This window comes from Dermacentor silvarum, chromosome 7 (genome assembly GCF_013339745.2).
Source record: "Dermacentor silvarum isolate Dsil-2018 chromosome 7, BIME_Dsil_1.4, whole genome shotgun sequence".
Taxonomy (NCBI): domain Eukaryota; kingdom Metazoa; phylum Arthropoda; class Arachnida; order Ixodida; family Ixodidae; genus Dermacentor; species Dermacentor silvarum.
In genome coordinates this window covers 115,061,175-115,132,930 of record NC_051160.1, presented here as the reverse complement: position 1 = coordinate 115,132,930, position 71,756 = coordinate 115,061,175, and the positions used below count along the sequence as shown (strand labels likewise).

The following is a 71,756-nucleotide window of genomic DNA, read 5'->3' as shown; positions in this document are numbered from 1 at the left end:
ACTTGTCTATGGCGTCTTGAAAGATCTCTGCGGCGGCATTGACTCCAAACAATTAATAGTCTTTTGTATTTTCTCAGACCACAGTGGATAGAGAATGTCGTTATCAGATCAAGCTGATTGTAGCCCTCTTTCAGATCCACCTTGAAAATTAGGTATTAATTAGATAACAACCTCTACTGTGGGCATTATACGTCTTTCTCTAGCAATGGCCACGTTGGCTTCTCGCATGTCGACACACACTCTGACTGTGTTGGGATCATGACGCTTGGGAACAAGACGATCGGTGACACCCAGGTGTTGGTCAGGTTACTTTCTCTATGATGTCTAGCTCCTGGAGGCGTGTGAGCTCGGTCTCCAGCGCTTTTTCATCTGGAAGGGAATGCGACGGTGTTGTGCACGACGGTTGGACGTCTGTGAGATGTTCTGCTTGACTTGAAAGTCTTGAGACGACCGACCTTGCCAAACAGCTTTGGAAAACTCTTCTTTGCGTCGACACTACTGTGTTCTGTGACCAGCTGAAGTATTGTGTTGAGCTTTAGGTCAGAAGCTGTCTTGTAACTCAGAAGCGATCGATGTGTCCCTTTTACGACGTATACTGTCGCTTTGATGACTTGGTCTAGAGCACGGAACGTCGCAGAGAACTTTCCCATGACGGATTTCTTGGGCGACTCCATATGGTACCATCTTTGTGGTTGTTGGGTTCTAGCTGCATCGTCTGTAGGTGCTTTTACCACGTTGTCTCTCCGATAACGTTGACACCTGCTCCAGAGTCTACACAAAACCCAAGTGGTGTGTCGTTGATCTTGACTGTTACACTGGTAATTCTTGGTTGTGACTCTGCACGTGAAAAACTTAATCATCTCTGCGCTTGTGGCCTGTTGTGTGCTTGCGGGGGTGCCCATGACGTCAACGAAGTGTACAGTAGGCCTTTGTTTGCAGAGTTTGCCGAAGTGGTTTTTCTTTTGACATTTGTGGCAAGTAGCTCCCCATGCTGGACAGTTCGATTTCCCTCCTTTGTGAGGCCAAGCTCCTCAACAGCTGCACTTCTGAGCGTGCTTGTTCTCTAGACCATTGCAAGACAGCTTGTGTTCTGACTGGTTGCTCGAAGGCGCATTGCGACGCCACTGCTTCTTCTTTGTGACTTCTGAACGGGTTCGACGTGCTCACGGCGTTCCATGCTGGTTTCTTGAAGTTCTGCTGTCTCGAGGCTGCGGCCTATTTCCATGAGTTTCTCCAGCGTGACATCGCGCTCTCGTACTGCACGGCGGCGCAGCTTAGCTGAGTAGGTGCCCTTCTATCATTTCCCATATAATTTCTTGTTCCTCGTTCGCAAACTCGCATGTCGCAGCCAACTTTCTGAGTCTTACTTCAAATTGGTCTACTGTTTCTTCGGAGCTTTGTTTTGCTTGACGAAAGATATGCCTCTCGTTGACCGCGTTCTTTCTTGGCGCGAAATGTGCGTTCAGCTTCGCGACTGCCGTTTCATAGTCCGTGCCTCGATCCGGAAGCGTCAGAAAAATGCCGTGCACCGCGTCTCCTGCGTAGGTAGCAGCATAGCGCGTTTTGCGGGCGCATTCTGTATGTTTGCTGCTAGTAGAAAAATTGTCAAAACGGGCTTGCCATTTCGTCCATCGCTGGGCGAGCGACGTCTGGTCCAAGTAGGGGTCGAACAGCGGGAAGGTGGGCAGCATGGTTCATCTTGCGTGGCTTTGTTCTGACTGGCGTCCGCTGATTTCAGTTCCTTGGCTTCTTCTGGTGCCTTGTGGGCTCTTCAAAATTGGATAATCTTCGTCGCCAGTTTGTAATGTCTGCTCCCCGCACAGGAGTTATCTTGTTCATGATAAAGTCTTGACTCGGATAAAACAGAAGAGAACATTTATTCCACTCTGTGCGAACGCCGCTCTTCCCGTGGCCCTCTCTGTACCAGCCCAGTTGTCGCACCGGGATTCCTTCGTAATGCGCGTAAGGGGGCGCTGCTTGTAGGTTGGCGTTTCTTGGCTATGCTACAATGAGGATGATGCTTATTGGCATTCGCTTTGAAACTGGGCGCAGACAAATAGTCACCTAGGGCGCTATAACGTAAAATGATTCCAAACCGTTTGATTCCAAACTCCTGCCGTCAAATTACGTAAACCACCGACGCAAGCATCGGGCGGTGACCCGCAGCGTGGGATGAACAACCCAATCAAACACTCTCCTCGTTTATAGGATGTCAGCTTTGTTCGCTTCAAAACCAATAACATTGTCTACACTCAGCGGTTTTTCTTATCTAATGGCTGACAAGAGGCGAGGAGCACGCTCTAGTGGATAGGGTTTCGATGGGCCGAGCCAGCCACAGAGTGAAAATAGGTAACCGCATGAAGAGGGTGGTGCCGACTTCTCCGATTGATCCGCTTCGCCTTAGCTAGCGGTGGCTGGTCGAAAATCGAGGCGGCGTAAAACGGAAAGATAAGAATGCCGCTAAAACGGATCCTCAACAAGGAAGAGTTGACGAGCGATGTCGTATGCATGCCGAAAGGCTCGATAACGTTGTACTGCCACGCAAAAAGGTTTATCATGCACAAATAATACATTCTCACCGTCAGGTGTGAGTAGGCGAGGGCCTGAGCGATCAGCGGGCAGCATCTTTGATTCCTTTCGGAACGGGGCAGTCTGTGGCTATTCAGAAAAATTTTCAGTTTGTTCGGCATGTTAATGCATTTTTTTCGCGTCACGTCACTTTGACGTGTGAGTGTTCGCGGTTTGTGACGTCGCGTGACAGACAGGCAAAGTGGCGTAGTCAGAAATATCGGACCAATAGCAGAGAGCTACTGGTGAAAAGACATCGAATCAGGAATGATTATTTTTCTTTTGTGCGGTTTAATCAGCATAATCAGTGGTACCCGTTATATCCATATGGGGAGCTATTGCGGTTTTCGTGACGTCGCGTGACAGACAGGCGAAGTGGGAGCGGGCCGGAAAATGTTTTGACCAATCGGGAGGCTGATTGCAGAAATTGGAATCAAAATGGTTTGGAATCATTCTACGTCATAGCGCTTCTAGCCCGCTTGAGTTACTCAGGTTTTACCACATTTATCGCAATCTGTACTTTTGCGTATCTGATCTCGATGTTGAACTTTTGTATTTAAAACGGCTGTCAGTATACTGCACCATTACTTACGCTTGCAATATCTCCGGTTCTATCAATCTCTTCATATATAATTGTTTCTTACTTATCTCGACTGCCGACCAGATAATGCTTCCATCTTCCTTGAATCCCAACGCTTTTGGAAGATGGACACTCCCTACAGGTCTCGCTTGGTGATTATCTTGACATTCTACTACGATGTGCCGAGTCGTTTGCGGGCTTTCTTTGCTGCACACACATGATTCATCTTGTTGCGAGTATATGCACCGGTATCTTTTGTCCTTAGGCAACCAGATCGAGCCTAAAATAGCAAGTCACTGCCCTTTGTGCCCTTTGTGTTATTGTACAGATTTTTCCTTCTAAATTCTTTCTTTCCATTCTTGTAAATCTCCATGGTCTTTTTTGTTTCCATTCTTTGTATCCAATTTACCGTCTGTTTCTCTTCATTTTTTATTACTCCTGGCTGTCTATTTACACTTTCAATTATCTTGTATTTGGTTGCCAACTCTTTTTTGACCTCTTCATAGATACCGTGTCCACGACATTGAGGTACAGATATTTGTGCACTTCAGCTGCCTATTGATTTTCATCCGTGTTCCTAAGGCTTTCTTCAAAAACTAATTTTGCTTTGCGCTTCTCTCACTTCGAAGAGGCCCTGCTTGAGAAATCCCATAACGCTTCCCAGTCTACGTTGTTGTACAGACCTTTTCATCGGGCGAGGAGGAAAGGGCGTGCGGTGAGCCTTTGTTCCTCTCTGACTTATGCGAGCGGGCGCAGCGCTGCTTGAACGTGCTGCCGTCGGGTGTTGCGCAACAATTTGGAGATGTTTTAGCTCGTTTTCGGTGAAATTTACGGGATGTCAGTTCATACGAAGTCGTCGAAGAAGCACTCTGCAGCCTTTCGGTGCAGCGGTCTCTGCAGTACGCGGAACTTTCTCTTGGCTGCGCAGACATGTGACGCGCGTCAAAAGCCGTGGCACGTGTGCGTGTTGTGACTATTTTCGCTGTATTGGTTTTTATTCAAAGAAGACCAGCGGCGTCTCTCAGTTGCCAGCGTGAATAAGAAAATCTGCTCAGTATCTGATCGCTTGGAGTACGAACCAAAACGTAAGAGTGCTCGTGTACGGCCTAACCTAATGCAACCCCGAAACATCTAAGCGCCAATCGTTATAAAATGTTTGCGTCAGCCACCGGTATCGTTCTCATGCATTTCAAGCATAGCACACCTGAGATCACTAAGCTATGTCTACGTTAGCCTCTTTTACGACGTCGATGGCGCTGCTCAACACACCCATCACGGCGGTCGTTAAACTCGCATGACTTACAGCATAACCTTGTGCTTTGGCATTGTGTTTTAGCACTGTAAAGCAGTAATATGTAAAACGGACCGCGGAAGAAGAACCTGACGGTTATTTGTGAGGACGCAATTTCCGAAAAGGGCGTGTGCGTCGTCGAGGACGGGACGAACAAGACCGAAGAAAAAAAAACAGTGTTCATCCCTATATACTTTCACACACTCACAAACACACACAAACTTACTAACCCCGCAAAAAGACCTATCACGACCATGTCGCATGACTGGACGATGCGCTATGTAGAACAGATTTATAACCCAGCCTGTACCACTGCTTCGTACACTCGCGAAGTCCGCAGCCGGTCGCTCGACCACTCGACAAGTGTGATTCACACTGTACGGTATGCTGTTATTACCTAACAAAAACTACTTCATCCGTGGACGGAAACATCGTCCAACAAAAGGAGTAGTCGTGCAATGTGTGTACAGATAACTATTTGAACGCTTGTCAAAGCAAACAGTACACGTTATACCGCAGCAGAACGGTACCCGCTCTCAGGATCGTCTTATGTTTCCTAACTGCTCGTTGCTGCTAAAGCACAGCATAGAAGTAGAATGAGAATGGAGCAGTAAAGTCATACTAATGAAACGAATTTTCCGAAACACACCACTGAACTCCGAGGCTGACTGTAGGTTGCGACCGGTATTTCAGTATGCGACCGGTATGGTCAGCAACACGGCAACAAAGAATGTCATACGCAAAGTGAGAGAGGCTGAGACAATATCAAGGGTGGCGGCAGTGGAAAAGAAACCTGCTATGACTAACTACCGCAAAGGAAAAAAACGAAATCATGAAAGAAACAATTTATGATAACTTAAAAGCTGCCTACTTTTCGAAGCGAGATCAGGATGCATTAGAACGCATAGTTATAAAGCGAGGTACGCTATGAATGAAGACGCATGTGCTTGCTGCGGTAAAGCTAGGGAAACGATGGGACATATTTTATTGGAATGTGAGGAAATCTATCTAGCTGCCAGTCTATGGTCCTCTGACCTCCTCGAAGCCCTTGGGTTCAGGGATAGCAGGAGGAAAGTAAACATGTCCGCCATAGAGATTAGTAGGAGGCGTTTGGAGGTTTGGTGGCAGAAAAGTAGGGAGACCACAAATAACGGAGACGTACAGAAACAGTTCCAAGTAATGGTTCAAAAAGTTTGATGCTTGGAATTCTTTGTATTTGTGTGCTTTCTCAAAAATAAATGTAGGACATTCGACAAAATAATTCCAAGAGCTTGGTGGCGCAACCCACCACCCCGTTTCAAAGGGCACGCTCATAGCATCCATCCATTCATTCATCCATCCATCCATCGATCCATCCAGACGGGAAGCATAAAAATGAGCAATAATTACCGGAAATAAATTTCATAGATGACAAAAACAAACATAGAAAGGAAAGCAAATGAACTATCCACAAAGGTCTGGGATTACAAGGAGGTCGTGGATACTCTGCAGCAGGAGATAACAAAGACACGGTTCAAAAAGCGTTGGAGTGGAAAGTAGAAACAACGAGTAGTGATGGAACACGGAAATCAGATAAGCTGTACAAGAGCGTAAACAGATCTAGGGATAACAAAGAAGCCACGAAGTAGGGATTACAAGAAGATGTACTGATTAGCTGGAACTAGAGCCGGGAGAAATAAAGAGCGGTGAGGATAGTTGTGCAGGAATGCGAGTGAACTTTTGTTGCATGAGATTCGCAAGAGATATGAGAGCGCGGAAAGAAGTTTGGAGCCAAGTGAGAGCATTAGGAGCGACAAATACATGATGAGTAGTATCATCTTTGCAGGGGACGACAGGCTGCATTACGTAAAGAGGGGGGGGGGGATTAATACTGACAAATTCGACAAACAATAAAGGGTAGTCCTAGCTCCGACAGATCCAGCAAGAAGGGAAGTGCGAAACTTCACATCAACGGCGAGAAAAGCAGAATAAAAGGCGTGATTAGCACAGTCAACGTGATAGAATATGAGGTCGACGTAGATGGTATATATATATATATATATATATATATATATATATATATAGGGGCATTATAGATTATTTAATAACGCACAATTGCATAATATTCCTGCATTCTTTTTTTTCATTACGTTGTAAGTCCTTGCATATTTTTCCAAACCTTCTGTTTCTTTTATTATTGCGATAGCAATTATATGGACACTCAAAAGCAGATTTCTGCCGTCGGCGTCGCCGTCGCCGTGAGGTTCCGTATGACGTCATTTGGAGATGAAATCGTCGCCGCGCGCCGAACGCTGTATGTGCGAGTGAAAGGGCGCGAGGGGCGCGTCTTTCACGGGGAGTGAACGCACGGCGGAGAACAAACGCGCGTTCTGCGCCGTGCTCGCTTAAGGGCTGCAGAAGTAGGCGTCTCTTTTCTCCTTTACAATCACCATATATGTAGAGCAAACGTGCCTTCTTCAGACGCGCGAGAGGCCGTGGGGGAGGGGGAGGGAAGGGAGGCGACGTTTAGCTGCGGCACCAAGTGCCTATTTATATCAGAGGCTCCAGCAACAGTCACCAACGCCGCACGCATTTTGAGCTAACGCGGGCAAAACGCCGATGGCGTCGACAACAGTTCTGCGTGTTGTTGCTACCAAAGCCGCTCACCTTACTTCGTATGGCATTGCTGTGTTGCTATCGCATTCATTGCTTCGCCCTTAGGGCGAAACTGACATTTTTTGGTCAAGCTATTCCATTTGCTTTCTTACGCCCATGTACGTCGACGTTGTCATCGTTCATATCGATTTCGGTTGAACCGCCTTTTTTTTAATCAAGAAGCCAGATGTTCCCATGACAGAGATGGTGCAGTCTATGGTGCAATGCGTTTAGTACATATACTATATTGGCGTTAGTTACGCCCGTACCGTTCATTTTACCTAATCTGCGTATATTTCTCGCTCCTTGCCTCACTGTGACCTTCATTTTGGCACCTTTGAAGACTCGTGAAGACACTCTGGAGACGCGAAATGACCCTTTTTTGATAATAGGTCAGATAGATACCCGGATCTTGTGTACACCAAACCCGTGTGAGCTCGGAAAGGAATAGCTTGTCTTCAAAACAACTGAATCCGAAGGGCAAGTTACTCTAAGAAAAATGCGTGGCAGAAGGTTTATAACCTATAAAACCAAAGAAGATAAGTATAAGTCGAGTTCATACAGATCAGTTGCAATAACTCCGGCAATATATGTAGAATGACAATGCAAGTCATAAAAATCCAAGTGTCCAACGAGGTGGAGAAAATGAAATATTAGGGGGAACTGCAAAATCAATTCAGGCCAAGCTGGCGCTCAGAGAATAATATCGTCGCACTAGTCCGTTGCATAGAGAAGTGAATGGCTCAGAGTAGACCATGATGGATAGCGTTCTCAGATGTTAAGAGAGCTTACGACAATATAGACATGGAAATGCTACGGGATATTCTCAATCATGAGGGCATAGGCCACAATTTAGTAGATCTGTTCAGAGAGATATATACCTAGCTTTTGATTTCTCTTACACCTGCAACGGGTTGCTGATGCGTGGAACAGAGGGTAAAATGTATGTGGGTAATGTAGTGATATAGCGCGAAATGCTGGGGATTCGCAGAGGCTTGCGAATACGTGTAGCAAGAAAGTGACATTCCTCGGCCTTGATTGCAGCACAGAGAAATGAGGAATTGTGGGCTTTAATGAGCAGACTTTAATGTGCATTGATATCAGTCCACAGCAACTCGTACCGATAATCATGCAATCTGATTACCTGGATTCGCATAAACAAAGGAAAGACCTAGTCAAACATACACCTTTACTAAGGAGAAGTGGAATGCAGTTATAATAAAACATAGATCAATTTGGGGTGCCATAAATATGTGGTTGTGCGAGGAATTCCCAAAGGAGTGATTGCGCCAACGATAATGTTTGCAAATGCCATTTCGTGTTTAAAATAGGAGATCCTTTCGGGGTTGGAATTTAACGAAGGTTTCATGGGCCGATTGACTTTGGCGGCCCACAGTAATGCCGCAACTGGGGCAGTGCAAGCGCGCTCACAGGTGGGGCGGCGTATTTTGTGTTCAGAGAAGAGGAAAGCGAAATTATTTTTGAACAAAAGCTCAGGAACATGGATGAACAGAAATATGCGGCTAAAGTGTAGAAATGTCTGTACCTAAAAAGTGTGAACACAGAATGGAGGAAGAGGTCAAGAAAATTTGCAGACAAGTGCGAGGTAATTGAATATATAAATAGGTAACCAGGAGTCGTCAAAAAGAAACTGAGAGAAGCAGAGACTTTAAATTGGACGCAAATGATGAAAAAAAGGTCATGAAGATTTACAACGGCGGCAAGCAAGAAATTAGGAAAGAACATTTGTATGATAGTAGAAAAGGGCATTGCTATTTGAGGTCACCGCTGGCTGCCTGAGGACAAAAACATGCCGGAACAAATATTCGCAATAGGCTGAGGCCAGGTGCCTAATGCAGAAAACATCCGGAGACGACTTAGCACATTGACACCATATTCACCGAGCGACAACCGCAGGGAATGTTCACATTGAACCCCACGTGATAAGGTGGGAAGGTGACGGTAGCGTTCACTGGTCTGCGGTCCAGATAAACAAAATACATTTAGAAGAGTGGTGAAACATAAACAGGGAAGTGTCGATAGAATTGCGGTCGTTACAGGCAAAAGTAATTTCACGAGATAAAGCAGATGAGTGCTACGTTACGAAAGGATACGGCGTAAATAGGTTGCATCGGCTAAGTTAATAGTTTCACCGCCCCGATCTAAATGGGATGCCATTCAAAATCATCGTCTCTAGAAAGCATTTCAACACTCGCCCACGTCTTGTATATTTCTTGCACATTCGTATCTTTCTGTTCCTTCGAATGTTTACGATCACGTGGTTATAAATCAATGCCGTTTTTTTTAATATGCGCGGCGTTATGCTTGAATACGATATATCTGTCTTCTTTGTGTGTGACCTTGAGAAATCACCAGCTGCACTGCTTAAAAAAAAATTGGCCGCAAGGGCCAAAGACGTCGTCATATCGTTGCGTTTCGGCTTGCATGTACCTCTAAACCCCGACCTCTTGATGTTGAAAAAACTCTGATTTGACTTGATTCCTACTTCGCAGATCTCGGCCCTGATGGACCTCCTCCACAATTTGCGAAAAGGCTCCCCCGCCGCATCGCATGCGATGCCGAGGAAATCGATCAGCGCAAAAGGACAGGTGCGTTTTTGGTGCTCATCGATGGGGGCCACCTGAAGATCACGTGTCGTTCATATGTGGCCCAAGCGAATGCATGCTTCATAATTGCTTAAAGGACGAGTCCAGCGAAATTTCGACTTTGGGAAGTTATAAATGCGCAGTATACAGGGTGCTCATTTTTAAGTTTTACGAAATTTTTAGAAATCGCCTGTTGCAGGTAACATAATTCTTATAATTGAGCTGGGTTATTCGTTGAAGTGGACATTAGTATCACGAGAAATCGAAACACAAATTGAACTAATTAACAAAAATTAACTAATTAACTTAGTTAATTGCTTCACGACACACATTCCAATTTACGAATTGTAGCCGGTGAGCTTGTCAGGCGTATCCACTTGGAATGAATTTCCAGAATTCATTCCAATGACTTCTGGAAATTAGCATATAGCATGTGCTAATGCTATATGCTAATGTGCATATGCTAATGTGTAATATGCTAATATGCATATAGCATATGCTAATGCTGCGTCCATAGGATCGGCGTAAGCTTGGTCACAGACCAAGCTTACGCCGATCCTCTTAAGGTCGGCTTCACTTTTAAACATAAATGCATTGCTGGGAAGACATCCTTCCAGGTGCATTTTAAGCCGTCTTATATCAAAATATAAATGCTCTAGGACCTTTTTATTATTTTAATAATTGTTTACTGTTGCCCCGAGGCGCGCGCGTGTCCAAAACGCATTAGGCAGGCTAAATCGAAATTTGACCTTAGCTCTGCTTGAAGGTCAGATTTACGCAACCAGGTGCTTTCTGGGTTTGTACCTGGAGTAGTAGAGCTATCGCTCTAAAAATAGCAATGCCGTCTGTACAGACTGAGAGCATTGCGCATGCGGTGTAAAATGTTTGAGAATATTGTTCGGCAAGCGGAAGTGTGGCGATTCGGTGAAAGTGCCTGGGGTTCTGGCATGGTGACTGGCCTGGGACCCCAGACAGTTTCGCTAACATCTACTTTGTTAACACGCCGGTGAAGTATCTAGTGCCTGCCTTGCAATACTACGAGGACGATGAACTGTACTGGCAAGAACAGGGGACCGAATTACTCGATAGGACAAGAAAATGGAATAGTTGTAAATGGTCGACATTTTCCGGAGCGACTGTCGGTAACTTGTTTCTAGTCGGTAAAATTTGGTACGTGCTCTTTACTGCTCGAGGGTTAACATTGAATTTCACCGTGTTCTTGCATTGTTCGTGTGGGGGATCAATGTGGTTAAAAGAACAAGTCGAACGAACCTTATCTTGCGAGTGCAAAAGCGGGGTTTGAGATAGATGCCCCTCTTGTTATGCCAGATGGTAATCCACTTTTTGTCTTTACGTGATGTAAAATACCATTTTCTACGCACAGTGTGTCTGCTTCGTGAGAGCAAACCGTTGGCGTAGATCCGCAAACAATTTGCCAGGAAGCATTCATAGTACCAGCCGGAATGAAAACATTATTTTTCCAACTACACATGCAGGTACGCTTCCTGTCAAACTTTGGCTGGCAGAAAAGGGCATGTTCGTGCCATGGGGAACGCACTGCATAATATACAGAAAAGAGGAAACGGTGGAGCATGTGTTGCTGGATTGCCGGGACGCCATGTTTGGGTTGTTTTTCAGTATACCATTAAAAACGATTGCCCTTGGATCCCCCGGGTATTCGGTATCTCCCTGTAGAAAGTGAGAATAATGTCGACCGTACGCCATAGCATATGGAGGTGCAGGATTGCCTTTTGCCACGCTGATGTGGATGCCCGTTCGGCGCCTCAATACTTTAGAGGGTGTTACCCGTTTTATCGGAGAAAAAAAAACTTTCTCCAAGTGTTCCAGACTGGTTAGCTCGTGTAGAGCTCCTTTTACCTCATGAAACGCTCTTAGAATGTACGCATTGGCCCCATATGGGCTGGTGGTTTTTCAACGCGGACAACGAGTGTTGTAAATAATGTCTGATTTTTTGTTTGTGACATGGCAGAAAGAGGTAATAAAGAAAAAAAAAGACAGAAAAAGCGATCGTGACATAGTGGTTAGAACGCCTGGCTGCTGTGCTCCACGGCAGAAGTTCGGTTCCACCATCGGTCGCACATTTTCTTTTTATTAAAGCAAGGGGAGACAGGAACCTACTCAGCGCAAAGTGCCAAGAATGAGGCAAATAAGGTTATTTGGAACAGCTTCGGAATGTTTCGAGCTCTGTGGTAATAAAGCTCTAGCTTCCTTAGCAGCCTATTTGAAAGTGTTCTCTATGGACAACGTGCAAAATATTCAAATTAGTGCTAATTAAATTTCTTTTTATTGCTTGCCGGGGCACTGAAATATATGCCGTTTAAGAACTTATCTCTGTATGGAGATAAAGCTTCGGTGAAATGAAGTGTTTGCAGAAAAATTCACCGACGATTGCCATACTATCTAATGCTAAATTTGAGAGCAGATTCACACGCGTTTTCATTTCGAGACATATTGATTGGCGCGGACAATATGTCTGGTGCGGCACGTTGCAAACGAAGCGAAGTGTGGTGCGACTGCCTCGCTAATCTGGAGATCGCGAGAACCTGCGAGTGGAAGACCCGTGGGCGCGATTCCGCCGTCGACAGACCTCCGAGACGACGCGCGCTACTCTGGCGCCATCTCATAGCCAATGTCGCCGCACTACGCTTTTCTTCTCACACTTTCGCGATACCCTCCTGTTGCTCCGCTTTCCTCCTCGCGTTTTTCTTGCCCCGCTGGGCACCGCGTCCGGTTTTATCTTTCGCTGCGCTCGTTCGCCCGGTTACGAGTGACGACGCCGACGCTCGCCGCAAAAAGAGGCGCCTAAGAGCTGGGTTCTAAAAAAAAACGGGGCTGGATTAGGACTTACAGCTTCGGGTGAATTGGGAGCGCGGTAATACACATGCTGACGTCGGAGCCAATAATTGGATTGTTGGAGATTTTGCTTTCAATGCAAGGGTTTGTATTTCTCGTTCAAGCTTTGGAGACGTATATGGGAGACCCTCCTGAGATCATATACACCTTTGGAAGTGTCCGTAAGTTGGCACGCGTTAACGCGAGAGCGTTTTACAGCGAAGCTTTATGTGTCTAGGCGAAATCTTATATGGCTAGGCGAAATCGCTCGTGTACAGAAAATTATCATCAGCATTGGCTCGAGCGTCGTCGTCGTCTTCCGCAGCGGGCTCGTTGGCTCGTGCTCGTGCTCGGCACGCGCTCGTGCCGCGGCTCCCGCGTTCGTCGTCGTCGTCTGCTCCCACAGATGGCCGCATTGCCGCTAATCATTCCAGCCTAGGATTTCACTTCTCTTCTGTCGTCGTGATGGGGAGGGCGCGTTTACGGAGGTATGGACCAATACTTATAGGGTATGAGTCATTATTGTCTTACGTAATGGGCATATTTGTTTTGAAGCAATTCATTCTTCCAAGAATCGCAAGCGGCCATGTCGGGCGAATGCCCCTAACCACGCTGCCTACAAAAACTCGACACATCGAATGGAAGCGACAACGGCGGACTGCGGGCATACCGTCAGTGACGTCGTTCTCTCCGTCGCAGCCGAACATGTGTGTTACTTCATAATTGAGAAATACTTTAATGAACCCTCGGGATTAACCCAGTGATAAATGTCAAAGTATGTCGAAATTTGGGGAAGGAGATACAGTGACTGAGATGCTCACTAAGCTAAACTTGCCCGAGCTTTCATTACGGCGAAAAGTGGCTAGACTAAAAATTTTTTATTTAATGATACCTAACCGCTCCAATTTCGACACTCAGAGGTATATACAAAACAGAATGTCACGGATTTCATGGTCCGTTAGGTCTAGCCAGGAGGACCAATATATGACCATACCTGCAAAGGTTAACTTATTTAAGTACTCCCTCTTTCCTAAAACGATTGAAGATGGGAATCCGCTAACGCATAGGATAACCAAAATTGATAACCAAAAAAATCGGTACTGGCCTGTTATTCTTCTATGTAGCCTTCCTCAAACATTATTAGCTTTTTTGTGCAATTATAGGCAGCATGTGTAAAATGACATGCTTGAAATGATTCTACGGGGTATTGATGAAGTTCCTGTGTGTGATGTTGAAAAGGTGATGTATGGTGCAGTTGTTGCTTGTTGTGTTCGGTGCATGCAATACAATGCTCATTTAATATATGAGCGGATATTCTAGTGTAAAATTGGTATAATTAAGCAGACGTGTTGTATTTTCTGGTTTGATTCGTGTAGCGCTCGTGTTTGTAGCGATCTTCGAAGCTATTTTATGATTTCTCCACCCTGTATTGGCCTTCGTTCTAACAGTATAAATAAATAAATAAATAAATAAATAAATAAATAAATAAATAAATAAATAAATAAATAAATAAATAAATAAATAAATAAATAAATAAATATAATAAATAAATAACGGGGCGGCACGTTTAAGCTTCGCTGGTTAACCATCTTCACGGAATGGAAGGGCCGGCAAATTTTTTTTGCAGGCTGTCTCACGTTCAACGGTGCATGCGCAAAAGCTGTTGGGGTTGGGCTCGCAGTTTGTGAGGAAGGTTTATGGAAGTTGAGAAGTTCCACAGGCCAAGGCCTTTTTATATTTTACTGAACGGCTTCACCGGAGCTCGACTGCGCAGGGTCGCACAAGGCTTTCCTCCTGCAATGCTGCACCAGTAGCCTTATTTTGCCCAACTTCCATCCTCTGTCCCTTCTTTTCGCTGAAGACAATGCGTAAGATAAAGGGAGTTCAAATGTAATGCTCATTGTTAGTTTCTCGCACCGGCTTAAGGATGTGACGTTGCTTGAGCAGTGGGTCCGACCAAGCGCTAACGCCACGCCAAAGAGACTCCTAATTCACTGTGGAGTTCCGCGTGTGATCTTCTAGCTTCCGCTTACCCACTTCTACAAGTAGGCCTAGATCCATCACTGACATATGTTCATCTCTCTCGCAGTACGTCGAAGCGAATGAGAAAGCTCAAGAACAGGCCATGCAGCGTGGCAAGGTGATCATGCTGATAGTCGTCCCAGCGCTGGCCGTCTTGCTAGCCGTGATGGCGGCGCTCATCTATGTGATCATCCTGGAAAGGCCCCAAAAACGTGTGGACACGTGTAGGAGCGACGACTGCTCTGCCTTTGGCCAAGAGCTGCGCGAGGCCGTCAATTGGTCGATCGACCCATGTCAAGACTTCCACGCGTTCGTGTGCGGCGGATGGAGCGACCCCAAGCGACGAGAGACGACCGAGTCAAAAATGGTGGCCGCCGCCTTGGATCTGGCGATCAAAGAAGCCGAAGTCGACCTGAAGGGTCGCAGCAAGGCCACGCAGTTCTTCGAGAGCTGTACCACGGCCGGCGAATGGAAGGAGGAGAACCTGAGAGAATTCGCGTATCTCCGGCGCTCCTTGGGTCTATACTGGCCCGAGCAGAAGCCCAGCGGCGCAACCCACCCGCTCGACATCATGGTGAACCTGGCGCTAAACTGGGAAATGAACTTCCTCTTCGACCTGGGCACCGTTGCCGTACGCCATTCCACCGCGCTGCTCGTCTCCCGCGGTCGCCTGGGTTCCGTGTGGGAGCATAAGTTGCATGGTGTCAGGACGATTGAAAGTTACGAGGATTACGTGAACGATTACTACCGAGTCCTCAGCGCGAACAGTTCGCAAGCTGGCGTGGGAGCAGCCGACCTCCTTGGCATCGAGACGGCTTTTGTCAATGCGAAGCTCGAGTTCTTGTACGACACTCCTCGGCAAGACTGGTTCGAAGTGAGCGCCCTGGACGTCAAGACGCCGTCTGTTCCGGCGGGCTTGTGGCTCGAGCTTCTGAGGAAGCACGACCGACAGTTCGACTGGACCGGCGAGAACACCGCGATCATCGAAGACGGCAGAATATTGGAGAGCGTCGAAAATCTGCTGAAGGGCCTGGACCACCACAAGCTGATAATCGGGCTCTCGTGGATGTTCATTCAGACGCACCTCTGGGCTGTCTATGAGCCGCCTTCGCTAAGATTCGGCGGCGCGGACAAGGACCTAATAAAGATGAGAAAGCGCGGCTGCATGGAATACGTCGAGTCCCGCCTGGGGCTGCTCGGCTGGGCGACGACGCTAACCGAGCGCTTCGGCACGAAGGAGAGCCGACTGCACATCTACAGTTTCCTGCATCGAATCAACCGGCAGACGAAGCGCCTCGTAAACAAGCTCAGCTGGATGGACTACGATAGCAAGCAGATGACCTTCTCGAAGCTAAACAAAATGACCCGCACCATACTGCCCGGGGACACCTTCTTCGACCCGAAGAAACGCGATCAGCTGTACGACGTCTTTCCCGAAATGCGTGGCAAGACCTTCATGGCGAATCTGGTGAAGGCGTCCGAGGTGTACCGTGGGCTGCGCAACCACGAACACTTCGCGGACGTGTACAGCGTTCGCATGTTTCCCCGGTTCGGTCGCGAGCTTTATCTGTACCTGCCGGACTCGATGATGCTCGCGTTAGTGAACCTGAGCCCGCCGATGTACTACAAGGACGCGACGCTGGCGATTAAATACGGTGGTCTAGGCTCCTTCGTGGCGCGACAGATGGCCAGGGCGTTCGACGATATCGGCGTGAAGGTTGACGACTCGGGCAAGCGCAGACTGTGGCTCGGACGCGAGGCGGCAGCAGCACACGAGATCAAGGTTAACTGCAACGTCCACGCAGGCTCGAACAGCACGGTGTGGCGTCCGATGCGCGCGTTGCCCGCCATGCCTGGGCTGGAGGCTGCTTACGAGGGCTTCTCGGCCGCCGTGAAGGTTGACTTCCGAGCTCTGGACGACTTCAAGGTCCCTCACCTGGAAGCGTTCACGGACTTCCAGATCTTCTTTCTGGCGTACTGTTACGCACTGTGCGCAAAGCGGCCACAGACCATGCGCGATGAGTGCAATGTTCCGGCCAAGAACTCGCCTGCTTTCGCCGAAGCGTTCCAATGTCCCTCGAACGCGCCCATGAATCCGCCAGACAAATGCTCGTTTTTTTACTAGTGAACAGTTGCGACACTGTTAACTTTTTTGATGTGGAATGCTGACCACGTCGGAGAACAAAGCTACAGCGATGCAAATTGAACATGAATGGCTTAGGAGCCTCGCGGAGAAGCTGCGCGCCTCAAATTCAAGTGATGATCTGTTGTTTTGCACCTCTTCTATCGTTTGGCGCCTAATGCACTCTCTTCGTACATGTCATGGCATTTAATGTTGTGTTACTTGTGTATAGTTGTTTGTTCTTTCTCTATTTTTCTTTTCGCGTACAATCTTTGCCTGGGTCATTTGCTTCATTGCTCTTATGAAAAGGTGAACGGCGCAGGAACAAACAATATGAGAGTGTAGGGGTATAACCCCAGAATACGTCACTTGGGTGCCATTGCTGGCGCCCTCTAGAGCCATTGTGTGGGCTGTATGTGTGTCGTGTAGAATTGTCCTCGGTTTTCTTTTTTCACGCCGCTAATTCATATTTCACCAGTTGCCGTCATTGCTCAGTGGACGATACGATAAAGATATCAACAGGATATTCTGGAACCCATAACATGATATAACTATTGCACAACTCTGTCGTCTTAACGTGAGCGTGTAGATGGCTTGGACCGATAGAGCAACTGCTCAAAGAAAAAGTGCGCGGAGAATCTATGGCCCACATGCGCATGCGTAGATTATACGAAATATACTAAACACTGTCAATAGGAAACAGCACATCGTCCCGTTAGGGCTTTGACGAAATCACTTCGTCACTTGGTCAACTAATAAATCAAGAAATCAAAAACGGTTTGTTTTCCGGATTAACCCAGCGCGTCGTCTGCTGTTGCGAAAAAATTCAGAGCCCTTCCACTAGTGTGAAGATGGAAGCCAGCGAAGCTGCGACTATGGTGGGTCTGCTGTTGTGAATATTGCTATGGTGAATTTATATATCAACATTATTGACTATATTGAGCGTGTTCGGCATGTTCGTCAAAGAGCAAGGACACCGGCGTCTTCTTTTCGCCCGGCGCGATGGCCAAGTAGTGCGTTTGCTGCGCCAAGTCCGCCCCATCGTCATAGACGCGTATGAGCCGCAGCATTCATAGCCGCGGCACATTTCACGGCCGCGTCAAGATCCTGACATCAGGATCCTAGAAGATTTGGTTAAACGAGCGTCCGTCCCATAGCGAGTCCAAAGGGCAACTGCTGAGAACAGCGCTAGCGCGATCTCTACGTCACGAGACAAAAGCGCACAACGATTGGTGGCCCGTGCCACCGCACGGGCCACCAATCGTTCGCGACACTTGTGAAAGAGGCATCGGCGGTGGCGAGAGGTATAACAATGTGCCATCCATCCATCCGTTTTGACGCCTGCGCTAAGGCACAACTGGTGGGAAACCGCCGCACACATGGAGCCACGGAGCCACATGAGCCAAACAACCACGCAGATGTTACACGCGTCGTTAAGGTGGCTAGGATAGCTTCGTTTTCTTTTCACGACATCAGGGCTCACTACCAGCTGGGACGCAGACAGTTCCCGGCTCCTCACCCGAAGCTCGGCAGACCGCAGGCCTCGGTGCTGAGAATGCTGCAGACGGGCTCATTTCCATCTCGATCCAGGATGAGCCACTACGCTTCGGGTGTGGATCCCGGCTGCCCCGATTGCGGCGAGGAAAGGTGCACCTTTAACCACATGATGTGGCAATGTTCTGCATTGCACCACTCGCCTTTAAACAGGCAAGAAGACTGGGAAGAAGCCGTCAAGAGCGACGACCTTCAAGTCCAGCTTCGGGCTGTCCAAAGGGCCTGCAAAAGGACTGAAGATCACGGTCTTCCACCGCCGGTGCAGCTGCGGCCCACGACTACGACAAAGTAGTCCCTTAGGACAAAATAAAGTTTCTTGTCTGTCTGTTTTGTTGTTATACGTGCCGTTAGATGCCGTGACGAGCACGTGCGCATTAGGGAGCCTACATGCAAGCGCTGTTTTAGGATGGTGACAACTACCAAAATTTTGAGCGCTATTTACCGCCAAATTTGGTTAGTAGCCATTTTGATTCCTAATTTCGCCAGAAGTCGGGGCGCATTCCTGCCTTCTTTTTGTCACGCTTTGATGTACCCATTTTTGCACGCGATCTGTTAAATTTCTTTAATTTAGTTTTGCACCAATGAGCACACGAAACCTGCATACATCTTTAATATACTGTTCCTTTTCCTTTCATTTTAACACATCAAATTTTTTTTCCATAGCATACAAAGCAACAAGTTATAATACACGGTGGCGCGCTCGTAGTAGTATTTTCTCACGCCATTTTGCACGCGATCTATTAAATTTCTTTAATTTAGTTTTGCACCAATGCGCACACGAAACCTACGTACATCTTTAATATAGTGTTCCTTTTCCTTTTATTTTAGCACATAATGTTTTTTACATAGCATACAAAGCAACAAGTTATAAGGCACGGTGGCGTGCTCGTGGTAGTATTTTCTCACGCCAAGAATGTGAACTGCATTAAACATTGTCGTTGCCTTCCACTTGCACTTACTATATAAACGGTGTTTTTCGAAGTGTGCTGTAATAAAAGCGGTGCTTACAAGCCTGTTTAACTAAAACGTAGACGTGCCATGCACTGCTCTCAGACACCCTTTGCGTCTCTGGCTGCTGAGCCCAAAGTTTATTTTAAAGATTGAATTAGTTTCACGGCACCAACGGTTGCTGGAAACGAGGTCTGTCAGTTGGTCTTTTCGCCATTTGGATTCCCACATGCTATATTTGGCGGAAAATTTTCCCGCCAATTTAGCTCGCGGCGGCAAGTACCCTTACAAAGGTTGGCACCACCCTAAAACAGCGCTTGCATGTAGGCTCCCTAGTGCGCAAACCGAGGGGAGCCAGCGAACCAGCTGCGGAAGAAGACGGTGCTCGAGCAAGTGCTGATGATGATAGTTTTTTTCTACAAGTGGACACGATCTGGGGGAACTTGCCCTTAACCACTTCGCTGTAGAACCTAGATTGCAAGGAATGGTGGTGCACACACCCGCTCAAACATGACTTACGGTGCCGCTGAAATGCATCTGTTTGTGAGGGCTTTCAGGTTCATTTTAGTTGTATCAAAAAATGATGCGGGCAGGCACGAGCCAAAATTCAACACGCTTTACTCGAATGCGCCCTTGTGCGCCTGGCTTTTGACTTGCAACCTGAGCAACTTACACTCAACTTTACCACTATGCACAGTAATGAGACAATGCCACGAAAGAAATATGGCAAGTACAAAACATTTTGGACAAGTACATTTGAGAAGCATTAGTATGGAGAATGGTCTCGAATACAGCGCATGTTGCATTCTCCAATAAAGATATTTCTAGACATTATGAGAGAGTAGCGTAACATCTGGTGGCCTTGCAGAGCACGGCAAAATTCAGTGCAAATTCTTGATTTCTTAAACACATTGCGACTAAGAAATGACGTGCCAAGAAAACAAGTTCGGAATCCTTAGAAGATATTTTATTCCTGGAGGCTAAGTAACACCCGTAAATATTGTGGATACAACTCATCTGTGTGCGCCTCATAGCCTGCGTTAGCTATATTGAGCCTTTTCGCGGCGATCCCGTGGGCGCTGCCATGTTTGATCACGTGGTGACGCGCCCATTGCTTGCCTCAACTGCCTCCGTTGCCTCCTTGTTTACAATGGAAGTGTATGACGCCGGCGCGGCTTAGAAAACCTCTGTTTTCAGAGATATCGTAGTCGGTGACTGGGTGGACGACACGAAGCTTTGATCACAGCTGCAGAGAACATGCAAAAGCGCTTTCGGAGCTGATTAAGCTACGTCCAAACGGCGCGAGCAGCGCATACGGTGCTTGCTCTAAAAGCGGGGCTAAATATGTGTTCCAAGCTATCCAAGCTTTCCGATTATGAATTCAGTCACGATTAGTGCGTTTTGCTCTTTGTTTATATTCCGCAAATATTTTGAAGCAGTGGGTTCTCAGGTTCTGACTCAGTGAAGTTCCTCGGTGCGGCCACTATCCGATTATTTTCTGCCTAATTGCTCGCGGGTGTGCTCAGTTCCGATAGATTTGTTCGTGCTGCGCACAAGGCTTGAAAGGTAGCTGTTTTGTGCATTGTAATACTTTGCAGCAAATATATATTAAAGCTAGTAACTCGCTTACTCTTGTGGACCGTCACGAAGCATTCAGCTTCGATCATTCGTGCACCATAGGTGCAGTCCGTCATTTATTGTGCGTGTACAGTGCGCATATGTTCAAGTGTGCGCCCATTCGCTTATTGTTGATACGTCGGCGATAGAGTGGGCGTCAGTTTTCCTGCCATTTGGGACAGATGTGTATAGATAACGTGCGCGAAACTTACTATGACAGGAAGCGGCCTTTGTCATTGTTTAACGAGTGGTACTCACTCTTGCCAACGTTCTGGGGATGAAGCACTTTCTTTGAAGGTTAGCAATACAAGGCTGGCGGATGAGCAAATTTCTTTATCCTCGAGGAAAGCCGTACATCACGAAGTGCCGGTAACACGTTCGGACAGTTGCAGCAGCGGTCTGAGAACTTGGCCACACAGATTCATTCTATTCCTTAACGTGCAAGTCACTATTTTTCCAACCAACTACTGCACACGTCTTCAATCCACATGATTCAACCTAGCATGATTGGAGCACAGTGTGTTAGCGAAAACTCAGTTGCATTTCCGACAGCTGATCGCACAGAAGCAAGGTAGAAGGGGTAATGGTTTCGTATTCGTGCGCGGTCGCTGAGGAGAGGTATGGCGCGCCGCTGTGAGCGCCATCTTGTTTCTCTAAAACAAACTGCTCCAAGAAAAGGGTCAATAGCGACCTGCCTTTTTTATTTTGAAGCATGCATATTTTGTTTGTCTATTGCTGAGTTACTGAGGTTTCTAAGACAAGAGTTAATAACATTGAAGATCTAAATCATAGCCTATACGCCGATGATATTACGCTATGGATAGCGGGAGGCAGTGATGGTCATATTCAGGACACACTGCAAAAGGCGATTGATGCGGTAGAAGCATACGTTGGGTCGAGAGGTCTTGGATGCTCCCCGCAGAAATCCGAGCTCCTGCTTTACCAGCCAGCGTCAAGAGGGAAAAAGAAAACGGAAGTCCCCAATATACAGCTCTTCGCAAACCAAGGACAACCCATACCGCTGGTTACAAGTATAAAGATCCTCGGTATCCGGCTTCAGAACAACGGCTACAATATTGAAACCATCAGACAGTTAGAAAGCACTACATATCAGACAACGCGTCTTATTTCGCGCATAGCAAATAAACACCACGGTATGAAATAAAATAGCTCGATCAGACTAATTCAAACCTTTGTTCTCAGCCGGATCGTCTACGTAGCGCCATTCTTAGACCTTAAAACTGAAGAAAAGAAAAGAATCAACGTCATGATCAGGAATACCTACAAGCAAGCTCTGGGGATCCCTGTCTTCACTTCGAATGAACGTTTCGAGGCACTGGGGCTCCATAACACCATAGAAGAATTGACAGATGCTCACAGAAGTGCCCAGTTGGAGAGGCTCTCCAAAAGTCAAACCGGAAGACATATTCTGGAATCACTGTGCATCAACTATGAACCCAGAACTGACATCAAAACAGATATACCAGCGGACATTAGGAGACACCTATATATCCCCCCGTTACCCAAACACATGCATCCTTCGCACAACGAAGAACGAAGAAAGAGCGAAAGCATTAGGAAGAAGGTTTGAAAATTCTACGGATGTGCTCTTGTAGACGCAGCCGACTATGAACATCAGGATGCCATGGCAGTGGCAGTAATCAATAATCAAGGACATTGCGTCAGGCACAGTCCTAACAACAACGCCAGAGGTAGGAGAAGAGGTCGCCATTGCACTAGCAATGGCATCTTCTCCCAAATATAAAATTATAATAAGTGATTCCAAGACCACCATATTAAATTACGCTAAAGGACGCATCTCGCCAAAGGCGCAAAAAATCCTCCAGGCTGGTTTCCACGGAGACCGAGTTAGTGGAATACAAATCATCTGGGCACCAGCCCACTCTGGCCTGCCAAGCAACGTGAATGCGCATGACGCGGCTTGAGGTTTCGCAGACCGAGACGACGTCATCAACACCAACACGGACGCATTCACAATCCGCCGGTCGGGCAGAGATAGGCTGGTTTCCTTTAGGGAAATCATTGATCCTTACAGACTAGGCAGGGCTACATATCCGGCAGCACATTGCTCATTAAACAAGTGGCAATCGGTGGCTTGGCGGCTAATACAAACCAACACATTCCCCAACCCCATTGCCTTCAGTCACTATCACCCAGACGTATACAATATGTAAGCATTGTAACAACCGAGCAGATCTTCAACACATAATCTGGGCATGCCCAAAGAAACAATATCATAACAATAACTGTTCAAAACCACAACAACCAAGTTTTATAATAAGAAATGAGATGAGGAGCAATGGGAGACCGTGCTGCTCAGCTCGGACCCGGATGTTCAAGCAAGAGTAGTCCAAATGGCTGAAGACGCCGCCGCGGCTCAGGGGCTGCCGGCCGCCGTCTAAAGGGGGGACGGGCGAGGCTTTTAGTCATTACCCCCTCCTCTAACCACATTTTGGGCAAAATAAATTTATTTCTCTCTCTCTAAGACAAGGCGACAAGAGCGGGAAAGCGGCAGGAGATTTATAGAAAGGACATAAGGAGGGTGTTACGGGAGCGTGAAGTTAGGGGGCCTTTAGAGGTGTCGTAGGCGGAGTGAGTTTGTGGTTTTAGAAGAGCGGGTCAGCGGGTCAGAGCGCGAGTAACAAAATTACATGAGTTGAGATAATGACGAGTTGCGCAGCAGGCAGTGCACCGGGTATTTTCGAAGGTGTTAAGATGGCGCCACGAAGCCTGGGGGCAATGAATATGGTAGCTGGAAGGCAGCAGCTTGGTCTTTCAAGGTACGTCAGCCTCAGTTGTTCGGCGTAGGCGCCGTCACGGCGGTATACCGAAGTGGCGGGAGTCTGTGTGGTCGAGGCGCCCGAAAAAGGTATCCTGGCGTCTGGGACATTGGAATGTGTCGGTGTGGGTCTTCGAAAAAAGGAAGAAAAGGAAGAAAGAAAAAGCAAACGAAACACATGTAGGAGGGTAACAGCAGAGAAAATGGAAGGGGGCCGGTGTAAATGGAAAAAGGGCTCGTACGGTTGGTATGGGCGGGGAAGCGTGGATGAGAATAATAAATTTGGTAGTGAGCGAGGAACTGGAAATGGAGGAATAGGTGATGTTGAGGATCGAGGTTAGCTGGTGGCATAACGTGTTTCGTGCCTCTGTTAATGATATGGGAATTTCAGGTTCAAGTTACAGCTTTCACCGATTATAAGTTGCCACGTGCCAAATTGATCCCCGTCGGGTGTAGATATTTAAACTTGTGTATGAGGTGTGATTCTGTACATTTCCTCTCGCGAGGTGAACAGAAAGTTGTTTGTAGTATACAGAGCCTTGCTCTGTCGAATGTATGGCCATATTGATTGAAGCTCCCCCAACACCCTCCTATGTGATTCTTCCTATTTTGTTTTTCCTTTCTTTTTCTGCTGCCTACCCGCTCTTGCCCCCTCGTCTTAGAAACCACGCCTAGAGACGTCAAGCGACAGCGCTCATTGTCTTTTCAGCAACTCCCTTTACAACCAGCCGCCACCGACAACGACCGCACATGACGTCACTCTACTAACCCGTTAAAATTAACCCGCCGAGGATGACGAGGCCGCCTTTGACGAATATAGGTCCTCCTATAGAAACGTTGACCAGCCTTTCTGAGGCACCTCATCCCTGTTTATAACCTTTATACCTACGTTTCAAATAAAACAGTTTCTTTCAGAATTGACGCGCACGCAAGTATGCTGTTTTATTTCCGTATCCCTTGCTTGGGCAGCTGGGACTGTCCTTTGAGCCTCGACACCACGCTCTGTAGCACACCATGCTCGGCCGCCCCCACTAAGAGTTAAGGATTACGGCTTTTTGATGGTGCCTTCCGCCTGGGGGACGCGCCTTGCACACCCATTGCCGAGGAGGCTGTCGCCAGGCAGTCCAAAACAAGTTTCACCCTGCGCCGCTTGCATCATCCCGTGTTGGTTGGGGCTGTCTAACCTAACCATATTCGAAAACACAAAATAAGCTTAGATGTTTTTTCTAATTTACCGGTCAAATGCATGTAGTAATACGGCAAAGCCAACAGCGCTTATGCTCATTGGAATTTATATTTTAGCGATATGTCCCTAGATTTAGCTACTTTCTTGCTTGCTTAGAGCCGAAGCTTTCTATTCGGCGACCTGCGACTTTTCTTGGCGACTCGAATGAACAGTACACGACATTTAGGCGACTTTGAAGTTGGAAAAGTTTCTTCAAAGATGGCCTTCTAAAACGCAGTTTATTATTGAAAAGCTACATGTAAGCGGCTGAAACGCGTTGTACGAAGCACAGGCTGCAGGAGCATGATGAAGCAACGGTTGTCTTCAGATTGGTACTTTGCACATTCTATTTTGCTTCACAGCACAGCGGTCATGACAGACATACGCACTGTGCTCACAAAATTGATGCTTATTTATTCTTAAAAATGATTTGGCTGAGTATAAACGTTGCGGGTTCTGCGGTATCGCTAAATGCATTGGATTGCTGAACGTTCGCAAGCGTAGCAGTAAATTAACAAATTTACCTAACACCAATAGACCCCTTTCATGAATGCGCGCCACGCGGCTGTGAGCTTTTTGTTAATTTTGATTTGCACTGAATCTGGGATTGAAACGAGCATGTTTCGAGCATGTGATTGTGTGTTCGCAGATGCATCCACCGATCCGTGGTAGCAGCTGCTTCAAGCCTTCTGTGTCCGGAGTGTAGCGACTCGCGAGTAAATTTGTGTCGTGCCTAGCTATTGCAATGCAGTGATATTAATTTTGGCATCACACTGAGCGACGTCGGCTAGACGTCGACGGGATCGAACGGGATGGACGAACGACCTGGCTTGGCTTGCGTGGCTGTTGGGCTCCAAGTTGTCCCGCCTTGGCAGCGGCGGCAGCAGCGACACAGCATGGCTTACGCTGCGTCTCCTATTCTATGCTTCGCAGATTGCCTATCGCCCGCCGGCCCCATCGATGTATCGGCCGCCCATTATCATCCCGTGAATAGCCACGAGCCCGCCTGTACGTCACGGCCTATGTCATCACCGTACCACAGCGCCAGCTCTAGATAAGCCTGACGCAAGCACTGGGACGCTTCACTTGGCAGTGGCGGCAGCAGCGGGACAGCACGGCTTACGCTGTGTCTCCTCTTCTATTATTCGCAGGTTAGGCACGATGTCCGACTGAATTATTCACGTTGCTTATTTACTGCTGTTGCTACTACCAAAATCTTTTTTTTTCTGTGTCCTATTTGTTTTTGCTACAATGTCCCCTGAAGAGCAAGAGATACTGAAAGATTTTAAACAAGAAATTCATGATATCAGCGAATCTCTGGAGAGAGAATTGAGGAACGAAAATAGAGAGATCAAGAATAGCCTGGATCATATATAAACAAATTTTTGAGCAAATGTGTACCGCCATGAAAGATATTCAGAAAGAAAACGCTGAAATCAAGGCTGAGAGCGCTTGCCTCACTTCTGAGTGCGCACTACTGAAGAAGCGTGCACTGGAAGCTGGGCTAAGAATTATTCAACTAGACCAATATTCCAGAAATAAGAATCTGGAAATCAAAGGTGTTCCAACTTCACAGGGCGAGAACCTTTCTACCATTCTGAAAAATGTCGGAGAAGTTGTAGGTGAGCCTATTAGTGAAAATGATGTTGAGATCTGTCACAGAGTTCCGACGAGGGATTCCGGGCAGTCCAACATTGTGGTACAGTTCCGCAGCCAGTCCAAACGCGACGTAGTCCTCAACAAAACTCGAAAGAAGCGACTGTCGGCCACTGGTCTTGGCTACACACAGTCTTGTGCTGTGTATGTCAATGAGCATCTGTGCTCTGAATTGAAAAAAAGAAAACATTTGGGCATGAAGATCGCACGGAAAAGGGAAAAGAATTGGCGTTTCGCTTGGACGCGGGACGGCAAGATTTTTGCTAGGAAAAGTGAATTCTCTTGGTCGTTGCAAATAACGCATGTCTCTGACCTAGAAAAAATGGACTAACCAAGGTTTCATGGCAACCACGTTGGCAGCCTGTATGGCAAAAATAAAAACTGCTTACCTTTTAGCCACCTTAATGCGCAGTCTGCCCGAAATAAATAAGATTCTTGCACTCATCGCTACGTTTGGCTTTGCTCCTGACATACTGATGGTGACAGAAACATGGTATCAATGCGAATCAGAAGTTCTTAAGTTGCCCGGCTACGCAAAATTTTTTATGAATCGGTCGTGTCGAAGAGGAGGTGGCGGTATGTTAATGGCAAAAAGCACACTGTGTTGCAACATTGTTGCATCTTTTTCCCTTGTTACGTTGAATTATGAAGTGCGTATTGTTCAGTGCAGTGATAATGTTTTCTGCGTCCTATGTTGATCACCAGGAGCGAGCACGCAGAACTTTCTGTCTTTTATAGAAAAGCGCTTGCGCTGGGTGAGTGATAGGGGTTACAAGTTAATTCTGGCAGGCGACCAAAACATTGATTTTTTAAAGGTTTCTAGTTCTCGAGAAGAACTTAGCAAGACAATCGAATCAAATGGTTTTGGAAATGTTACAAATAGTCCGACTCGTGTTTCAACAGATACATCGACATTAATTGACGTCTTCGTAACAAACGTCCACCATTCTAACATTTTATCTGGTGTTGTGAGTGCTCATATAAGTGATCACCTTCCAATATTTTTTTTTATTTCCCAGTGCACGTAAAGGCACGTGCACTGCACTGCACTGCACTGCACTGCACGGAGTGCAGTGCAGAGTCTTTTCAACACGCAAACACCGTTTCCCACAAATGGTGCGTGATATCAATATGCAAAGCCTCAACAATTTTCGTGAGGCACTATCGCTAATAGATTGGTCAGAACTGATGCGTACCAGTGATCCAGAAACTGCTTGTGAATACTTTTGCGCTAGGTTTAAGGATACCTATGATTAATGCTTCAAATACAAAGTAGTCAAACCGGCACGTAAAGGCAAAAAACTATGGATAAATAAAAGCTGTACCCGTGAAATTCGCGCCAGAAACCACCTTTAGAAAACTTTTATTGACAGCAGGGCTGAACAAGCTTTGTATGAATTTTAGGTACAAAGGAACAAAGCAAATAGTCTTTTGTGCAGAGAGACGAGGCAGTATTTGCATAATTTGTTCAATAATGACGTAATAAAGAAATCCGATGTTGCCTGCTGTTGCCTGTGGCTTCATCACATTAGGCGATGAAGTTTTATCAAATGAGACGCTTGCAAATACATTTATTAACTATTTTGCAACCTTAGAAAAACAGTACTCATGATCCTAATTCTTTGAATTACCTTGGCTGCAGAACTAAACAATCTGCATTTTTGGCACCTACTACGGAGAATGAGGTATATAGTACTTTATGTCTATCAAGAACAGCAGATGTTTTGACGTCGATGGATTCGAGATCATGCCAATTAAACACGTCCTGGACTTGATTCTACCTGCACTAGTACACATAATCAATTTAATATTTTCCAGGGTCTGGTTCCCGAATAGACTTCAGGTTGCGAAGGTAATAGTTTTGTACAAAGGTGGTGATAAAAACGAATTAACAAACTACCGACCAATATCGGTGTTGCCCATTTTCCCTAAAAGTATAGAAAAACTAGTACATGCCCGCATGGTGTCGTTTCTAATCAAACACGACCTGATAACTAGTACTCAGTATGGCTTTGTGAAAGGGCAGTCGACAGAAACTGCCTTACTTAAAAGGAAATTATATTGCAGTCGTTTGAACAGCAATTATGTACTCTGGGTATCTTTGTTGATTATTCGAAGGCGTTCGATCCTATAAATCATGCTGCGCTACTCCGCAGACTCGAACATTATGGTTTTCGTGGCGTATTTCTTGAATTAATCCAATCGTCTTTTCAACATCGTACGCAACAAGTGATCATAGAGATATATGTGTCGAATTTAGAGGCAGTTCACGCGGGAGTGCCCCCAAGGAAGTATCCTGGGGCCCCTTCTTTCTTGTGTTTATATTATTGGCTTAGTTACTATTGATAATAATGTAAAATTTATTATGTACGCGGACGACACAACTATTCTGGTTACCGCACTGAGTTCCACAGAGGCTATCGGTATCGCAAATAAGGCACTAACAAAACTGTCCTCGTGGTCTACCGCAAGTTCACTTGGTATAAATACTAAGCAGACAACAGCTGTTCTGTTCAGACCGAGAAATCGTAATGTCGCTACAGACTTACCATTACAACTTAGTAATTCTATTATTCCGATTGTGCCTACTGTTAAATGTCTTGGGGTTGTATTCGAGCAACACATGTCGTGGAACATGCATGCGGATTTAGTCGCTGCTAAAATGTTCCGTGTGAGTGGAATTTTGTGCAGGTTAAGATATTTTCTCCCTAAAAGCATCAAGCCGCTCCTGCACAAGTCCTTGCTTCTCAGTCAAATTACCTATTGCCATCATGTTTGGGGTACTACGACACTTTCTAAGATCACCACATCACACCTAATCCAAGAAATGGGCGTCCGTAGTATTTTGGTTGTTCCTCACGACAGACATTCGCGCCCACTTAAAAAAATGAAATTTACTTCCTATGCCTGATATTCATGAACAAACGCTAATTCACCGCTGTAAGACAGACATTAAAAATAATAACGCCTTAAATACTATCTCGAACTTAAAACTCAGAGATAGGAAGCTAAATACGCCCAGTTGCGAGCTATGGCAGATGCCACGGGCAAGGACTAATTACGCCTACCAAATGTTGCGCTTTAGATTACCGTCTTGTCTAAACAAAATCTACATTGTTTAACGTTCATTCATGTGCTTTTGTTCTGGTCTTTTCTTTCTTCCCGCAAAAAGGAAGAAATTGCGTTTTTTTTTTTTGTTGTTGTTGTTGCAGTGTATTTGCCGAATTGTGCACTGCAGTACGTATCGTTTGGCACATTTGTCGATTTCATATATGTATAATGTGCATTAGTAATTTGTGTTAATTCTTTTTTTCCCTCGGTTTAAATTGTACGTGAGTTTTATATGTGCTATATATACATTCTGTTTCACTTGCATTCATTTTACATATGTATATGCATTATGTCTGTCACTCATCTTATTGGGACTTAGGTGATTCTATATCTGAACATGTAACGCCTCACCTTATGCTCTGTCACTGCCTGTTAAAAGGGGCTGCGGACCACGTCAAGCCATAAAAAGGCTTTTTTCTTCGCGGTCCTCAACATTTTGGTGTTGAAATAAAGTGAATTGAATTGAATTGAATATACTGGCGTACACCTCGAAGACGAAGAAAAAGCGAAAAACCCTCGTCGAGACTACATGGTGCTGACGGAAAGTTACGTTGTAGCGTGAACTGCCTATTACGACCAAGAAATCTGACTATAGAAACGGTCGGTTCTCCCGACTTTTCAATGCGCGCGTGAAAGTTGCGTCGTTGCAGTCGTATCGTTTACAATATGTTGGTGGTGTTCGCTGACAAAGAGGTAAGTGCCTTAAATTTCACTGTGCGTTTAATCGCCTGCGTAGACGTGACTACTAGTAGTAACGCAGCTGTGAGTATGACACTAAATATCTGAACAGCCGAACAATCTTTCAACGCCAATTACTAAAGTATGGTATGTTCGATCTGTGCGAGCTGTACCGGATAATCTTCATGTAAACACCTTTTTGCTCTTTCGCGATGTAATTATTGAGTATAGACAAGTGCCAAGTTAGGTGAGGATCTAGTATGGTTAAATACAAGTTGATCATAGCGCATTGTAAACAAGGGTCGACAGAAGAAACGAGACACACAGGGCGCTGTGGGCAGGGGCCGGAAACTCCCACTACCTCCCATGGGACGCTCGGTCCCATGCCGATACGGGCTTTAGCCGATACGCGGCGGCAGCGCCGCTTCCACCACTGACGGCTGCCGGATATCCTACTGCAAATAATTCACAAACAAAACAATGACTCAATGATGTCACTGATGAGGTCAGAAGGTAGAGGGAGAGGGCGCACAGCCGGTATGAGGATGGTTGCCGCTGAGTCCCTCCTTTCCCACGTCGCATGCAAGCGGACTGTGTTGTGCTCTCTTGCAGGTCCGCTGGCCGTGCGGCGACATTGGCCAAATCACGGAGCAGAACCCGTTGAAATGTGTCGTGTATTACGAAGCGCTTTCTTCCTACCAGGTTTACCTTGGAAGCTGCTATTCATTTTCTAAACCACTGGAACATTGCTCGTACGCACCAGTGTGTGTGTGTGTGTGTGTGTGTGTGTGTGTGTGAAAACTTTTTATTTACAAAAGTCCTGAGGCTCGACTATTTCAAGCCAAGGCGGGCCGCACCCAAGATTGCACCGTTAGGCCCAGCCCTTCAACGACATCGTGGGCCCTCTAGACAGCCCGTAGCTGATGACAAGCAATTATAATGAAGAATATTTATATAGCGAAGCGTTGTTAATTATCAATATTCGCGGTTAATATATTACAGTTCGTCATTTTGTGAAAGTAGCCGCTTTGAAAGTCTTAACTTGCGGTTACGTTTAGGGCTACACTTCAACTAGTCCACAGATATAGTGGGGGGTAGCATAAATAACTTCCTGGCACCATCAATCGTTAATTTTGTTCGTGTGTTGTGTGACTAGCCGATTTCTCAGCCAGCCAAAACTCAACACAAGTAAAAGTTGAACCCTTTTGTTTTTATTCACATTCGGTACTGGAAAAAGATGGACCTCCACGCTGTGCGAAAGTGACAATCTACAGAAGCAATTTTCATTCGCAACGGAAATTTGTACATAATGAGTGAAAATAGATTCCAGAAGATCCAAACCAATGCGAAAATTATTAGCCACCACGGCTGCGTCTTTCTTTTCTTTTTTTTTAAAGCTTGGCTGTGCATGTCGACAAAGAGTGAATAAAATGTATAGCCCAAAAACACGCACTCAAGCCCTTCATTACAAGTATTTCACCGGCAACAGATGGGCTGCCGTCATGACGAATGAGTCGAGCGACACTGCTCTCATGTCAGTCCACTCAGGCTTGCACAGAACTGGTTTGGTCATGCAAAATGAACACCTGCTAGGAAAATAGAGTGAAATACTTGTGCTTACGTGTGGTCATTAGGAAACCTGAAAAACTTCGCAGAACTGGAATTACCGGGGTTCGAACGCCACAGAGCCGCGCAACACATGCGATGCCCCGATTTGGCCATCTTCGTCTAATGCTTGGTCGACCTGGTTTCCTTCATCTTCCGTTCGTTGAACGCCTGATCAAGCTTCTCCGTCTTATCTTTGCCATCTTCACACTTGGGACGACAACCGAAGCAGGCGAGCAAGCGCGATCTGACTTGGGATATCGCTGAGCGAGTGGCAAGGGTGAGCGGAGGCAAGCTCGATGGACGCACGAAGCCGACCACTTCTCGCGCTTCGCCCGATTTAAAATTCACAAAAAGAGAAATAGGAAAAATAACTTAGGATGTCCGGCAACCGCTGGGAGCGCGCATGTTCCTTGAAACCGAAACTAGCTTCACTTTCCGAGGCCTGGTCAAACAGCGAAGCTGTGAACGGCGCTACTTGAGGAGGATGGCGTTCACGCGCGACGGCGTTCCTAGCGCATTCTTCACGCTTTTAACGCGATAGAGTTAAGGGTCCCATGTCGAAGAAAATCGGCGTTGGTGTCGGCGTCGGCGTGGATGCCGGCATCCGTGGCGGAGAAAATCATCCCCAATCACCTCGACCACGCAGGCCCTCCACGTGGCGCAATGTGCTAGCAAAGGAGAAAATCATCTGGAAGCACCCCGACCGTGCAGAATCTCCAAGTGGTGCAAGGTTTTGGTGAACAAAAATTGAATTTCTCACAGTAAAATCCGTCAGAAACACGGTAATGTACGACTTAACCACAACTTACAGACATGGTGGCGTTGGATTGTAATTTGAATGTACGAGAAAACATAATTATGTTACCAGGAAACTCAAAGACAAACCCCTTTTCCAGCATTTCTATCACACCAACATCGGTGCGCTCAGGTAGGGTACTTGCGAAAATCATATTCAGATGGCGCTCGCATCCTCGGCAGGTCAAATTGGGACTTTGCCTGCCTAATGCGTTTTGGACACGCGCGCGCGTCGGGGCAATAGCAAACAATTGTTAAAATAACAAAAAAAGGTGCTATGGCCTTCACATTTTAACGTAAGACGACTTCCATTGCCCTTGGAACAACGTCTTCTCAGCAATGCATTTCTGTTTAAAAGTGAAATTGACTTTAAGGGGATCGGTGTAAGCTTGTGCTTTCTAAGCTGGCTTTCGCACGTTTTGTGTTGCAGTGAAGCCCACTGAAAGAAAAATCTGTCAGCCCTTCCACTGGGGTGGAGATGGAAGACCAGCGAAGCTGTACGATGGAGGGAATTATGTATTTCCAATTATCACTATTAAGATGTGATGGTCTAATTGCTTATTTGAACTATTAAAGAATGAGAAAAAAAGTTGGCAGATCCCACGACCTGTGGGAATCGATGTTATGCGAAGCAGTGTGCGGAGAGCCTACCAAGTTAACGAAACGACCATGAGAGCACCAAGACGTAGGCAGCTCTTTCAACACCTACATGACACGCATGCCATGACATTCATGTCATGAGTCCTCAGGAAGTCCTAGTCATGCGCATGTCTATGACTTCGAACATCAACCTTTTTCCTTCACTTAGTACCACATCCGAACCCATTCCATTGGTTTTGAGTGTTAATCTTTTTTCACTGAGTCATTGTCATTTTTGCTGAGTCATGGTCATGGCTTCGGCTTCGGCTTCTACCATCATCCTTTAGCGTTTCCTTCAGTTAGTACCCACGTCATAACCCATTTCAGTGGTTTTTGAGTGTTACATTTTTTGCTGAGTCATTGTTATTTTTGCTGATTCATGCTCATGACTTACTTCTGCCATCATCCCTTAGCGTTTCCTGCACTTAGTACTCACGCTGGAACCCACTTCAGTGGTTCTCGAGTGTTACATTTTTTGCTAAGGCATTGTCATTTTTGCTGAATCATGCTCGTGAGTCTGCTTTCTACCATCATCCTTTAGTGTTTCCTTCCCTTTGTACCCATGTCCGAACCCATTTCAGTGGTTTTTGAGTGTTAATGTTCTTTCGCTGGGTCACTGTCATTCTTGCTGAGTCATGCTCGTGACTATGACTTCTACCAGCATCCTTTAGCGTTTACTTCACTTAGTACCCACGCCCGAACCCATTTCAGCGGTTTTTGAGTGTTTATCTTTTTCGCTGGCTCATTGTCATGACCTACATGACACGCATGTCATGACATTTATGTGGTGACCCGTCACTTTGCTGTCACTTTGTCTCCTTGATCCCAATTTTGGTGCCTACGAAGTTAACGAAACGACCATGAGTGCACCAAGACGTAGGCGGCTGTTTCATGACCTACATGACACGCATGTCATGACAGTCATGTCATGACATATCATTTATGTTCGTCATATACCCTTGTCATAGTATGCCAATTTTGGTACGTACCAAGTTAACGAAACGACCATCAGAGCAGAAAGACGTAGGTGGCTAGATAGATAGATAGATAGATAGATAGATAGATAGATAGATAGATAGATAGATAGATAGATAGATAGATAGATATAGTCAAAGTAGCAAATGTGCGCCAAGATATGCTTCGTATTTAACATATATGATCCGGTGGTTTTCATTTATGTAGTGACCACAAGGATCATGGCCTTATGGTCGCTACCAACGTTTATAGATACATTTTATAAACGTTGGTCGCTACGGTATACCGCCATAGGGTGTACGGCAAAGGCTGGCCAACGCCTCCTCTAGAAGAGGCGTTGGGCTGGACACGTTCTTCATAAACACGTCACCAACGCCGCACGCGTTCGGTGCAAACGCAGGCAAAACGCCGCCGCCGTCGACAGCAGTTGTGCGCGTTGTTTGCGTGACCGCTCTACAGTGCCTAGAATATACTTGTAAGTATATTCTAGGCACTGTAACCGCACACAACCGCTGTCAAAATGCTGGCTACGTGATGGAACGGCTAAACGCCGTAGTCGCAAGCATGCATAACTGTCCCCGTTATGCATGCTTTGACATGATCGACGACAATTCACGACGCATTCCCGTGAACAGTGGCAGTCGACAGGTATTCGGCACGGTGGCCTTTAAACGTGTTTTTTTGCGCACATTATATATATGGCAAGAAGGATGCTCAACGTCCTTTCTGCCGCATCGCTATGTCAAATACCAGCTCCAAACCGGCGCGAATGCTGTGCCAAGTCTTTAGTGGAATGGGAGTGACACGACGATCAACGACTGGGTTGTTATCATCATCATCATCAGCTTATATCATCATCATCATCATATCAGCTTTTCAGTGCATACATCTTGCCTTGTCCTATGCGAAGTTTTCTTCTTACTGATTTCATGCTGCGTCCATATTTTACTGCTTCCCCAATCTTTCCCACGTTATAATTTCGAATATCCCTTACTTTCTTCTTGTTTATCAGTTTTGACAGTTCAGCGAATTCTATCTGATCTCTTGAGTTGGACACTTTCATGTTTTGTCGTTTCTTTATTAGGTCCTTTGTTTCTTGGGAGAGCTTCCCTACAGTTTGCTTTGGTGCTTTACCTCCCACTTCAACTGCTGCTTCTGAGATCAGCGTAGTTACGGTTTCATTTATTAGCTCTATGTTATCTTCATCTTCCTGTTCTAAAGCTGCATATTTGTTTGCGAGCACCAGCCTGAATTGGTCTGCTTTCACCCTTACTGTGTCTAGGTTGGTCTGTTTCCTCTTGAGTAATTTCACTCTTTGTCTCTTCAAATTTAGAGAAATCCTAGACCTCACTAACCTATGGTCACTGCACTTTACCTTACCTAACACTTCTACATCCTGCACTATGCTTGGATCGGCATTGAGTATGAAATCTATTTCATTCCTTCTTTCTCCATTAGGGCTTTTCCAGGTCCACTTCCTGTTGGTGCGCTTCCTGAAGAATGTATTCATTATTCGGAGCCTATTCCTTTCCGCGAATTCTACCAACATCTCTCCTCTTGCATTCCTAGAATCGATGCCGTAGTTGCCAATTGCTTGCTCGCCAACCTTCTTTTTGCCCACTTTTGCATTGAAGTCGCCCATGACTACAGTATACGGAGTTTGCACCTTTCTCATTACTAATTCCAAATCTTCATAAAACTGTTCTATTTTTTCATCATCGTGACTGGAAGTTGGGGCGTATACTTGTACTACCTGCATTTTGTACCTCCTATTCAGCTTTATTACGACGACTGCTACTCTCTCATTAATGCTGTAGAATTCATCAATGTTGCCCGCTATGTTGCTATGGACTAGAAATCCTACCCCGGATTCTCTCTTATCTGGAAGACCTCTGTAGCAGAGGTCTGCCTCAGTGTTTAAATATTTGGCCTACTCACATTTCCAGGCCACTACGCATGCGCCCATTCCTGGCCAATCCCTCACAATGCGCCACTGTGGCACAAGGTATATAGAAACCTTAAGCGTGCTCGCGTATCTCTACTGTGCCACAAGGAGCATGTTACATGTGTGTATTTCTCCTCTGCTCAACATTCTTCCACCGAGAAATATCATACATCGCCTTGGTCCCCGTAACATCGACGCGTCCACGTCTCACCGTGCGCAGCCCCCTGAACTTGCGTTTAGAATTGGTGATGGTAGGTGAGGAGGGCATCGAGGCACCCTAGACTGTGCGTGTGACAGGCTGGCCCACACCCCTGACCGAGAACCCCTGCTCACCCGCCTGGCGGGCCGACGCTCTTCCAGATGGGGAGCCTGGTCGAGACCTACCAGGTACTTCCAGCGGTGCAACTCCCACCACCACACGAGAGGCCCTTGGTCATCTGCACCTCGCTGGAGGGACACTCCAAGCGCCGTCCTTCCAGCTGCACGCTCCTGCAGGTGGCCACCTCTAAGCTAGAGGAAGAGCTGGCAGGGAGACTACTCGTCTTCACGGACGGCTCCGTCCACCACGATACCAGCTCAGCCACTGCAGCCTGTGTGGCCCTCGCGCTTGGCAGGGCATCCACTTGCCGACTCTCCTTCTCGGCCAGCTCCACCGCTGCTGAGATGGCGGGCCTTCACCTGGCCGCAGACCTGCTGGCAGCAGACCCTCCTGGAGTACCTGTGGCGGTGGCCTGCGACTCAAGAGCAGCTCTCCAGGCCGTGTGTCTCCTGGAGAGGGCTGGCCTTAGTCCAGCCCTCTTGGTAACCAAGCTTCACGCCCTCCGCGCCAGTGGTACCGATGTCTCGTTGCACTGGATCCCTGCACACGTGGGAATCCCGGGCAATGAAGAGCCGAACACTATATGTGATAGTGTGCCTCCTTTGCCAAGGCAAAGGAGGCACACGGCCTGGACACGGCGATCAGCCCGGCAGTCATTGCCTCAGACTACTCCCGGAGCACCTTGCAGCGACTGCTGCTGAGCTGTCACCCCGACGCACGCGTGGCGAGGCGGAGTCCCCCGACACGGCTGCCGGACCGGGGACAGAAAAGGAGGGAGAGATCCCTCCTGCTACGCCTACGGATTAGCTGCTGCTGGACAGCCGCCCGGAGCTTCCGCCTGGGTAGAACTGACTCACCAGCCTGCACACATTGCTTGGCAGACGAAACACTGGAGCACCTCCTATGTTTCTGCCCCGCACTCTACCAACACCGAGCCACCATGGTGGCTCAACTACGCCGCATGGGCCTGCCTTCAGCCTCCAGCACAGACCTGCTCTTCCCAGCCCGCAGTTCCAGCAGGGTATTCAAGGTCGTACTCTGCTACCTTGACGATTCGATGCTGGCTGACCGACTGTAGGAGCATCCTGCCCGAGACGATGACGACTACCCTCTCCCTCCCCTTCTTCCACTTTTCCTACTTTCTATCCCCCTTTCCCCGCACCTTAGACGTTGAGCCTTGCTCCCTATAAGGGCTGCAGAAACATGAATCTTTTCTCTTTTCCACATCCTCTACTACTACTACTACTACTACTACTACTACTACTACTACTACTACTACTACTACTACTACTACTACTACTACTACTACTACTACTACTACTACTACTACTACTACTACTACTGCCCGCTCTCCCACTGCGCGCATGCGCGCAGCCCTCCCAGGCTCTGCCGTCTGTGCAGCCGACTCTCTCTGGGGTCTCTCCCGCCTCAGAGTGTCGACAACGGCGTCCCCTAACAGTGTCGACAACGGCGTCTAGCCGTTCCGTCACGTAGCCAGCGTTTTGAGAGCGGTTGTGTGCGGTCACACAAACAACGCGCACAACTGTTGTCGACGGCGGTGGCGTTTTGCACGCGTTCGCAGCGAACGCGCGCGGCGTAGGTGACGTGATTATGAAGGAGTGCCAACTTTTGCCGTATACCCTATGGCGGTGTACCGTAGCGACCATAAGGACATGGTCCCAGTGGTGACTAAATAAATGAAAAGCACCGGGTCATACATATTTCTCATTCTTTCATAGTTCAAATAACCAATTACACCGTCACATTTTAATAGGCATAATTGGAAATACATAATTCCCACCATAGTACAGCTTCGCTGGTCTGCCATCTCCACCCCAGTAGAAGGGCTGACTGTTCTTTTGTGTAATTTCACATGGAATCATTGCGGATTTATGAGCTTATATCACATATAGTTTTGTTCGGCCCGCGTAGAAACTTCACCTTTCCTTAGAGGACAGAGCAAGGGATCTTTGTTGCGCGAGCGTTGCCGATAGATCAAGTTGAAAACGAAGAAGGAGACGAAGAATCCGGTCGCGCTCCATGTGCACACGTCCTTCTTTCGCTGCCCAGGATCCGCTGCCGACGACTCGAGTCTTCTAGTTTGCACAGTGAACTTCAACGGCCAGAGACACCTAATGGCTGAGAGTTCAAGGAAAAGAAAGTCCTCGAAGTCCTCAAGGTCCTCCGCGTCAGCGAAGTCGATATCGTCTAAATCCAAGGACAGTGACGAGGATGTCACGCATAAGCACCGCACGGCATCACTCACTGAGGTACTCGCCAGCAGGACTAGTGCGGTGAGTAGTAATACTGTTCAAATACGTCGTTCTTTCAGCGGCAGAGAGCAGCAGTTCGTACGCCATGTCTAAAGGCCTCAAGCCAGGCATTTTAAAACTGAGACTGTTATATAGGCTTTTCACTGGCTATTATATGTCGCGCAGTCGCCATCGTCGGCCCGTAGCACACCGCAAACCGAAGCGACTCCAGAAGAAAATTGTGCCAAAAAATGAATTCCTACCAGCCATCATCATCACCGGTAGACTATGGTTAACTTATTTTAATTCGGTTATCCTTCCTTGGATAGATGGGGTGCTTTTCGGTCTACCGAAATTGCTTTTTAATTGCTGTTATCACACTCTGCAGGCGCATGTTCCACTGATAAACGTGTGAACGAGAGCTATCCTACAGCTGACAATGAGTAAAAGCTTTACGCCTGAAATAGACGACTGTGCGATCGCACCATAGATTACTCGAAGTCAGATACCCTGCACATTGACTCTAGAGTGCCTACGGGACAAATATGGCGGCGGTTGGGAGGTCGCGTTTAGTGCACATTTCGTTCTAGCGTCCAAAGGTCCACATGCTATGGTCTGCGATGGCGCTTTGGTGCTGCGTGTAATAATGCGATTAACATTCTTAGCTTGCATCTGCCACTACAGATTGTAAATAAAAGTGTCTTCGTAAATATAGCTTGTCACTACGTTGCTAAAGACAAATTGTCATTGGTGTACAGCGCTATTCGCCCTATTTTGGTTGTATGCAAAGAAAAAAAAAGGGAATGCATTACTAGCATTGCGAAACGCAAGGTTATGATGTCTATATTACATTTGTCCACTAATTATCCCTTATGTTGGCCGCTAGGGGCCACAGCTGCAGATTTTGATCCAGCCAGCAATGCAATGATATATGTTTAGCATCTTAAGCTAGCTCAACTGTCAATATAATTTTGCCCAGATTATAATGTTGTACAGAATGCTTTGTACATTTCAATTAAATATCGGTCCAGCTATATGAGGAGGGTATCTCTGCGTTCATTTATTCTGGCATACGCGTACAGTTACTTAGGAGTAACGTTAAGAGACAGGAAGAGAGTGGTGTGGATCAGAGAACAAACGGGGATAGACGATATTATAGTTGACATTAGGCGGAAGAAATGGAGCTGGGCAGGCCATGTTGTGCGTAGGATGGATAACCGGTGGATCATTAGGGTTACAGAATGGATACCAAGAGAAGGGAAGCGCAGTCGAGGACGGTAGAAAACCAGGTGGGATGATGAAGTTAGGAAATTCAGAGGCGCAAGTTGGAATACGCTAGCGCAAGACAGGTGTAATTGGAGATCGCAGGGAGAGGCCTTCGTCCTGCAGTGGACATAAAGATAGGCTGGTGATGATGATGACGCGTACAGTGGGTTAAAGCGTCCTCTCAATTATCGCACTTCGCAGACCTCAATGATGACAGACAGGTCTGAGGTGCCCACGGTATCCAGGCTCTCAAAACGGCCACCGTCGAGGAAAACGTTCAGCATATATAAGGTAAGACTCATTCACATACAGGGTGTCCCATGGAGCAAAATTTATCCAGGGTTTACAAGTATGCCGAGGCACACTAGCAGGATGCAGCCAAATGGAAATTCTGGACTGTTGTACGGAGAAAGCCACACTTTTTGTATTCTGCCTAAGTGCATAATTAGTCAACATTATTCAGCCAGCTTCGCAAGTATTAACTGCAGCGCAAAACTTCGAATGAGAAAGTTGCAGAGCATTCCAGGAAACATTTATTTCAGCAGCTTCCAATGTCCTGCCTGTTCCGTAATAATTTTTTCTGCGTCCTAAAGAAGGCCGTGATATATATATATATATATATATATATATATATATATATATATATATATAAGTCACAGGCCTGCGCGGCGCACAGTCACAGCGTCAGCTGGTGGAGCGGCTCAAGAGTAGCTCCAATTTGGGCACCATGCACAATAGGGTATTCGCGGCAGTCTGTTGGCCTCGTTCTGACAATACCGATCTGAACTGTACGCCCGGCGTCGATGGCGAGCTGCGGTTTGTAATGCGCTCTGCAGTGCTGTCTTCTGAGCCCGATACAGCCTTTAACTGCAACTTGCATGTCGGGCACGCTGCGTTTGCAGGCATCTTAACTAGATGGCGCCACCATACTGGCGGAGGCTGGGAATCGCGTTTTTTTTTTTATTGCGCGCCTCGTCTGAATGGCATCTCGTCGTCTGCGCCTGCGCACGATGCGTTTGCAGGCGCCTTAACTATATGGCGCTACCATACTGGCGGAGGCTCGGGTCGTTTGCGCCTGTGCGCGTGCCTGGAGAGCATTTATAGCACATATTTCCACTGCCCGATAACAAGCGCTTGCGTGGCTCAGTGGTAGAGCATCTGGCTACCACGGAGCGGGCGCGGGCTCGATCCCGGCGGGAACCGGGTATTTTATTCGCATTTCCAGCGATAGCGGTTACGTTCGCCGGACGCCGTCGGCGGAGGCGGCGGCGGCGGCGGACACCATCGCGAACCGAAACAGCTATTGGAATGAGCCTATAACAGCTTACGCTGTAAAAAGCACATGACACGCCCGCTCGCGCTCCGCGGTTGCAGTGCTCTGAAACGAGCCGAGTATGAAGGACCAGCGCCCTTAGCCCGGTCTGCTGCCTGGTCTGCTTATCGCCACGTGCATAAGCACATCACTGGCATAAATCGCAATACCAAATCGCTGCCCTGTCGCGTTTTAAGGACAGCACACCAGGATAGCGTGCGCTGTTCATGCGTACTCGGCACGTTTGAGAGCACTGTAATCACTGCGCCCAAGCGAGCATGTCATGCAATTTTTGTTCAAATTTCGCGGCCCCTCTTTAGGGCGAAGAAAAATTATTACATAATAACTAAGCTTGAAACTGCTTAAAAACATGTTTTCTAGATCGATCTAGAACTTACTCAGTGGAAGTGTGGCCCTGACATTATTTGTTTTTAGTTACAATACTGCCAGTCTCGTATAGAGACCATAGCAGGTGGGCATATGATTACACGTACAATGAATGTTTATATAACGAATGGTAAACACATCCAAACATGTGCGCCAGTTTTTCGATATGGAAGTAGAACAAACAGGTTCAATGCGCAATTTTACAACAATAATACTACTAATAAAATTAATGATTACTTGCGAAGTTGATGAATTATTCTTTACTAAACATGTAGTTAGGCAGAATACAAGAAATAATGTAACTTGCTCCGTTCAGGGGCCAACGACATCCATTAGGCCGTGTCCTCCTAGAGTGCTTAGGCATATGTTTAACCCTTGGCTAAAGTTAGCTGGGACGCCCTATATATTGACGGTTATTGAAACATGACACGACTGCGAAATATCCAGGATTAAATCCCTGCTCAGGGGCTGTTTTTCCCTCTGAGTTGAATTCGACAACCTGCCAGCAGTGTCAGTGCGTAGTGATTGTCGGGAGGGCTAGCACTGACCTGAAGTGGACTACAGGTGGCAACCCATGGACCCAAGATAAATTGATATGATTTCAGCGAATAGCATCTCTGGCCCTCTCTCGTAAATAGCGAAATTATTTTGTTCAGCGTAGTGCTGTGTACACCTTCTGCACAGGTCAAGGACAAATACATGACCTTGCAAACAAATAAATAAAACTTAGTACGCCAATAGCATTATAGCCCGATAATGGTATAAAGCATGTCAGTAGCGCACCCAGGATCTCTGCCAGGGGGGGGGGGGGTGACAGTTTGCCAATACTATCTAAACAGCACTAATTTCAATTTCTTCACGGGAAATTGTCAATAAATGCGCTTTTTGCGAGTGTGCAGACGATTGCGCGTCTTACATCTTAGTTGCAGTACTCAAATGCGCAAGGAAAGAAAAGGGGTTAAACAAAAGGGGGGTTAAGTCGACCTCACGGGGGGGGGGGGGGTTACAAGCCCCCCCCCCCCCCCTCGTCGGTGCGCCACTGTAGCATGCATAGAAATGTGAAATAGATATACAAGTGCCGATACACAAAGCATTGCAACAGCCTGGTAACTACTGACCCTTTTCGCGGCGATCCCGTGGGCACTGTCATGTTTGATCACGTGGTGACGCGTCCATTGCTTGCCTCAGCTGCCTCCATGTTTACAATAGATGTGGATAACGCCAGGTGCGGCTCAGGAAACTAATCTTTCGGGAGGTATCGTAGACGCTGACTGGGTGGACGACACGCAGCTTTGACCACAGCTTCAGCGGACATGTAAACGCGCTTTCGGAGCTCAAATTTTGTCCAAATGGTGCGAGCAGCGTAAATGGCGTTTGTTCTGAAAGCGAGGCTAAAATTGTATTCCAAGCTATCCGAACTTTCCGCTTATGAATTCAAACAGAATCAGTGTGTTTTGCACTTCGTTCTTTATTTGGCAAATACTTTGGAGCTGCGCTTGTCACGTTTCTGACTCGGTGAACTTCGTAGATGTGGTCACTGTCTGATTATTTTCTGCCAAATTGCTCGCGAGTGTGCTCAGTTGCAAAATATTTGTTCTTGCTGCACACAAAGATTTGAATATAGCTGTTTTGTGCTGTGTATAATAGCTTGTAGCAAAGATGTATTATTGCTAGTAACTCGCTTACTCCTGTGGACCGTCACGAAACATTCAGCTTCGACATTTCGTCTGCTGTCGGTGTAGTCGCTGTCACCCATGCTTTAGTGAATTGATTCAAGTGTGCGCCTATTCCCATATTCTTAATACGTTGGCGATAAAGTGTACGTACGCACGAATTGAGATGTGTGTAGATAACGTACATGAAACCTACTATGCCAGGAAGCGGTGTTACTCCCTTTGTCATTGGTTAACGAGCGGTCCTCACTCTTGCCGACGTTCCGGGGTTGAAGGCTTTTTTTGGAGGTTAGCAATACAACGATGGCGGATGAGTGATTTTTCTTTATTCATGAGGAAAGTCGTGCATCGAGAAGGGCTGGCCACAGGCTGTCAGCATGCCGCAATGATCCGTGAATTTGGTCACGCACATTCATTATATTCCTTTATATGCCAGTCACTATTTTTGCAGCCAACTACTGCATACGCCTTCAATTCACCGCTACACATTTTGCAGCAAGAATGGTGCACAGTGCGTGAGCGAAAACCAAGTTGTATTTCCGATAGTTTATCGAATAGAAAGATAGCAGAAGCGGTAATTATTTCGTATGCGTGCGCTTCCGCTGAGGCAACTTGCGGCGTGCCACCGAAAGCGCCATCTCGTTTCTCGAGAACAAAATGCTCCGCCCAAAGAGTCAATAAGCACGTAGTCAATTGCTACATTTCTACAAAGGAAAGCGTCTGACCCGCGGTGGTGGCAGATTAGCTGCGGCATCCTCTTGTTGAGCACAAGGTCGCGGGTGGAATTCCCGTCCGCTGCGGCCACTTTCTGCCATAGGCGGAGTGAAGAAACTGTCACGTACCGTGCTTTGTGTATGATATAGCACCGAAAGTCGTCAAAAGTAATATAGAGTCCTTCACTCTACGGCGCCTGTGAAAGCTTATTAAGAACCACCTTTGCCCCGGGAGCAGCTATACAAATAAAGGCGCGTACAGAAACTGTGTTCTTCAACAACATCTGCGAATAATTCAACTACCTTTGTTGCATTTGAAAGGAAAACTCAATCTGCTGACAGCAGATTTTTTTAAAAGTTAAAACCATCCATTGGTTAAATAGTTACCGAAAATGTCAAAATAACAAAATAAGTAGAAGTACTGCTTTTTGAAATCTGTGACTCGGCAACGAAACATTATCACAGTTCTGAAGCTTGCACACAATACTATGTAAAGCGGGAAAGAATTATGACAGCTAAGCTGTATATGGCTAGCGCAACTCTATCGTCCGCGAACAACCCGCGAGCTGGCTCGTTGGCGCCCCTCGGCGCAACCGCGCGAACGCGCTCGTGCCACTGCTGACGCGTTCGTCGTCTCCTTTCATAGCTGGCTCAGTTGGCGCTCACAATTCCGGCGTAGAATTTCAATTCTCTTCGGTCGTTGTAATGTGGAGGCTGCGTTTGCGTATGAGCCATTGCTTAAGGAGGGTACAGATTCAATGAAGGATAGATTCGATAACAGAGGTTATATGCGAATGTGTGTGCGTATCTATCGTCACGATGACCACCAATAAGGACAATAAATATGTTGGTACCCTTGTTCCAAATTGTCGCCTCTGTGTCGTGTGCTAAACAGCTTCGCTGGTCATCCACCTTCACAGAGTGGAATGGTTTGTGATTTTTGTACTATACGCCACTCTGAAATATACGCCTAATTTCAGGGTAGAACTTACGCGATACCCTCGTAAGCATTCTAACAATTCACGTAGACGGTTATACATTGCATTTTTTTCACTTCAGATGGTGTGCGAGATGGAGTTTACAGATCCGGCACATCAGCTTTTTGACGTCGAGCTACAGATTCGTTAACTTTCGGCTTCAGTTTTTATAAAAAACTGATGCTTGGCAATTTCCGTAAAAGCCTACGGGGTCATAAATCAAGAGATTCCTTAGTTGCAGTCAGCATAATTCAGCTTTCCCTGTTAAATGCATCCGATTTCATTTGAACCAGTACAGTGGTTGAGCATGTCTGTGTTTCACATGTATTGAAATAGAAAAATTGGAGTTGGTTGACAGCTAAAAAGCTGCCATCCAAAGAAAATCTATTGGAACGGCTGTTCTTTATTTTCAATATTAGTGACACAGGGCACCCATCTTTTGATTTGCTGCTGGAAAAACTACTTTTCGATGGCCGTTGCCACAGACGACGCCTCTACGTGATTGATTCAGGAAGAAGCAGACAAATACCGGATGTAATCATGCTACCAAACGGACAGCTTGAGTGCAAACCAGCTATCGTTCTAGGGAAAAATATTTTTTATGCCAGGCTTAATAGGGCAATGAATATTCGATGGAGGTCGAATTGGGTTTGATGCGCAGGGACCATCTGCAGCGTTTTATCACAAATATAACCGCCAAAGGCAGTATAGTGCTCTGCTGACGACGAACTTAGATCACTAATGCATTATGCGCCCGCAAGCTTCGAGCTTACCTTTGCTACTTAGAATACTGTCACACGTTTCGAGCACTGGCTCGTTCCCGCAGTAAATGACACGGGATTATTTGTTCGTCTGGTCAACAAATATGCTCGTTATTATTTTTTTAACAGCGGAGCCGTTCAAGGTGGAGGTAGTGCAGTGGTGTACTCCCGAAATCTGGGCCGATCCTGGAGGTAGTGCAGAAAGGGTCCAATCGCAATGCCACATACCCCTCCTGTGAACTAGCGAAGCTGTTTATGCTCGAGGATGATCCGTCAAGTGTACGCCGCAGAACCTCCGCCTGGTGATGACGCCACCATGCGTCACCTAGCAACGCTTCGCCCCAGCTGCACCGACCGCTCCAAACCTCGCGACAGCTGCGTGAGATGTGTCATCATCGCGTTCACCGCATCGCGTCGCCTTAGCTTTGCCGAGCCATGACGTCACCGCGCCATGCGGAGTGGTTGCCACGGCAGACACGGAGCTAAGCCATGACGTTAGTGCGCCAACCCACGGGATATATAGCTGCGCGTCACCGCCGCGGCGACACCAAAGCCCCGCCGTCTCCGCGCCAAGCACATCGCCGCGAAGATAGGGCGGCCGCACAGCGTCACTCCCGAAGCAGAGGAAGTGCGGCGCGAAAGCCGCCACGCCGCTACTCGAGAGCCAGTGAGACGACTTCGGTCCGATCCCGAGTATGGCTCTGCCGAAGCGGCGTCGAAACGTCTGTGATTCGCAGGAGGTCCGGAGTTTCGAGCCCGCGAAACCGAGCAAAATTGTTTGAGCGTTCAGAAGCGTTGAGATATTTTAACCACCGAGCGTTCGTTGCTCCTTGGGCTGTCGATGATTTCGGGGTTATCTTGCGCAAAACGTGGCCGAGTAACCTCGCAAAATTTTGGCCGAACCGAGATAAATCTAGGTGGGGTAGCCAGATTCGCTGTTTGCCCTGTCTTCGCACCACTAGTGTGAAGCTGCCCCTAATTTTTTATCACGTGCACTAAAGTAACTGGGCAAGTTATCGAATATCGTGTCTTCTAGCCGGATAAGTGCAGCTGCACTGATGTTCTTTGAATAGCTGCTATAGCTTTCTTGAATTGTATCCCTACTACAAAATTTACCAAATACGTTTGAATAGAGACATCCATGTAGGGATCTTACATTGCCCAGCCGCCGTTACAGATGCCCACGTGACCATTATATCATCACTTTCTTGGAGCGGGGGGGGGGGGGGGTGGTATTCCGTAAGTGCTCACTTAACAGACATGTACATTTCGTCTGCTGCTACAGTTATGATCGTCTGGACCGGGGTACGCGTGAGAAGGAGAAAGGTGGCCCCAGCGAATCAGAACTTCAGCACCAGATGAAATGGACATATTCACTAGGTGGACACTTACAGAATACCGCCCACCCCCTCTGTTCCATGCACTGTTGAGACTCAACGCATCCCTTTGCAGTCTGAACCTACAAGGTCCTTTTCCCGCAGATTGTCGAACCGACCACCACGGAGGCATCCAGAACCGCGCGAAAAATCAAGGTCATCGTGCTGCTCGCCGCCCTCGCGCTGCTGCTGCTGCTTGTCGGCGTGTTTCTGGCAGCCTATCTCTATACCAGTGAGACGACGAGAAGAAAGGTGGCGATTTGTACCACCGAAGACTGCACTGCCTTTGGCCTAGAACTGAAAGCAGCCATCAACAAGGCGGTGGACCCATGCCACGACTTCCATGCCTACGTTTGCGGCAGCTGGAACGACCCCGGTCGTTGGCAGTCGACTGAAGCTCGGATGAGGGCCGCAGCCTTAGATTCGGCGCTCAAGGAGGTCACAGACGACCAGTCGCAAGCCAGCAAAGCGGCGCAGTTCTTCCACAGCTGCAACAGGGCCGAGGCAGATGTAAAGGAGAACCTTGGACAGTTCACGGAGTTCCGCAGCTCCCTCGGCCTGACCTGGCCCGATCTAAGTACACAAGAGGGGAAGCATCCACTCGACATCATGGTCAACTTGGCGCTGAACTGGCAGATGAACTTCCTCTTCGACATGAATGTCATCATCGTTCGAGAATCCCCTACGTTGCTCGTCACGCGCGGTCACCTGGACGTCGCTTGGGAGCAGGACATGCGTGATCCCAGGACGCTTCAGAATTATGAGATTTACTTGAACGATTACTACGAAATACTCGGCGTCAATGGCTCACGGGTTGGAATTGAAACGGCCGATTTAATGCAAATTGAAAAGGACATTGTCGACGCCAAGGTTCACTTCCTCTACGACGCCCCTCGACAAGACTGGTTCAAAATAAGCGCCCTCGATGGCAAGACACCTGCGGTACCGGCAGGCCTCTGGCTAAATGTACTGACAAAGCAGGACAAGCAGTTCAACTGGACCAATGACAACACAGTGATCGTCGAGGACGCAAGGATACTAGAGAGCACAGACAATTTGCTGAAGAATTTCACCCGCGAAAGGTTGATCATCGGGCTATCGTGGATATTTATTCAGACCCACCTGTGGGCTGTTAATGGTGTGCCATCTATCAGATTCCGTGGCACGTACTCCGAGCTGACGACAATGAAGGAGCACAGCTGCATGACGTACGTCGATTCATTACTGGGTTTGTCCAGCGCGTCGAAGATGATGACCAACCGCTACGGCAACGCCGCAAGCCGGCTCCATGCCTACAGCTTACTGCACAGAGTGAATGAGAACACCAAGCGGCTCGTGAAAAACCTGACATGGATGGATGAAGAGAGTAGGCGAGTGGCCTTTCTAAAGCTCGACAGAATGGCCCGCGTCTTAATGCCGGCCGACAGCTTCTTCAACAAAAAGGAACGCGACGCATTGTACAGCGTATTTCCGGACATGAACGGCAAGACATTCATGACGAATTTATTGGCTGCTTCCGAAGTCTATCGGCAACTCCGCAATCACGAACGTTTCTCGGATGTGTACAGCGTTCGCATGTTTCCCCGGTTCGGCCGAGAGTTCTACTTGTACATGCCGAACGTGATGACACTCGCGATCGGCGACCTAGGTCCGCCGCTGTTCTACCGTAACGCAACGCTGGCCATCCAATACGGAGGACTGGGCTCCTTTGTGGGTCGTGAGATGGTCAAGTCGCTAGATGACATCGGCATCACGGTGGATGCCGCTGGGGTGCGCGGGCAGTGGCTAAAGCCCGCCGCGGCAGCAGTGCACGCCAGTAAGGCCAACTGCGACGTCCGCCCGACCGTGGACCGCACCCAGTGGCGGCCGCTGCGAGTGTTTCCCGCCGTGGCCGGCCTGGAAGTTGCGTACGCAAGCTACAAGGCGGCTGTAAAGGTCGACTACCGCTCACTAGAGGACCTCCGGGTCATTCAACTTCAAGAATTCGAGGACAAGCAGGTCTTTTTCCTCGCGTTCTGCTATTCGCTGTGCTCCAAGCATCCGCAGACCATGGGTGACGCGTGCAACGTTCCGGTAAAGAACTCGCCCCAATTTGCGGAAGCTTTCCACTGTCCCGCGAATTCACCAATGAATCCGCCTAAAAAGTGTACATTTTTTGAAAATTAACTTTACCACTTCATTTCACTTATGTCGTTGCGTACTCTGATGGTTTCTTGCTATTTTTGCGAGACAGTGGCTCGTAAATAACTACCGCAAGCGCAGTTGGGAATCATCGCACGCATTACTAAACGTGTGCCTTTTGTTCAAAACTCAGTCTACTTCTTTTCTTCGAGGCAGCATCATCTGTCAGTTTATTCGCTTTTGTTCTAAAAGCTAAAGAATGCTTTGCTTTAAAATAACGTTCTCTTCTACCGTATGGGGATCGTTGGGGCGCTATAACATAAAACTATTCCAATCTGTTTTTATTCCAATCACCTGACGTCATATTTACACAACCGGAGAAGCAAGCATCGGGCGGTGTCGCTCTGTTTAAACCCACCAATCAAACGCTCTCTTTGTTTAGAAAAGGTCATTTTTGTGTGCTTTTTAATTAATAGCATTGCCTATCCGGGTGAAACTTTCTTATCTAATTGGCTGACAAGAGGCGAGGAACACGCAGCAGTGGAGAGGGTTTCGGAGGGTTAGAGCTACCGTTGTTTAAGTAGATAACCGGATGAAGAGGGTGGTGGCCAGCGTTTGCGATTGGCCCGCTTCCCCTTGCTTAGCTGGCTGTCACTGTTCGAAAATCGCGGCAGTTTGCAACGGAAGGTTAAAAATGCCGCTAAAACGGATTCTCAGCGAAGAGATCACGAAGCGATGTCGTAAACGTGCCAAAAGAGCTCGATAACGTTATGCTGCCACACAAAAATATTTACTATACACAAATAAATTCATGTTCCCCGGCAGCTTCGAGTAACCTGCGTACGAGTGATCGGTATGCAGCATAGAGTTAATATAACCTACTCTAGAGGAAAAGCTCTCCATAGCGCCCATGTATTGAAATCGGGCAGTCCATGTAATGCGTAGGATGGATAACCGGTGGAGCATTAGGGTTACAGAATTGATACCAAGAGACAAGAGAAGGGAAGCGCAGTCGAGGTCGGCAGAAAACCAGGTGGAGTGATGAAGTTAGGAAATTTGCAGGCGCCACTTGGAATACGCTAGCGCAAGACAGGCGTAATTGGAGATCGCAGGCAGAGGCCTTCGTCCTGCAGTGAACATAAAATGTAGGCTAATGATGATGATGATGATGATGATGATTGAAATCGGGAACCGCAAGGGCGCCGCCATGTTGCTACTCTGTGCAGGCGCGCAGGCGCAGACGACGAGATACGATTCAGACGAGGCGCGCAATCAACGCGATCCCGAGCCTCCATCACTATGGTTGCGCCATCTGGTTAAGACACCTGCAAACGGAGTCTTTTAGACACCGTAAATATTACATAAAAATTTTCTAAATAGTCATCCAATCTTTCTGAAAAATATACGGAATTAACTTCAAACGTTGTCCGTGCCTACAGGCTACGTGTAAGTGCTTGCTTTTTGCATAATACTTTGAATATTTTTTGTGCTACAAAAATGAGTCGTGGCAACATGGCGGCGCCTATGGGGTTCCTGTGGTGACCCTGTCCAGCTCGGACCCAGAACAGCAACAACCCCTGGTCAACCGAGCCCGGACGGCGGCAAAAGCCAATGGTCTTCCGGTCTAGGAAGTCCAACCACAAAAGGACTATTTATTTTTCACCAATAAATGTTTTACTCTCTCTCACAGTTTTTTTCGCCCAGCTTTTCTTCTAGAGTCAATATATTAACGCTATGGTAGGCAGATCTCATAAGTTCCTTTAGGTACGGGGAAGTCTCCAGCTAATCCGAAAAAAGTTTTTTGTTCGGCATGTTAATGCATCTTTATTCAGTAGACGTCGCTTTGACGTGGTGAGTTCTCGCACTTTTCTGACGTCGCGTGGTATGCAGGCGAAGTGGGCGGCGCCAGAAAATTTGTGACCAATAGCGGGGGGATATTGACAAAAAAAGTGTAGAATCGAAAATAATTACGTTTATTTTGTTCGGTCAAATCGTGCATAATCAGTGTGTATACGTCCTATCAGATGGGCAGTTCTTGCTGTTTTTGTGGCGTCACGTGGCAGACAGGCGAAGTGGTGGTAGCCCGAAAAATTATTGCCCAATTGTGGTGGGCTGATTGCAGAAATGGAATATAAACATTTTGTAATAGCTCTACGTTATAGCACCCCTGATACGAAACAGTTGTTCGAGACAACACAATATACAATACAGGAGTCGACAGCGCAATGCCCTCTACGTTGAATTAGTAAGTACAAGTAATTTCCCTATGTTGTCCTTGGTGTCATTCTTTGTGGGCCTCTTATGATATGATTAATAATAATCGGGCCCCTCGGTTCCCTTTCTTCTCGTTCATTACATAACGAGAGCTCGAATACTGCAACATCGATGCCTTCAGGTAGCATATGTGGGTTTATTGACCAGTTCGCCATCACCCAAAAGGATTACGTGATCGTGACGCCTGCGGCAGAAAGGATGTTCCACATGCGCCGCCATGGTTTGTGAGTGGTGGCGCTGGCTAACTCTCTCAGGGTTAGTTCTAGTTGTAAAAACATAAATACCCCCAGAAAGTGGATGGGAAAACGGCTCCGCGGTAGCCCAATGGTAAGGGCATCGCACGCGTAATGCGAAGATGTGGGATCGTTCTCCACCTGCGGACAGTTTTTTCGTCCATTTTCATTTCCAGTAATTTAGCATTTCCTTATTTAAATTAGTAAGTACAACTAATTTCCCCTATGTGGCCCTTGGTCTCATTGTTTGTTGGCTTCTTATGATATGATTAATAAAATCGGAAGACACTTTGTCGAGACTAAAGTGCGAAACGACGGAAGCGTGACACCATTGCCTGTTAAAGTGTCTGATAAAGTAGTTTGTGGCCGCCTGGAACTGTTGCAGCGCTGTTTGTGGGTCAGGAGGAGACGCGTCTTCCATGGCGGTGCTATGACAGCTATGCGCGCTTCAGGCGTCAGGGCATGAGTGGAGCGGACGACAAAACGTATAGGCAAGCAGGCGCCGTTGCTATAGCAACTGTAGCAACGACGAATAAATGACAGACCCGCGCGGCGCCGAACCACCCCGACACCCGCACTTGACGACAGTAACGTCACGCAAGCGAGCCAATCAGGAAGCGCACACCTGCGCCTAGCGACAGTGACGTTACGACACAGAGAAGACCAATCAGATGGGCCGGAAAGCTGTGACAGTTTCTGCTAACGGCAGATGACCTTGAGAATGAGCTGTTAAAGGCTTCCGCCTTAATAATCGGGCTCCTCGGTTCCATTTATTCTCGTTCATTACATAACGAGGGCTCGAATCCGGCAACATTGATGCCTTCAGGTAGCATATGTGGGTTTATTGACCAGTTACCATCACCCAAAAAGATGACGTGCTCGTGACGCCAGCGGCAGAAAAGATGTTCCACATCGGCCGCCATGGTTTGTGAGTAGTGGCGCTGGCTAACACTCCCAGGATTAGTTCTAGTTGTAAAAACATAAATACTCCCAGAAAGTGGATGGGAAAACGGCTCCGCGGTAGCTCAATGGTAAGAGCATCGCACGCGTAATGCGATGACGTGGGATCGTCCCCCACATGCGGACAGTTGTTTTAGGGGCGAAGCACCTTAGGGTCGAGGCTTGTCCGTCCGTCCACGTTGTCCGGGCTCAAGGCCAACGTTGGCCGCGCCGTAGCCATAGCAACCAGGAGGGCGGAGGAGGGCGGCGCGGCGCATGCGCACGCGGTCTCCTCCTGGCCAGCTCCTAGCTCACTTCCCGACCCCCGCTTCTCTTCTATGCCAACGCAAAGACGTCGAACGAGATCCCATGCTAACGAAAGCAGACGTCCTTTGCTTTACCGAAACATGGAACGCGAGACCGCACATCAATGGATTCTTCCCCGTCGTCTGCAAAGAAGAAACAGAGCGTTCTGCCGGTGGTGTTGGGATGTACGTGAAATTGCCAGAGACCGCGGTGGATCTCGGCCTACCAATAACGAGCCAATCTCACAACGGCGAACACGCTGCAATAAAGCTATCCGACGAAACCGTCGTCATGACAGTGTACTTGGCCCCGAATCTCTCCTGAGGCAACGTAGAAAAGTAAATCGATCTAGCCATGCGCAAATACGAAACCAAGTACAAGAACAACCCCTTCGTACTTGTCGGAGACTTCAACGTAGACATCACGGACAGCGACTGGCTTGTTCAGTATATGACGTCTCGATACGCTCTACGATGCATTTCGTATGACTGGAAACATCCAACAACCACCAGGGGAACGTGCATAGACCTTGTCTTTGCCAACTTCAGGCTAGATCCGACCGAAGAACCATTGGCTCTACATTTCACGGACCACAAAGCAGTGATAATGAAGGGGAAACGGAATGCAGAACTCAACACGACATACGACTTATGACAAATAAAACGTTGTATATACTGTACACACGCGTTGTCACTCATTTACATGCGCGAGTGGGCAATGTCACAGCTGATTCACAGGTAAGAACGATCCCCAGTGCTTCGCCCACTCGTCATGATTAACTTCGAGGAGATGCGTGGATTTTTTTTCATCCATTTGCATTTCCATTAATGTATCATTTCCTTAATTCAATTAGTAAGTACAAGCAATTTCGCTTATGTTGACCTTGGTACCTTGGTGTCATTGTTTGTTGGCTTCTTATGATATGATATATATATATATATATATATATATATATACATAAATATTCATATAGCAGTGAAGCTTTCAATAACAGGATCCTGCAGTGCAAGAGGTCAAAGAAATACTCTTGCGATGGAGTTTTCACGTATGCCTAAGCACACCACCAAACATCAGCTTAGCCCACCCTCAGATTTTAAGTAGGCCCACCCCCAAATTTCTAGTTGGCCCAACCCTAAATTTCAGTTGGCTCAGCCCTACCATAGGCCTCCCCATGCAGTTTCACGGAGCCCTATGTATCTCTATGGCTATGGATAAATCTGATCATATGGGTAATCTCTCTGAACAATTTTTACAGCGAAGCTGTTAAGCGCTCACCTTTCGATCGTCGCGTCCAGCAATAGACAAAAACTCTCAGTGGCCGTATGCAGTATGTGCGAGTGAAAAAAAAGGCGAGGGACGCGCGCTTTCACGGGGACCGAACGCACGGCGGAGAGCAAACGCGACTTCCCAGTGAAAGGAGAGTGGTGGGCGAGGAGGGTATCGAGGCACACTAAACTGTGCATGTGCGTGCCCGCTCTCCCACTGCGGCGCATGCGCGCAGCCCTGCCGGCCTCTGCCGTTGACTCTCTCTGGGCTCTCACCCGAACAGTGTCGACAACAGCACTTAGCCGTTCCGTCAAGTAGCCAGCGTTTTGACAGCGGTTGTGTAGTAGTAGTAGTAGTGCTTTTATTGAAGAAGAAAATGACGCTTATTTCCGCTGCCCAATAGGGAGCACGGCGCAGCGTCAGGGGAAGGGGAACAAGGAGATAAAGATGTTGAATGGAAGGGAAGGGAAGAGAAGGAGAAGCAGCAAGTCTCATCCGATCATGGAGGAGGCTAGTGATGGAGGCGGTGGCCTGCTGGGGGCGAGCGCTTAGCGATGGGCGGTGATCCCGTTCAATTCCACAAACTCCAAAAGGCTAAGGAGAGCTCGGAGGTGGGGAGGCGACGGGAAATGGATGTCGCAGCAGGTAGACCCTGTTGCCTGTAGGCAGTGATGACCCTTGAGCGGTCCTGTGCCAGCGCTGGGCAAGCACAGAGAAGGTGCTCGAGGGTCTCGGGGTCGCCGCAACGTTCGCAGGCCGGTGAGGTGGAGCGTCCCTTGGCGTGCAGCCGCGCCGCCGTCCAGACACAGCCCGTGCACAGTCGAAGCAACGTTGCGCGTTCCCTCCTGGTAAGGCCACACTCTGGAAGTGGGCCTGGGACCGTTGCCATTTGCCACTCTGGCATCCGGGTGGACGACTGTGAGCAGTTTTTTCAGGCGCTGCCTTGAAAAATCTGAGGAAGCGACTGCTCGTGTGAGCGGCACTTCAGGATGGTGGGCGGTTTTGGCGAGGGCGTCCGCTTCCTCATTACCGGCTATTCCCACATGGGAAGGCAGCCAGTGAAACGAGATGGTGACCGCCGCAGCAGTCAATGCCGAGAACTTCGAGCTTAGCAGGGCCTCCGTAAGCTCTGATCGGCGGTGGTTGATTAGGCTCTGGAGCGCTGGCTTCGAGTGTGTGCGGTCACACAAACAACGTTCACAACTGTTGTCGACGGCAGCGGCGTTTTGCCCGCGTTCGCACCGAACGCGCGCGGTGTTGGTGACGTGTTTATGAAGAACGTGCCAATCTTTGCCGTATACCCTATGGCGGTTTACCGTAGCGACCATAAGCCCATGGTCCCTGTGGTCACTAAATAAATGAAAACCACCGGATCATATATATTTCTCATTCTTTGATACTTCAAATAACCAATTACACCATCACATCTAAATAGTCATAATTGGAAATTCATAATTCCCACCATAGTAAAGCTTCGCTGGTCTTCCATCTCCACCCCAGTGGCAGGGCTGACAGTTTTTTTTTTTTGTTTGCGTCGTCCCTTATGGCTCATAGAGCTACCAGTCATCTACATTTCCACAGCTATAATGAATGAACTTGCTTTGCAAATTAAACATGTTTGTGGAGATACAAGGCGTTACACTTCTGGCGTGACAGACAGAATATGTTGGGTACTCAGGCCGAAGCACTGATGCTTCGGCCGGAGACAAGCCTTCACTCCGACGGAGGCCGATCCCCGGCCGGAACGTCAGTGACAACCTGGAATATTTCATACGTGCTGCTTTTCGTCGACCTATATATATATATATACTAGGCGCGTGAGAACAGAGCGCACACGAAGCAACAAGAGACCCCTGCTCCCATTCTACCAAGCCGCAAATTAACTCCAAGTTTGGGTGCACATGGCCGCGTAGCGGAGTTGCAGACACAGCCCACCGTTCTCCCTCTTCCTCCCTCTTACGTGCACTCACCCCACGCCCTTATCACGCACGTCGTCGTTGGATGGAAAATGTAACGGGAGCTGTCCGCAAAGAAACAGCCGAAAAAGAGCATATAGTGAGAATTCCTCAGACTCTGAATAAAGTCTAAACTTGGAGTCGGAAGCCATAGTGATATTACGGACAAATAAACGTATACAAAAAGAAGGAAATGCGTACATGCTGTGAAGACTCTGGAATGGCAATCCTTGTGATAAATTATGTGATGTGTGCCGTAGTAGGGCCTTCCTACATGATTAAGTGTGATTCTACGTGAATGTCGGTTTCGTAACCACTCTCTCAGGTCACAGAAGTTGTGCTAGGGACATGCACTGTTATTGCGATAGCAATTATATGGACACGCGAAGGACGCGCACTTTCACGGGAGCGAACGCGCGGCCGAGAGCAAACACAACGTCTTCCGTTGCGCGAAATGCCGTGGGGGGATGGGAGGGAGAGAAGGGGGGCGACATTGTGCTGCGGCACCAAGTGCGTACCTTGCGACCGGGCGCAAGGGGAACTTAAAATAAAAAAAATTAAATTATGGGGTTATACATGCCAAAACCACGATCTGATTATGAGGCACGCCGTAGTGGGGGACTCCGGAAATTTGGACCACCTGGGGTTCTTTAACGTGCACCTAAATCTAAGTACACGGGTGTTTTCGCATTTCGCCTCCATCGAAATGCGGTCGCCGTGGCCCGGATAGGGCGCAAGGGGAACTGGAATCTCGCTGGCAAAAGGAGGAAAGCGGGAAGGCAGCGCGGGAGGGAGGGGTTGCGGCTTCTGCTCTGCGAGCAACCGTGTACTTGTACTTTGCGCGGCGGAGGGCGGAATAACTTTGTCAAGAATGCAACACAAGGCATGAGAAACTTTAGTGATGGAATGGTGCGGCAATATAACCTGCATATACCGCATGTCATAAAGAAAGGCGTGGTATATATTGACGAAGAGGCTGACACCGAGGTGCATACTGACGCCAGTAACATCGGCCTTGGCGCAGTACTCGGCCAACGTCAAGACGGCCTTGAAAGAGTAATAGCTTACGCTAGCCGCTCACTGTCCCGTGCCGAGGCGAACTACTCTACTACAGAACTACGAACTACCCTACTACTCGCGGTCATCTGGGCGATCACGAAGTTTCGCCCTTATCTCTACGACCGTCCCTTCAAAGTGGTGACAGACCACCATGCTCTATGTTGGTTGGCGAACATACGCGATCCTTCAGGCCGACTGGCACGGTGGAGCTTGCAGCTACAGTAATTTGACGTCACTATAGTCACTATAGTAAGTCTGGCCGCAAGCACGAAGACGCCGACACGTTGTCGCGCGCTCCCGCCAAATGTGTCAGTCAACAGGCAGAGGACGACGGCGGCTTTCTGGGCGCCCTTACCACGTCGGACTTGGTCAAATGGCACGTGACGACGCTGAAATTTGACCTCTCATCGACCACTTAGAGGGCCGTCAAACATCCATACCACGCCATCTACGTCGCGTCTTGACATCCTTCTGTCTACGAGACAATGTGCTGTACAAGAAGAACGCCCGCCCGAATGACCGAGCCTACCTTCTAGTAGTTCCCAAAGACTTGCGGGACGATATTCTTTTCGCTTGCCACGACGAGCCTACATCTGGCCACCTCGGCTCCTCACGAACGCTTGCTAGAGTGCGCGAGATGTATTACTGGCCCGGGCTTGCGGCAAGCGTCACACAGTATGTTAAAGGCTGTCGTGAATGTCAGTGACGAAAGTCTTCACCCCTGAAGCCCGCTGGGTTATTGCAACCCATCGAACCACCTCATAAGCCATTCGACCAAGTCGGCTTGGACATTCTTGGTCCTTTTACTCTGTCAACCAACGGCAACAAGTGGGTGATGTTCGCCACTGACTATTTAACCCACTATGCCGAGACAGAGGCGCTCCCACGAGCCACGGCTATTGAGGTGGTGGTGGCGGTGAAAAACTTTATTGAGTGATGACAGGAGAGAGTTGGGGACGGCCTTAAGGGCCGGCCTCTCACAAAATCTAGGAGGGGTTTCTAGTCCGGAACCCCTGCGGCTTCTGCTGCAGCACGCGCTCGGGCCGCTAGGGCGCATTGATCCTCCAGGGTCCAGCAGCCGAGCAGGGCAGCCTCCCAGCTCTCTCGGGTAGGGGGGAATGGGAAGGGGTGTGGAGGGACCGCCGGGTTTGAGGGCAGGCCCACACCATGTGGAAGGGGTCTGCGAACGGATGGTCACAGTGTGGGCAGGCCTCGAAGAATGCCGGGTTAAAGTGCCTGAGTATGGCCGGGCACAATACCGTGTTGGTGTAGAGACGGAGGAGCCAGCGCTCGTCTGCCTTGTTTAGGCCCAATGCCGGTGGTGGGAATTTGAGCCTGTGCGATTTGTACAGGGCCGTGATTTCCTTGAAGGATGTAGCCGGATTTGGTGCTGGAACATCAGGCGATGGAGGGTGAGGCGGATCCCGGTAATTTAGTGCGCGGGCTGAGGCATCGGCAGCCTCGTTTCCACCTAGCCCTATATGGCCAGGGGTCCAGATGATTGTACGCGGGTTGGGGCGATCTAGATAGTAGCATCGTTTAAGAATTTGGGTTGCGCGTTCAGTGATGCAACCCCGGATGAGATTTTGGTACGCACTCCGCGAGTCGGTAAGGATGATCCGAGATGCGGGGTCCGCTGCGGCGAGTGCTATGGCGACTTCCTCCCCGTGTGTGATGTCGGGTGCTCGTAAAGTGAGCCCTTGAATAGGTACGTTTCGGTGAACAACAGCGGCCGTGTACCACCCGCCCTGATGCGTGCCGGATGCGTCCGTGTAGAAGACCCCCGTGCGTGAACCATGGCGTTGCTGTAGGGCGTTAGGACACGCTATACGCCTACCATCGTGGGTCCCCTTAGTCATGTTTTGGGGCAGAGGCGGAATGATCAGGGCACCACGCCAGTCCTCAGGTATCGTGGTCCGCTCTTCTACCGTGTAGGTGTAGATGTGTAAACGGTGTAGGAGGTCTCTCCCAGCCTGCGACGTGCCAAGTCGCAGGTACTGGTTGTTGAGATGAGCCTCTTTAAGTTCCCCGTATGTGTTTGTCATGCCCAGGTCTGCGAGACGTTGGTTAGATGTCGAGATGGGGAGGTCAAGGGCACGTTTGTAGATTTTGCGGACTATAGAGTCGAGTGTATTCTCGTCGCATTTACGCAGACGCAGGTAGGGGGTCGAATACAGGATCCGGCTGGTCACAAATGCGTTGGTGAGGCACAGAGCATCCCTGCTTCGGAGGCCTCCCCGTTTATTCGAAACCCGGCGGACCATACGGCCCACCTGATCCCCTACCGTACGCAGTTTACGCAGGGTGGTGTCGATCTTGTGGTATGTGTGGATGAAGAGCCCAAGGACTCTGATTTCAACACGTTCCGGGATAGGCCCGGTACGCAGGGAAAGTTCGATTTGTGTGGTGTCCTTTGGTTTGGAGCGAAGATGCACGTATTCCGATTTGGCAGGCGAGCATTCGAGACCGCAGCGACGGGCGTAGTCGTCTACTACCGACGCTGCTTGCTGCAGGCACGTATCGATGCTGCCAAGAGATCCCTGGGCTGTCCATAGCGTGATGTCATCAGCGTACAGAGCGTGCTGCACGCCTGGGACATCATTGAGCAATGGGGGGAGGTGAGCCATGGCAAGGTTGAACAGGAGAGGAGAGAGGACCGCTCCTTGTGATGTCTGCCGTTCCATGAGGATTTGGCGAACATACGTGAAAGCATTATGCCCACAGTTTGTCTGTGAGAGGTGGGTAAAATAATGTCATGAGTGACGTTATCGAAAGCTCCCATGAGGTCTAAGGCGAGGACTACCTTGTCGTCACTGGGGCGTTCAGCTGGTTCGATAACGTCTCGGTGTAGTTGCAGGAGAATGTCCTGTTCAGAGCGTTGTGGGCGAAAACCGTACATGGTGTCCGCAGAGGTGTGTTGGGCTTCCGGATATTCAGAGAGCCTATCTCGGGCCATGCTTTCCATAAGTTTCCCCACACACGAAGTTAAGGAAATGGGTCTGAGATTGTCAATGTTAATGGATTTGCCTGACTTGGGTATGAAAGTAACCAAGGCCCTTTTCCAATCAAATCGGTAGGGTCTCACGCCATTCCCAGATCTGATTGAAATAGTCGAGGAGGTGAAGGCACGCCGAGTCAGGGAGGTTGGCTAAAAGCCTAACCGTCACTCGATCCCTGCCTGGCGCCGTTCCTCGTTTCAATTTGGACAGGGCCGCCTTCAGATCGTGGAGTTGGAAGCAACGATCCAGGTCAGCGTTCTCCCTGCCTGCATAGGAGTACGCCGGTCCGAGGGGGTCCTGTTGGCGACCGCCGAGATATTTATCTCTGAGCGCTTGTGCCAATTTCTCCGCGTCTCCCACGTATGTGTGAAGTGCACGCTGTAAGTGTTTTGTATTTCTGTGCGTGTTTGGCTAGGGTCTATGAGAGCCCTGAAAAGACGCCAGGTGTTGCGACTTGACATCTGCGTAGCGGCAGTGTTGCAGCGTTCCACCCAGTTAGAATCGGCGATCTGGGCCGCGTACTTGTCCGCTTCTTGGATGAGGGCTGCGATTCGTAGTTTGAGCTTTCGGTTGTGTTTCTGTCGGCGCCAGCGGCGGACTAGGCTGTGCCGAGCCTCCCCGAGGTGCAGGAGGTGGTTGTCCACTACTGCAGGTGTGGCCTCTGAGAGTTGAACCGTCTGCTCGGTGTGACGAAGTGACGACACAAGGTGTTGAGACCAGGTGGCGTAGCCCTGGTGGGGTATGGGGATCGAATTGGTGTACTCCAATCGGAATTTAGTCCAGTTGGGAAGTTTTGCCTGTTGGTAAGGGCGGGTAAGGTGGTGTGTTGGGATTGTGGTGAGGATAATGCAGTGGTCGCTGCTGAGGGTTTCCTCGGTGTTGAGCCAATCTGCGTGTCTGATGTTTTTGATCAGTGTTAGGTCGGGACATGTGTCGCCAGTCACAGAGTTGCCAATGCGTGTTGGGTGTGTGGGGTCCGTCAGGAGGCTGAAGCCCATGGTAGAAACCAATTCCGCCAATTTTCTACCGCGTCGTTCCTCCCGATGGTAACCCCAATGGGTGCTGGGGGCATTAAAGTCACCTACTATGACTAGTGGTTCCCTGCCTGCAGCCGCGCGCGCTTTGCTAAAGATGTCGGTGTAAGTTATGTTGGGCAGTTTGGGTGAACTGTAAATGTTAAGAATGTGTATGGATGGGTCCTGCTTCCTAAGTGGGAGGAGGGTCACCATAGCACACGAGTAAGGCGGGTCGCATTCTAGATCCACCAAGTTGGCGGTGTAATTTTGGTGCACGCATATTGCGGTTTGTGCGTCCCTTTGATACACGGTATAATTTGTAAGGGCGGCGTGCCCGCCTGGCTCCTGGAGAGCCACTACGGCGGGTAAATCGGGATAGGTTTCTAGGTGGAGCCGGAGAGCAGCCCGCTTAGTACGGGCTCGAAATCCCCGGCAATTCCCCTAAACGATTGTAAGAGAGTCCGAATTAGCACGGCGTGATTGTGCGGCGTGATTTAGCGCCGTGGCCCGCCATCTTGGGGATTAGAATTTTGGGTGGCTTCCAGTAGAGCAGAGAGGTCCATAGGCGCTCCGCTGCTCGTTCTGGGGCTATTATCCGGGGTTGCAGTCAAACTGACAGGGTGCCGATCAGCCTCGGCCATATGAGGTAGTGGCCGTTGCATCTGAGATTTATTCACCCGTTTAAGCTTGGTGGAGGGTCTACGGGTGCTGGAAACGATTTTGGGCAGCTGGGCCACTATCATGGCCGGGATGCGGTCGAATACGGTTTGAATGGCAGCAGCGAGTCTATCCCCGATAGTGGTTACTATGGAGGCCATTTGGCCCTCCAGGTTGCTGAGACGCGCTTCAATCGGAGCGAGGAGTGCCGTGCAGTCCCTTTGATCAGAGGGGGCACTGTCCATCGCTTCCGGTGCTGGCCCGGAAGGTGTCGAGGTAGGAAGTGGGGACGAGCGGTTCACGAGCGCCTCCATTGCCTGTGTTAGCGAGGCCACTTTGGCCTTAAGTTGCTGAATTTCGATTTGTTCCCGCGAGGGAGTGGGAGGTGTGGGTGGTTTGGGTGGGTTCGGGGGGGTGGGGGGGTCGGGGTAGGGAGGCTGCCGTACCCGTGCTGCTCACCTGAGGTCCTTGTTGGATGCGAGCAGCCCATGTGAGTTCCCCTTGGGTAGCAGGCTGGAGTCTGGGTGGCGGCGGGTGGGATGTGGAGGAGGCAGGTAGGCCCTGCCTCGATGGAGACCTCTCGGTGGGAGGTCCCGGCGAAGTGAGGCCTCGCTTGGAAGGCCCGGGGGTCCCTGCTCCAGGATGAGGGGGTGGATGAGATTTGGTGGCAGGAGATGGAGTCACCTGCTGTGAAGCCCGGGTGTCGGGTGGCCTCGGCTTCCGTGGTCGCTGGCGTTTGCCTTTCGTGGGGCCGGGTTGGCTCTCCAGTGGAGGGGTGGGCGATTTGGGTGGTGGCGCCCTGTAGCGCTCCTTACAGCTCCGGTCCCCGGGGTCCGGCGCAAATAGCGCACTTTGGTGTGCACTCGTGAGGTGCGCGAGCGCCATCCATAAGTGGCACCGTGTTGCCACAGGTGCCGCAGAGGTCCGGCTTAGGGCCAGGGTAGGCGTCGGGGCGGTGCAACAGATCCGCACTGGCTACATGCTGGTATGGTCTTCTTGTACGGCTGTACCAGGATTAGCAGGGCGTCGTAAGTGACGTACCTGGGCTTGATCGTGACGGAAAAGGTGAGCCTCACCTTGTTGGTGGTGCCTAATCGCCAGATGTGGAGGATCTCGCCCTCCGGCCAGTAGAGGCGTGGTTGAAGTTCGGCTTCGGAGTCGGTACTACGCACTGTCACCACTCCGTAGCAAGAGTCCTGAGTATCCGCGCATAGATACCCGAAAAGGGGCACCGGTCCGACAGCGGAGAGAACTGTGAGTTCACCAATCAGTTTGTCCGCAATAAGCGGGTTTGCGGTGTTGGCCAGGATGAGGGCTTGGTCCCGCGCCATCACTACTGTGACCAGCGTTTGCTCCGTTTGCTCCAAGGTGGGCGATGAGCGCGCTGCCGGCTCCGTTCTCGGGGAAAACGGCGGTGAGGGACAATCGAGTCCGCGGTTTCAGGACGACGACGAAATCCGTCGTTTTCGGCTTCGGCAGAGGTAGAGGTTGCCACGTGGGTTTCTTCTTCCCCTGCTGAGGGCCCGCAGAGCGCGTCGCAGGCAGCGGGAGCGTTGTGGAACAGGTTTGAGCTGCCGCGTCAGCAGCTGCCTTTTTCACGGCCCGACGGCGCATGCGCCCTGCCCTGGCGGATTAGTCGCGAAACGTTTTGGAAGGGTCGCGCGCGCGGCCGTGCGGCCCCATCTGGGGGAAACGTCCCCCGAAAAAAAAAAAAGCGCTCGGACGCGCGCTACTGACAACTCGTGCCGTGTACCGCGTTGAAACTCCACTGGTAGCTCGACGTCAGTGCAGTACTGAAAGTGTGCGTAGCGTAATACTGGCTTTGGTACTGCGACGGGCTTTCTTGTCGACGGCACCGAGAAAATCACCGTGCCTATACCATCGTTCGACCGAAACCCGTACGATAGGCCGTCGAACCGATAACGCGATAGCCGCAACGCCTTCGTTGGTATATATAAATAATCGCGCTCAAAGTGAGTCAAAACGTGCCTACGAAGTTGAAAGGTTGAAATGCGCAAGGCTTCGACCCTCTCAAGCCGTGCACATGAAGTTTGAGCCAATGTTGATTTCAGCGAAGCTTAGGCCTGGCTCCGTCGAGTTCGTGCACCCGCTACCGGCGGACCTGTACTGAAAAGTAAGCAAGTTAGGACGAAGGAAACTGCTTTTATAGTTCAGTTCTGGCCTTAGCGATTTGAAATAAACTACTCTTCGCTTCGCACGGCGCGTACACAATAATCTGCAAGCGGCGACACAGCGCTGTGCCCAACGGCTGTGCCAACGGCTGTGCCAACATCTGTAGGTCACCGTTCCCGTAGGCTGCCGCTCGTATTCGCAACGTAGATGGGTCGGTTTGTACGTGTTGGTATGCTCACGCATTTCTTAATTCCTGAGATATACTGTTTATCTCTGCGTCAAACGCGAAACAAGAGACGTACGGTACATTCGGTACAGCAGCATAAACAGCCGCCTCGCTCAGTTATATACCAACGGTGTGAGCGATGGCATCCGCGTTCTTGCGGGAGAACAACACGGCCTTTAAATGAGCGCTTATGTGAGCAAATTTTTCTCTAATAATGCTTTATGACACGCGCAAACTAAGTACGATGAAGTTAAAGAAAAGCGAGAATCAGTAATAAATTAACAGCCCGATATTTGTAACTGGATCACAGTCGCCGTTGAGTAGCTCAGGCGCTCATACTGACTCGCCTCACGGTGGAATAACGCGACTCATATGAGCAGGTATGTGTGTTTTATTCGACTTTTTTTTTCATATCAGCGATGCACCTTTTCCCAATGTTGGACGCTAACAACGATCTGTGGCTGTAGATGTCGATGTAAACAAGGGCACCGCTTTGCTAAATCCGACGCGGAAGGCTGCGCGGTCGAAAACTTCTTATTAATGCAAAATGTCTAAAGAATATGCAAAAAGAATTGAAAGAAAAGCGAGGTGCAAGTGCAGGAGTCAGCAACAACAAACTCCAAAGCAGCCGCGCCGGCAGAGGGTACTCCGCGTACCTTTATAGGCCACACTATAAACAAAACAGCGCTATCACGCCTGCTCACCCTATATATATAGTTGGTGAGTGCTACATGGCTTCCAGGAACGACATGCTGCCCCGCAGAAGCCATTAATAATTATTCGCGATCCACGAAATGCAGAACCGATGCGCACTCAACAAGGGCGCAGGTTCACAAATCAATCGGCGAAAGCCCCGGCACCCTACCAAAACGTTTCGGGTGGCGTGCGGCAGAGGGCAGCACAGGAAAATGAAAAAGGCGGAATGCGCCGCTCGCACGCTCTCGTCTTGCCACCGCGGCAGCAAGCGCGGTGCTCTTAAAGGCATAGGCGGAAAGTTTTCATTTTCCCGGAGGTAGGTGGGGGGGCCTGACCAGCTTTCCGAACTCCACCCATGTATGCTTATGTATATATATATATATATATATATATATATATATATATATATCACCTTTAATACCAGTTACACTGGAAGGTTCGTGTGACCTCGAAACATTGTTCACTGTAGTGACGAGCTTATGTGAGCATTTGCAAGACCTCAGAGTAGGAGACAATTCAGTTTTACAGCCCGAGTCCCCTCGCACCGCCAAGTGACTGGCGTCTCTTGGTTGAGCCATGCGACAAGCGGATTCAGTTAAACACGTTAGGGAGTTTATTTGTTTTGTGCGCATTACATCGCACAAACATAGACATCTATGAAAAAGCAATCTAACGCCTTGTAAAAGATTTAATACAAAAGATACAATCAAGAAATATTTTCCTGGCGAAAAGTCAGTTATTGAGAAGACATAACATATATAAACATTAAACGATATATAACAATTTCCGAACACAACTTATGACTAGAATTATTCGCATAAGTATTATGTGATTTCGTAACGCCATAGTTTCATTACATGTCAAAGCATGACTTATGCCACTAGTTTCGTTTATTTTCCGGAGGCAGAACAAAGGATTATAGAGTAAAAATTATCAGGTGCCGGAATAAATAAACATATTAACAAATAAATAAATAAGACAGCGATATCTCAAAAGCGCGAAAGAACTCGATAGCAAATATAGGAACAACGTGGATTGTGTTATTGAGAGGCAGATGCAGCATATGATGATGTATGGTGTTTAATGGCGCAAGGGCCAAGTATGGCCAAAGAGCGCCATGCCAGTGTTTGTGAGTTTGCAGTGGAGTGATGAATTCTGAGAAATAAAAAAAATTAAATTATAGGGTTTTACGTGCCAAAACCAGTTCTGATTATGAGGCACGCCGTAGTGGGGGACTCCGGAAATTTGGACCACCTGGGGTTCTTTAACGTGCACCTAAATCTAAGTACACGGGTGTTCTCGCATTTCGCCCCCATCGCTTCTCGGCCTTTTGGGCTAAGATCAAATGTGTAATTCTGAGAAATAGATGAGGCGTGGCTGTAAAGGGGCCTAAAAATAATCGCTGTAAAGTGCGTAAAATATACATGTACTAAAATCATGGCAATGACTAATGAGGTGTACTATGCAATGAAGAATGCATTGAGAAAGAATGACACGATATTTAAAATATTTAAGATGCAGTAATTGGCAAGAAGCACTACTGCCTAGACAGAGCCCTTGAACCACAAGGGCCTGGAGGCATGTGCTATAAAAAAACTATCACAGCGGCATCCTCTAGAGAGAGGATGCGCTACGAACTTATTGGACTAATAACATGTAGCACAACATCGCTCAAAAAGCCAAGGATTGCATTGGCATTAAAAAGTGGTTCTTCACCAATAAACATCATGGGATGAAGAGGGATATGATTAGCGGTATGCTACAGGAAAATGTTTTCTTCTCTCAGGTTCGGCTTCCCGACACTCCAGCAGGACGTGGAGGACGGTCAGCCTCTCACCACATCTACCACAGGTTGGTGGTTCATCACCAGTAAGCAAAAAATTGTGGGTGCCGTACGTGTGTCCTATTCTGAGGCGGCAGAATATGACGTCACTTCGTCGTGTTTTCGTAGCTGAGGGCCGGAAACCTAACTGTGGTTTAATCATGTGAAGTTTATTACTTGTTTCAGCGTCCCACAAGCGTTGCCAGTGGCTTCGCAGTTTCTTTCGCAAGAAAGGTTTCAAGTCTGTTGCAGGAACAGCTACTGTATGATTACTAGTGTGTGATGTCGCTGATGTGGCCATTTGGTCTGCTTGTACATTACCCTCAATGCCTCTATGGCCCGGCACCCAGCATATTATTACATGCTGGTTTGCTACATACGCTCTGCATAGGGCGGAATAGAGCTCAATGAGTACAGGATTTTTGTGCTTGCAGAGTGACATCAGGGCTTTCACAACGCTTAGAGAGTCTGTAAATATAACTGTTTTTGAAGTTTTGTTTTCGTTATATGATTCACAGCCGACAATAGTGCATAGGCCTCAGCCGTAAAGATACTTGTTTGCGGGTGGAGTACACCGGATTCCGAGAAAGATGGGCCGACGGCTGCATAAGAAACCCCGGCATGTGATCTAGAAGCGTCTGTGTAAAACTCTGTACACGAGTACTTGCATTGAAGCTCTAGGAAATGCATTTTAATCTGTGCCTCTGGAGCGTATTTCGTGACCTCTACGAATGATGTGTCACACTCTATGATCTACCACTGCCACGGCGGTAACAGTTTAGCAGGAGACATAGGTCGATGTTCAAGCACTGGAACACCCATTTGCTCACTAAGATCCCTTACACGTAATGAGAACGGTTTTCTCGCTGCAGTTCGGTTGTGGAAGAGTGTAGCAGCGGTCATATCGTTTATGGTGGAATAAGAAGGATGTTCATTGTTTGCTTGTACTGTCAGAAAATACGTGAAACTGCTATATGAACGCTGCAGATGGAGTGACCACTGGTTCGACTCTACATAGAGGCTCTGGATCGGGCTTGTTCGGAAAGCACCGGTTGCGAGGCGGATACCTAAATGGTGAACGGGGTCTAGTATTTTTAATGCACTTGGCGTTGCAGAGTTATAAATTATAGCTCCGTAATCAAGGCGTGAGCGGACAAGACTATTGTACAAGTTTAGGAGGCATTTTCGATCACTACCCCATGTTGTGTGCGAGAGAATTTTTAAAAGGTTCATAGTCTTCAGACACTTTGTCTTCAGATATTTAAGATGGGGGATGAAGGTAAGCTTAGAGTCCAGAATTATGCCCAGGAATTTATGTTCACTGCTCATGGATACTTCCTCTCGATTGATCGTGAGATTTGTCACCGGTGTCACGCCTCTTTTGTTTGAGAAGAGTATGCATCTACTTTTCTGTGCGTTTATTTTGAACCCGTTTACATCCGCCCATTTAGACAATTTATGTAATCCAAGCTGCACCTGTCGTTCACAGATAGCGATGTTACATGATTTGAAACCTATCTGTACGTCATCGACATACACAGAATAAAACATGCTGCGTGGAATCACTGTATGCAGGGAGTTCATTTTTACAATGAAAAGTGTGCAACTAAGTACACCCCCTTGCGGCACGCCAGCCTCCTGGGTGAATGTTCTAGATAAAACATTGCCCACTCTTACGCGAAACGTGCGGTTAGACAAGTAGCTTTCGACTGTGTTAAACATATTTCCGCGGACCCCCATCGCAGAGAGATCTCGCAGAATCCCGAAGCGCCATGTCGTGTCGTACGCTTTCTCTAAATCTATAAATACAGAAAGTAAAAACTGTTTATGAATAAACGCATCTCTGATGTTTGCCTCGATGTGAACAAGGTGGTCTATTGTCGACCTACCTTCTCGGAACCCACACTGGAAGGGGTCTAGTATTTTGTTATTTTCTAGGAAACTGATTAAACGCCGGTTTATCATTTTTTCATACAGCTTGCACAGGCAGCTCGTTAGAGCTATTGGCCTGTAGCTGCTGGCTAAGGACGGGTCTTTGCCTTGTTTAAGTACCGGGATGACTATGGCTTCTTTCCATGAGGACGGAATACAGCCAGCCGCCCACATGGCATTAAAAAGAGACAGGAGTGTTGCCAGTGTTTCGGGGTTAAGTACCTAATCATTTCGTACATGATACGATCGCCACCTGGCGCCGAGTTGTTACAACAAGCGAGAGATGCTTTAAGTTCGGCTAAGCTAAATGGTTGATTGTAAGCCTCACTCGAAGAACCTTTGCGGTTAAGAGGCTGCCGCTCTTCGCGTTCTTTGAACTTCAGGAAATTGTCTGTATAATGCGATTCACTTGATACATATTGAAAGTGTTCACCTAGACAATCCGCCTGGTCTTCCAGGCTATCACCTTGGCTACTTACTAAGGGTAGAGGATGTGACTCCCGGCCTATTAGTTTATTTACCCTATTCCAGACTTTTGTTTCGTCGGTGTATGAATTTATACTGGAAATGTACCTTTCCCAACTCTCTCTCTTTGCACGTCGACGCGTTCTTCTGCCCTGTGACTTTGCTTGTTTAAAATTTACAGGTTTTCAGCTGTTGGGGAGTTGCGAAACAATCCCCAGGCTTTGTTTTGCTTTTTACGTGCTTTCTGGCATTCATCATTCCACCAAGGCAGACGACGTTTATTAGCTAGTCCATTAGTTTGTTGTATGCACCTTTCAGCAGCGTCACTGATAAAACCTGTTATATATGCCACAGCATCGTCTATCTTAAAAGAGGCAATGTCATCACGGCTTAAATATGTTATTTGTCGGAAAATATCCCAGTTAGCCGAGTCAACCTTCCATCGGGGAACGTGTGGCGAGCATCTATCGTGTTCTGTTAAGCCTAGCATAATTGGGAAGTGGTCGCTCCCAAAGGGGTTCTTGAGAACAGACCACTCCAGGTATGGCATTAGTGTACTCGATGCTATACTTAAGTCAATGGATGAATATGTGTTATGTGTAACGCTGTAATACGTAGGCTCTTTCTTGTTAAGTAATGATGCGCCTGAAGAAAACAGAAAATTTTCAATCAGGCGACCTCTCGCATCGCAACGTGAGTCTCCCCACAAAGTGTTATGTGCGTTGAAATCTCCGACAACTATGTATGGCTCCGGAAGTTCATTTATGTAGTTTTGGAATTCGGCTTTATGTAGTTGATAATTGGGAGGGATGTATATAGAGCTGACAGTGACCAGCTTGTCAAACAACACCCCTCGGACAGCAACTGCCTCTAGGGGCGTACGAAGTTTTAGTTCCCGACAGGCAATACCTCTGTCGACTACAATAGCCACACCACCGGAAGACACGACTGTGTCATCGCGGTCCTTACGAAAAATGGCGTATTGTCGGAGAAAATTTGTTTGCGTGTGTTTGAGGTGTGTTTCTTGGACACACAGCACCTTTGGATTATACTTATGTAGGAGTTCTTTGATGTCATCGAGGTTGTGGAGGAGTCCTCGGACATTCCACTGTAATATTTGTGTATCCATGTTGAATGTGGGTTTTGTCTTGTGTGTTAAGAAAGAGGAATTACTTCACAGAGCCCTTTCCGGGCACCGTGATGCGGTGTTTTTCTTGTTTGGAGCGATCGCGAGACTCTCGCGGCTCCTTAGGCGCAAGTGGCGCCGTCTGGCTGGTTGTTGTGTCCATAGCCTCTTGCGAGGCGCTGGACACGCGCTCTTGCGAGCGGTTGGTTTGACGAGAAGGCCTCGCCTCGAGAGATGAGGTCCTCGAGGCCACCAGCCCGGAGGTCGATGGCCCCTTCTTGTGAGTTGGCAGAGCAGCGCTAGCTGCACCCGCCGAGGGGGCGGATGGCGTCGCCGCCGGCCCACTGCGCGTGTGCCAGACAGCCGCCGGGGGCCGATGTGGCGCTGCCCCCTGACGCGCCACTTCGGCAAAGCTGGTTTTTGGCAGGTATGATACCCGCCTGCGTGCCTCCTTGAAAGTTATGTTTTCTTTTACTTTGATCGTGACTATTTCTTTCTCTTTCTTCCAAGATGGGCATGACCGCGAGTATGCGGCATGCTCGCCATCGCAGTTGACACAGTGTGGAGTGTTTTCGCACGTTTCAGAGGCATGGTCACCGGAACTACATTTAGCACATGTTTGTCGGTCTCGGCAGTTCTGGGAACTGTGGCCGAAACGCTGGCACTTGAAGCAACGAAGAGGATTTGGTACGTAGGGTCTGACCCGTAGCTTGATGTATCCGGCCTCGATGGATTCGGGCAGAACACTTGAGTTAAAAGTAAGTATCAGGTGCCTGGTCTGGATTTCCTTGCCGTCGCGCCTCATCTTAATTCGTTTACCATTGATTACATTCTGCTCACTGAAACCCTCTAGGAGTTCAGCCTCACTCAGCTGCAACAGGTCATCATCTGATACAACGCCACGGGTTACTGTTACTTGAGCATCTCCAAATGACACTAGGTTGGGAAGTTTCTCGTACTGTTTCAGATCACGGAGCTCCAAGAGGAGATCCCCGCTTGCCATCCTGGATGCTTTATAGCCTGGTCCAAAAATATCCGTCAAAGACTTTGAGACAAGGAAAGGTGAAATTGTCCGTACTGATTTATCCGACTTTTCAGAATGAATAACATGAAAGCGGGGGAAGTTATGCGTTTGGCGTCCAAAAAATTGGAAAACATCTTCGGTGCGCCCTCTTTTCTGACGGCGATCATGGAGTAGGGGGAATGGTTCAGCCATAAGTATTGGTGCATTTTTCCGCAGCGACGCCAGCCACCCACCATGGAGCCCA

At 48.3% G+C, this 71,756-nt stretch overlaps 3 protein-coding genes across 3 annotated transcripts; 2 read left to right on the top strand and 1 right to left on the bottom strand.

The window, feature by feature from the left end:
- The first annotated feature begins 14,657 nt into the window (after positions 1 to 14,657).
- LOC119459094 (neprilysin-1) lies at positions 14,658 to 16,679 on the top strand. Its single transcript, XM_037720926.1, has one exon. It carries the CDS (start codon positions 14,658 to 14,660, stop codon positions 16,677 to 16,679), a length of 2,022 nt encoding a protein of 673 aa, XP_037576854.1.
- A 19,908-nt stretch (positions 16,680 to 36,587) lies between these two features.
- Positions 36,588 to 49,429, top strand: LOC119459093 (neprilysin-11). Its single transcript, XM_049671578.1, has 3 exons — positions 36,588 to 36,819; positions 36,916 to 37,028; positions 47,369 to 49,429. Exons 1-3 carry the CDS (start codon positions 36,588 to 36,590, stop codon positions 49,427 to 49,429), a joined length of 2,406 nt encoding a protein of 801 aa, XP_049527535.1.
- Positions 49,430 to 61,925: 12,496 nt separating this feature from the next.
- LOC119459092 (basic proline-rich protein-like) lies at positions 61,926 to 62,973 on the bottom strand. The gene is made up of 2 exons (XM_037720924.1): positions 62,548 to 62,973; positions 61,926 to 62,405 (listed from the first exon to the last, which is right to left on the bottom strand). Exons 1-2 carry the CDS (start codon positions 62,971 to 62,973, stop codon positions 61,926 to 61,928), a joined length of 906 nt encoding a protein of 301 aa, XP_037576852.1.
- Positions 62,974 to 71,756: the final 8,783 nt, after the last annotated feature.

Excerpts from the sequence above, each read along its gene's own strand:
- LOC119459092 (XM_037720924.1), bottom strand. The coding sequence starts at position 62,973 with ATGGCGCTCGCGCACCTCACGAGTGCACACCAAAGTGCGCTATTTGCG. Across the intron at positions 62,406-62,547 it reads GCATCCAACAAGGACCTCAG|GCAATGGAGGCGCTCGTGAA; the intron begins GTGAGCAGCACG and ends TCGCTAACACAG.
- LOC119459094 (XM_037720926.1), top strand. The coding sequence starts at position 14,658 with ATGCAGCGTGGCAAGGTGATCATGCTGATAGTCGTCCCAGCGCTGGCC.
- LOC119459093 (XM_049671578.1), top strand. The coding sequence starts at position 36,588 with ATGGGGAGCCTGGTCGAGACCTACCAGGTACTTCCAGCGGTGCAACTC. Across the intron at positions 36,820-36,915 it reads CAGCTCAGCCACTGCAGCCT|ACCTGCTGGCAGCAGACCCT; the intron begins GTGTGGCCCTCG and ends ACCTGGCCGCAG. Across the intron at positions 37,029-47,368 it reads GCCTTAGTCCAGCCCTCTTG|ATTGTCGAACCGACCACCAC; the intron begins GTAACCAAGCTT and ends CTTTTCCCGCAG.